Below are 60,948 nucleotides of genomic sequence, written 5' to 3'. Positions count from 1 at the left end.
TTGTAATCTTGATGTGGTTGCGGGAGGCGGCGGGTGCAGCTGTTACCTGCGCCGCCCTCTTGTTTTCCTCCCCCAGCCACTTCTGAGGACCCCTGAGAGCTATGGATTTTCAGGTTTAATGCTTTAGACAGAAATTACTTCTGTGGTTGGACTCAGCAGAAAGGCTATGAATCATTCAGAATATCTAAAATGACAGTCAAAGTGGCTGTTGGCACACTGCAGACATTGTTTGTTGGGCTTCTGACTCGTAGACAAGCAAGGAATTTAGCAACAGATTTAGAGCAATAAAGCACGGTGATGTTTGTTCACATGTTGTGCTGCTGAAATTATAATTTAGTTCCCTGAGTCTCTGACTTGGGTCTTCAACAGAAATCATCTTATAATATCCCTTCAACGTGGGTTGTGTGAAAGCAGCTCTGCAGGAGGTCAGAAGGGAGCACAGATTTGATAGATGTCCTCTGAAGAGAGGGGGTAGAATAGGGAGGGGGTGGTTCTGAGTCCAGGAAGGCCCAGCGAGGCCCCCTGAGGCCTCCACAAGATCAAGGCTGAAGCTCACCTCCCACATCCACCTCCACCTGGCTCTGTTTTGACCTTTTTTCTACACCTTTTGCTAGAAGAACTGCTGAGCAGAGGGTGAGAACCAGATTCTGTTTCTGCTCCTAGGACACTTCCCGTTTAGAGGGGGTGGCAGGCAGGGGAAGGTGACATGGGACAGACAGGTGAAGAACTGAGCAATTGAACCAGTGGCAGGAGATACCTGGCTGATGTGGGGTGAGGTGGGAAGGGAGTTCTAGGCAAAGGCAAAGGGAGCTCAAGGGCCCAGAGACAGGCTGAGAAAATTGCAGGTAGCTAACCCAAGCACCTTCATGGGAATGACAAAGAGATTTTGCTTCTCTTGAAGAAAAAATGATACGAATGACATAAAGATTACACTCCATTTGGTAAAATGACATGCAACAGAGCTAAGAAAGTTTTGGGGAAGGTTGATGGGGAGAGAAAAGAGCCTTAAATATTAAAGGAGATCAGAAAGCTACTTTAAAACAGATGCTCTGGGCATGAAAGTTGTTAAATGGATAGACCGGGTGGAATAGTTAACCTAATATAGACTGCAAAACATTTAAGTACGTAATGGATCATAAAGGAACCAATGGGGGAAGATCGGGATTATTCAAAAAGTGGTGGAAACATTGGTTATTTGTAAAAGGTTGAAGATAAACTCTCGCCTGATATATAAAACATATTACAGATGAGTTAGCATAGACGTAAAACACAAAACCTCCTAAAAGCAGAAGAAAATATCGAAACCGAGCACTTTTTAAGTACCACATCGATAGAATAAGTTATGAAAAAATGAGATTTTTCAATGAAATACACGAAATGCTTATGTTTCTAAAGAAACAATAAACGATAAAAAGACAAAGGACAAACTGGCAAAAATATTTTAACATTATGATAGTGAATATCCTTATTTTACAAGCAAACTTATAAAATATTAAGGAAAGAGTTCACTGGAAAAATAGACAAAGAGTTGAACAAAAGTGCACATACCCAATAGATGTGAGAGAATATTCAACTTCATAGATGAAGAGAAAACACACAAAAAAATGAAAAGACAGAGTATTTCACCTATCAAAAGGGCAAAGTTTTTTTAAGGGACGTTGGCAATATGTACCATGAGCCTTGAAAATATGTCCTTTGATCTCAAATTCCATCTTTAGGAATCTATCAGAAGGCTAAAATCTTGAAAATAACAACCCCATTATTTTTAAAGCAAACTCCCCATACATGTATGCAAACTGTGACCCAAACCCATGAAACTATAACTGCCACTCTCCTCTTTTGCATCATTTTACAGTATCATGAAGAGAAAAGGTTAGCAGTCAGATCATCCGGTCACTAACACAGTGACAAGAGTTAAGTTACTTAACTTCTCTGGACCTCAGTTTTTAAATATTTAATATGGTATTTTGCTGTTTGGTTAATTCCTTGAAGTATTGGAGGGCACATGTAATTGCTCAATAAACTGTGCAGTCACGGTTTCCATGGTTTCCTCATCAACCTGTTCCAAGCCCTCAACGTGTATCTGCTAATCTAGTTGGAATGAACAAGTGAACCACCATTACAGTTTAGGAACCCGGTAGAGAATGGGAATGCAGCAGAAGAGGGAAGGGAGTGATGCTGGAAAAGTCTAAGGATCTTGGCTCTTGTTGAACAAAAGCAGGTGGGCACTGTGTACAACAAACCAGTTCAAATGTCCTCATGAGAGAAGGCCATGGAAGCCCGAATCCCTGGGAAATAAGAATTGATAAGCCTAGAATGAAAAAACAAGCAGTTGGCCACACAACTTTCAGGACACATCTATCTTGAAGGAAGTCACCCCCAAAAATATGGCTTCACTTGAACCTGAAAAAAATTGTCCTGAAGTCCTACGATGTGACTGTCAACAATGCTCGCCTTACTGAGAAATCATTTGTGTCCACATCAATGCCCACCAGTGTCTCTGTCAGGAGGAGACACAGCACTGGTGTGCAGACTTGGTTAACAGGACAGCTTCTGGGTGGGATGATGCTTAGCTGTTGCCCAGATTCCCACAAAAGAAATGGGAACAGCCTGTGTGAGAGCTGGAAACTAGGAATACTGACTGCCACTCGCCAGGAGCACCAAGGCGTCTCTGTGTTTACAGCTCAGACCTGGCCAGATTAAAGGGAGGGACAATGCAGACGCAGGCAGACTCCCTGAGCCCGGAGACCACAGCCTGTACAACTTCAAAGCAGGACCCACTGTATCTGCAAATCCCTGGGGTTTATATTCTCATGATTCCTCCTGCCTCTGGCCCCTCTGGCCCCTCTGGCCCTCACACTGCCCCAGTTTGGCCCATACCAGCGTGGCTAGAAACTCAAACCCTTCAATCCTTTCCACAAATAATTCACTTGGAACAGCCCTTCAGGAGTTTAGTTGTCTCAACTCAGGGGCAATTTTGCCTCCCAGGGCACAGGACTGCGTTCCATGACAAAGCATTATCCGGCCCCAAATGCCAGTAGTGTTGACATTGAGAGACTCCGCCTTAACAGAAGAGGTGAAGGTCACAGGGCTGGCGACATGGTACCATGCATGGGTTTCTGCCATCTCCATGACTCCCCTTTCTCCTCTCTCTCTCCCTCTCCCTCTCTCTCTCCCCCCCTACTTCTCAGGACCAAAACAAATTCCTATCCCTGCCCCATGGCTCGCAGTTGAGCAATCTCCATTAGTAATAGGGATATGCCTTTAGAGTCTCGTCCCCTCTACTAAGCAGCTTGTGAAATTATTTCTTCCAGATACAGTGCTCTCCCTAGGGGGAATTCTAGTATATGACCCCCCCATCTACTGCACACGCATGTAAAGGAACCGTTTATCTGGGGAATGGAAGAGGCCGAGACCCTCACCAATATGCACCAAATCGGAGGGTCAGGGCTGGAGAGGGGGGAGCATGTGGGGTGGGGGCAGACCAGGAAGACGGGAAACACTGAGATGTTGCCGGCTCTCGAGAATCTTTCCAGCAGCAGGTGGTGCCAGGCAAACTTGGGGACTCCGGGGCTGCTTGCTCGGAGGACAGCTGCATCAGGTGGCGTGTGCATTGCTGTAAGCGTGAGCAGGGCTCTCTGGCATGTAGGCGAAGACCTCTGCCCAAAGACCCGTGGCAGTGCCTGTGTCCCTCCTTTTCTCCCCAACCCCCACCACGCTTTCTGCAGGAGCTGCTGGGCCTCTGACCTAGCAAAGCGAAACTAGAGCGAATCTCTCCACTTGTGTGGAAAATTCAGACGGGTGGCCCCATCATTGTGACAGCTCCCACCTCAACTCCCGACAGCTCATCCATCTCTCTCTGGGAGGCTCTGTTCAGACAGGATGCACGAGGCACAGAGGACTCCGCAGTTCTAAAGAGGGGAACCCATGGGGGGAACCCAGCAACTATGCAGAATAAATGACGAAATAAACTCGGTGCAAAAAAAAAAAAAAAGGTCTGACTTGTGTTCTCAACAAGACCCGGGAGGACACTGAGCTGGGGAAAGAAACAGTGAAAACAATCCCGAGGAGGGGACATCTGAGAGCAGGAGAGGCAGCCCGGAGATGAGAACTGGGGTTTCTAAATGGCAAGCCCCGCCGGAGCCTCTGGATATGGCAGGAATGGAAACCAGTGAAGGAGGAGGCAAGGCGGAGGCCTTCTCCCAGGACCCAGAGGAAAAGAAAAGGGAGATTATGGGGCTCTGTCCCGTTTGCCTGCTCTAGGGTACAGTGTGTAGCTCTTTCTAGAATGCACATACCAGGCCAATGGAATGAGCTGTCTGCGTTATCTGGTGGGGAAAATAAATCCCGAATTGAATAACTATATTATCTCAAGAAGGGTTGAGGAACAGAAGAAGTGAAACAGAAGCAAAGAGAGATTGACCTGCTGCAGTTCAGGGGAACAAGGATCTCCTTAGAAAGGACGAACGCAGGCCCAGGAGGAAGTACACCGTGTCCAGCACAGGCGGAAATGAGCCCGTGAGAGCAGGACTCAGCAAAGGGCCGGGCCGGCCGGGCCAGGCCCCCTCCGGCAGCAGCGTCCTGACAGCAATATGTGCAGAGTTGGCGTAGCCCACACATTTCCCTCTTTACCTGCAAGAGTCATCTCATCAGGGGGCTGCAGGAAGGCAATGAAAAAGCTCCGATGAGAATGCCTGCAATTAACTGAAGACCAGTGTGCCCTGTGCATGTGCGCTTACTGAACACAGGTAGCCTGCCCTTCTGATGCAGATGATGATTATGTTGGTTCCTGAGCACCGGGGAAGCAGTGAAGACCCTCGGATTGGCGTGGCTGAGAAAAGAGTGCTTGTTTTGTTTGGTCCAGGTTCTTCTGCCTGTGTCCAGCATGGCTGCCCCTTTCTGCAGGTGCCATGCTGGCCTGAGAGCCAGGGTGGTCCTCACTACTCTCACTTTCCACTGATGCTGTTGTTCACAGTCCTTGAGTCTTCTCAGCAGGCTGGTGCCACGTCTGCCTGCCTGTCCCTGCTCCCTCCCACCTGCGCTCAAGCTCCTGGTGCTCTGTCCCATGTTTGCCTGCTCTAGGGCACAGTAGTTTTCCTTAGGGCTCCATGTTTGCAATTATTTAAATAATTTGTTAATGATTATATTTATAATGATTGATAAGCATAATTTAAAAATGATACAGACTCTATGTTAACTAGACCTTTTTTCCTCAGAATGATTTATTTAATGAATCATATCTTTCTTATCTCTCCTTCATGGAGAGGTAAACCTGGCTGCATTTCAGTTGTCAGGTTTCTCAAAAATGGGTGCCCTATTTGCACCAAAGAAATGTAGTGCACGCAGTGGTCTATCTTAACCTTTGAGGAAGGTTAACCTTTTCTTCTTTCCTGTAGCCTTGCCCACAGTGGAAGAAGCAGCAGTCATCTGAGGGAGTTTATTATGCAGATGCCGCTTCTGAAAATCTTTCAACAGCTATTACTACATTAAGCACAGAGCCCCAGGACAGGTTTCACTGGGGTAGCATTGAATAGCATCCTAGATGTAATACATCTTTTGGGGCATCCTAGGGTTGCCGTCTGGATGTATGCCCTCCGTGAGCTTAAGACTTTTGGGCCACATTAGACTTTGCCATGATTGAACATCAAAGGCTTGAGCTTACAATATTTCTGGAGGTTCAGGATTGAGAAGCCCCATAAATAATGAGTATATTTGATAGTTATACATCATTTCTTCAATAAGAAATCAATCAAAAAACAACTGCCTATTATGAATGATCCAGTTTGCTAAGTGTACTGTAGCAAGCTACCAAAGAAACATAATTTCTGGTCAAGCACATGAGTGTTCTGCATCTCTACATACTAGAAAAATAAAGTCAAATCAAGAAAGATAAGAGAAAAAAAAACCTAAATGCAAACAGAAACAAATGAGCCCAACTTTATTGAAAAGAATGACACCATCATGCTGAATAGGGGTGGGGGAGGGGATACTAACTCCAGTAATTTTTGAACGTAGCACTTTGACTGTATACCCTTGAGCCCAGGAAAAAATAAAAAAAGAATCGCCAACAAGTCTTGAGCTCTTTTTAGTAGGTTTGTTTTGTGTAGTGACATGGGTGTGGTAGTGGGTACTGTAGAATTGAACAGAGTAAACGTGTCAGTATTTTGGGAGCCAGAGTCCTCACTGTGGAGGAAGGGGTGTGCAAATCTGGAATAGAAGGCACCCAGGAAGAACCCTATGAGACTGCTCTGGAATCAGGGATATCAGTGCAACTCACAGCTTCTACTCTTAACCTCTGAGCTTAAGTTTCTATTCTTTGACCACTGTCTTCATTTCTTCGCCTATTCTGTTCCAGTCACAGAGAATTTCCTTCCCACCACTTCAGTGTATTCAGATCCTACCTTTTCTTCACAGTCTTCTCTCTTCTCTGCCCCCTGGAAGGGAGCAGTTTCTCAGGCTGGGAACTCAGGCTGGGAAACAATGCTCTGCAGAAATGTGGGGTCAAATTGTGCTTTGAAAGTTTATCAGAGGAATTAAGGCAAAAAAAAAACCCACCCCAAAAATACAACCATTCCCTGGATTTGAAGATCTAGTGCTCATTTCTGTCAATCACTGGCTGAGTAGCCAAGAGTAAGTCACCTTTTCTGGCCCTTCCCTTCACCACTTTGCAAATAAGGAGATTGGACGAATGGTTGAGATTCCTTTCCTCTACAAGGCCCTGGCTCTGGGAGATAAACTGTTGGCTGCCACTGTAGATTCACGAGCAAAAGAGGGATATGAGAGAAGTATTTTAGGAAGATTAATTTAATATGCAGGGGAGATGGAAGTCGGAAGAGAGTGAAGGTGGGAGGAAAAGCTGAGAGGCAATTCCAGGAACTGTTTCTCAAAATAATGTCATTCAACTTTAATATTGTTTATGCAGAGTTTTATGCCAAAGTGTCAGGAAGCACAGAGTTTGGTCCCCCTGTAGGACAACTTTGTTTCTGGGTCAAATTAATTTCCTGTCTCCTTGAGTAATTAAAAAAAAAAGCAATGCTGATACAATCACTCTGAATGCGGCATCCAGTGCCCTAAGTCTGATGATTTCTTTGTCGTAGCCTTTCTCGAGAGCAGTTTGAACGATGGCTCACTTCATAGTTATGGATTCTCAGCACCATCCTCAAAAGCACTGAGACCCAGGAACCTTCACATGTCATTTTTGTCTCAGCAGCTGGGAAGAGATGGCCTGATCCTGACCTGGCTGGCCCTAAAGTCAAGAATGTTGACTTTTATTCCTGTCGTTTTCCAGCAGGCACTTTGTTTTGTGATCAAGTTTCATTCTGAGTTCTAGAAGATTTATTACAATGACAGTTTGCTCTGGTTCTTAAAAATCCCATGCTTTCCAAGGAGAGCTGAACGCCCCAGACTGCTGGTGAGAGGCGGTGACTCCTCCCTGGGTCACTGGTTTGTGGTCGGCCAGACTGAGAGGGAAGGAAAGTCGGGGCCACGTTAGGGACTGCAGCTGGCAGGGGCCACGAGGGAGAAGGAAGGGGAGCTGAGGACTCTTTGATCGCCAAAACTTGATGCTTCAATGAGCTCGAAACACTAATCAGAGAACCATTAGGTCAGTGGCTGGAATGTCTTCAGAGCGTGGTGTTAGGTGACCAGTACTGCCCAGTGACTAATCACGTAGGTGTGAGCAGCTACTGTAGGCAAATCTCAGCTCGCAGTGGTGTGATCAAGCTGAGTCCACAAGCCAGAGAATGCAAGGTGGCCCCCATGCACCGAGGGGAGGGGGCGGCCGGGTGGGCCGCCGGAAACACCTCTTCGCTGATTCATTCCCGATGGGCATCAGCCACCCTGGAACCCTCCCTCCTCTGCCTTTCTCTCTTTTTGGCCCTTTTTCCTTCCCTCATCCACTGCCTGAACAGATCACAGATTTGGGAGAAGGACAATTTGGGGAGGGAAAGAAAAAGCGGGGTTTGAGGATGGGGAGTCCTGATGGTTTCAGTTTCTCACCTGCATTAGGCCAAGACTTAGTGGGTGACATCCATGCGAATGGTGGGTTCACACACCCTCGACCACTTCAGGCACAATGTGGCCTCTTTTCTCTTTTCTTCTCATTGCCAAAGTGTGCTCTGTGTGAACCAGGGCTGGTCTGTGGGGTGTTTTTGTTTTGTGTTTGCTATTTTAACACTATACAATGAGATAACCACAGAGATGATGATAAAGCCTTTAAAAACCTCTACAGCACTGGCCCTGGCCAGGTGGCTCAGCTGGTTTAGAGCATCGTCCTGATGCACCAAGGTTGTGGGTTTGATCCCCAGTTAGAATTGATGTTTCTCTCTCTCTAAAAAAATCAGTTAAAAAAAACCCTTACCTAATAATTTGGTATTGTTACGACACAAAGTGCATTTTTATTGTGTTTTACCGATGCATTGGTCTTCAGTGTGTTGGAAACCTAAAAGTGGTCCTTTACCACAGGTAGTCTGAGAAAAACTGCTTGGCGCTCCCCTCCCCATCGCTTCATCAGCGAGATGTTCCCTCAGGGCCTGTTATGAGCAGGTGTCAGCTCCAGGGAAACACACCTCCAAGGAGCTGAGAGTTCGAGCTTTGTATGGCCAGCTAATGATGTGAGGGTGATGTTCTGGTCGTTTCCAGAACTAAGGCAGATTCCAGAAAGAGAGCTGCCATATCTCAGTCTTCTTTGGTGTCTACCTAAGTCTCTGGCGGTGCTGAGAACAGAAAGACACACCATAAGTACGTGTTGAATAAAGTTACTACTTTGCATTAGCGGTAAGAAAAATGAGATAAAATTTTCCCAGCAGTGTTCATCGGTAGCAAGACCGTGGTCGCTTCCTTTCTGTGTCTCCGCTCTTCCTATACCCATCTGAAGATAAACTTCTGGGGTCACAAACATGGACTGGAAATGGTTCGATTTCTGAACTTAAATAAAAACCCAACTCTCAAGATGACTGGAATCTATAAGGAGTATTGAAAGGAAGCCAAACTCTTGCTAGGCAAATCATGTGGCCTTGTTTATGTGTTAATTATCCTTAAAATTTTCTTGTTGGGTGATTGGAGGCAAGTGTTCTCAAATAAACGTATACCATGGTGCCAAGAAATGGCACATGACCGACTGATTTCCTTGTGCTGCTGCTGAGCAGTAGCACCCAGGGGTCCTGGTAGGAATTCAAGCCCAGGAGAGCTCAAGGGGGGCTCAGCAATGAGCTGCCCAGATGCTCTTATTTCACCGCATAGGAACTGAGAGGCAGAAGAGAGTAAGCGACTTGCCTTTTGGGTCATAAATTGAAATCATTTTCAAGGATTTACGATGCAAACACAACTTACTTTGGGCCAACATTTGAGAATACAAACTCTCACCGCTAACATGAACTCGGTCGCAGAGGAAAACCTCAACGATTTGACATTTATTCAGGTCAGAGGAAGGCCAAATACACACGTTAGTAAGGGTGTGCGTCTCAGCCTGAGGGAGAGCTTGTCATGGGAAGTAAGCCGAGGGCCAGGAATCCATGACCTGCAGGGCTTATTGGCAGTAAAAAAAGGTTCAAGGTCAACCGGAAGTGGTTTGCTGAGTCCATTTTTATTTAGTGTGAATGTAATATACCATGAAGAGTCCCCAGAATCTTCAGGGTGGCCCGTGTGTGAATCTCTCTGATGACACCCTAGTGCAGTTTCTCAGTCGTGTCACTATTGACATTTTGGGATGGATAACCTAAAAAAAATTTTTTTTAATTTATTAAAATAATTTTTTAAAGTTTATTTTAAAATGTTTTAAAATTAGATGCCATTGACATGCCATCCTAGGAAGGGTAAAATTGTAGGTACAGAAAATAGATCCGTGGCCACGGGCAGCAGGAGGTGAGGGAGAAGGGTCACCTACAAAGGGGGAGGGGGAATTTTGGGGGGGATGAAACTCTTTGATCTCTTGATTGCGGTTGTGGTTACACAGCTGTATGTGTTTGTCAAAACTCACAGGACTGTCTGCCACAAAGGGTGCATTTTCCTGTATGTAGCACATACATATTATTAAAACAGGAAAAAAGTAAGCCAGTGTTATCAGTATTAGGTAGGTGAGCTAAAACAGATACAGTTCTCAATCTTCCAAGCTAACAACCTCACACTGTTCTTAGTAAATTGGCTGGAAGACAAACATTAGATTTTCGTTTCCATAGCAAAGGCCCATGTTGTGATTTAATATTTCCCAGTGTATCCAATGGCCTGGACTTTATATACATATAAAAAGGAGGCAGTCCTTGCCCTGCAGGTAAAACAAACCTTCAGCATTAAGCTCTGCCCCATTAACTAGCCTCGGACAGGTCAGGTTGGACTCCTTCTTGTTTAAGTCTTTGTTCACACACTTCTTGAAAGATCCAGTGCCCTCCTCTCTCAGTCTCCATCCTGTCATTTTCCACCTCTTTACTAAGGTCATTTTTTAAATACCTGAGGTGCCCTCTTCTCTCCCTTTCCTGAACTCATGCACAATTTATTGCATGCACCATTGAGCAGATACATTCCATATCTTTCTCTTTAAGCTGATTTATTTTTTAATTTTATGCAAATATATGCATGTTTTATACTCACACACTATTAGAGTGACCTCTGGGGCAGGAACTGCATCTTCTTTTTCTTTGTATTGCAGGGGTGCTGCAAAGAGCAGATGTTTAATAAGTGTTTCATGATGATGATGGTGATGATTATGATGGTATCAAGGCACTGGGCGGTCTGGCCCTTTTATGGTTTAAAGCTAAACTGTTGCCTACATTGAGTGCTTAAAAAGGCCAGATTTGAGTGGATGAAGGGTGGAAAGTGAATCTAGAGGGCCAAAAGGAGAATATCCATCATTCCTGTCAATCACCTCAGTGTGAGAAAGTTATGCAGATGAGAAATCAAGAATTTTAATTGGTAAGCTTACTCATCTTGAGATAAGAGTGTGTTTCAGGCCTCGCTAAATCATTTTGAGGGCTGGGATTACAGCTCCCCGGAGGGAATATTTAAGCCTGTATCCCCTACTGAGCTGCCAAGAATAATGATTTTAGGTGTGACACTAAGAACTTCTCCTAGAAGGCTGTCTTCAAGGTCAAGGGGACCATCTGGGACTGAAATGAGAGATTCACTGACAGGTGGGAAGGGCCGAGTGAGACAGAGCTCACTGGGAGACTGATGGCCTCTGGTCCCCTTGTTTGAATCTCCTCCCCTTATTTTTACTGTTCTTCATTTAATTTTTAAAAGATGAAATGCAACTTTTACTAACATGAAAATATTAGTAAAACAAACTGTAATGAGAAGTTATAATAAAAGATAACCTATAAAAGATTTTTCAATATAGTAAAAAATGGAAGTCCTCCAAGGGTCAAGAGAAGACCCTCTGTTGAATGATGCCAACAAGTAACCTAGGGTGTTAAAGCAAAAAATCAGAGGGATTCTTTTTTGGAGAAACTTATAGAGGGTCAGGTAAAGGTCCAGTCAAGACTAGCAGAGGGCTTGGTCCAAAGGGTCTCCGGCTCTCCTTGCCATTTGGTTTCAGCCACAGGTGTGCATCTGAGGCTGGAAATACCCAGAGAGGTTGCATTCAGGTGCTTTCCCTGAAAGCCAAGCAGATAAGCAAAGCTCAACTGAAACTGTAATCAGCCCTTGCCCTCTCTCCCCAAGTTCCTCTGCTCCAGGCTGGGGTTAATCAAGTCCACCTGAAACCACTCAAACACAGGCAAGACCCTCCACGTGTCCAATGGGTGGGGTGTGTTGTCTTTTCTGACTACTGCCGAACCCCCACCACGGCCTTGGTCTAAGGTTAGGGGGCAAAACAAAAAGTGGGTGATAGAAGGAATTGCGGAATGTTACCTAGAAGGCCAGGCTCAAGTTCAATGCCTATGAACATTTATTTTACTTCTGTTCCCTTTGACACAATTCCACAGAGGTCACGTGTATCAAAACACGGGAGCCTTTTTCCTCCCAAGTGGACGGCATGCTGAGGATGTTTTCTGGAAGCAAGATGGGGTAAGTCTGTCCTCTGAGCTCCAACTCCCAGCAAAGCTGAAAATGACAAAGTGACGTGTTGGAATTCAAGCTCGCAGATCCCACATGTACTAGTTACTAGTAGATAACGTTGGAAGGATTGTGGCTTCAAAGTACATGTTTTGGAAATTATGTAAATAAGTATATTTATACAGTGGATTATGAAAACCTTTTAAAAACAAACTTGGGGGGTTACATCACAGACCTTCAGACTCCAAAATCGTTGTTATGCTCTATTATGTCAACTTCCAGGCACCAGCATGAGGTCTTTAAAAAAAATATTGCCTTGCAGTGAAATAATGAGAGAAAACCACACACACACTGACAAGGTTAATGAGCCCTCTCTCCAGACTACTACACTGCATACTTTAAGAGATGGAAAAAGAATATCTCTCAGCGAAGGGAAATTACAAACTATGAAGAAATAAAAATAAAAAATTAGAAACAAGCCCTAACAGAAATGAGCTGAAACTCTATAAAAAGGGAAGAACATTAAGTATTTACTTTTTTCTACTTCAGTGAACTTTGTGGGACAAGGGACGGAATAATTTAATCCTTGGGGGGGAAAATGTGTTTTCATCTTCAGAGCACTTTCATTTGAAGAAAGTAGCTCCGTGAGGTGAAAACAAAAGGTTCTAGGCCGATGAGGACTCATTGCGATTTTAAAGAAATGATGTTTTTTAATCTGCTAGGTCACATCTTCATGATACCCTGGGAGGTATAGCTGAGTGCTTTTAATGTTTTTCTTTTGTCCATAATAATCATCACTTTAATCTTTCATTATCTAATTTCCCTATGGGAATCATCACCTCTTTTTTTTAAATAGTTCTTTAAACTAGTGGTCATGGAGACTCTATAAGATATAGAAAGCCAGATCTCAGAACATATTGGCTAGAAAATAGCAAATTGCAGGTTAACACCTACACTATGATGCCTGTAACATTTTAGAAGTAACAGACACTGTCCCATGATGTGTCTATATGCCCATATAGCGTGCAGGCATCAAACCTCGCGAAGGATGCTTGCTAAACTCATGACGGAGGCTGCCTCTGGAGAGGGAGGGGGGCGATGCTCCTGGGCAGGAAACCGAGGAGCTTCAACTTTATCTTTATGTCTAAAAGATCTTGAACTATGGCCAAATGTCAACATTAACTGATTCTAGTAGGCGGTGGTATGTAGATATCCGTTTCTGCTTATTTATACTTTTCTATTCTTTCAAATTTCTGTTTAATAAAATGTAAACTTTGAAGAGAAAGAAAACCCCGTTGAGCTCAATGGATGTGCCAACCATGAATGAAGCAGCTGTTATTATTGGGGGAAACAAACAGGATCTTTGTGTAAGGTCCTTCTGTTGAACTCTTGGATGAGAAAGCGTCGAACTCTCCCAAACAGAAACCTGCTGGTGCTGCTGTTGATACCTCCTGGGTGTCACCCCACGGGCCAGATTTCCCCTTTTCTTGCTCTGGTACACTCTCCTCTCTGGAATCCCTCCTCCCCATGTTTTCTGCATAAAATCATAGTAAAAAATATTTTACTGCACTTCCAGCTAAGATTGGGGGCTACAGACTAACTACAGGGAGGTATTACAAGTAAGGATCTACTACCCTACTTGGTCAATTCACCCTGACTCGGTTGAACTTACTAATCGGGTTTTTATTCTGACCGCAGGTCCCCCTCTCCGGCTCCCGCCTGCAGTCTCAGCTGCAGTCTCAGCCTCAGTTCTCCTGGTCACGGCCCAGGTGAGTACTTCCCTCCGGTGAGATCTCCTGATCTACTCCTGGGGATTTACTTGCTTTCGCTTCCCCGGGTTCTGAGCCGTGTCTGCGAGGACAGACCCTCTGGGCGACCGCCCCTGATTCTGGAAGGGTCTGTCCTCAGCTGGTTCATGCATTTACCCTCATTTGGTCGGTTTTCCAGCCCTGTGATCTGAAGCTCCCCATCCTATTTCATGGGTGGCTGGCAGAGTGATTTTTCAAACCTTCCTATATCCCAGGGGAGATTGACAATAAAACAACAAACATGCCGGAATTTTCAAAAGTACAGACCTTTCTGTAGAGAAAAAGAAAAATAGAAATACAGAGGAATAGATACCTGAGGCTATCGGGTGGCTATGAAGCTCAGTTTTAATTTCTTTAAAACAGTTACTTTTCCCGCCTGCTTTTTTGGTTGGGCTTGTCCCAGATTCTAATGGTGTGGTGTGATCAAAAGAGTGTAGAGGGCGTGTAGCCACTGGAACCCAACTGGCCTGATTCAGAGTCTCCTCGCTGAGACTCTGGGTCTCAGTCCCTCCATAGGGAGCATGAAAATAATAATACTGACATTTTTCTTGAAATACAATTTTTTTTTTAAAGTTTCTACTCCTCACAAACTACCAAAACTCAGCACCCAGAATCTACCCACTGACCCAGCAAGAATAATCACAATCTGATGCTGTTCTGATGGGACAGGGGCATGCAAATTACCTGACTGGGACCTCAGCTCAGTTGCTCTGGGAAACTTCTTTTGAAATGAATGATCCAAGCATGAGATTGGTGTTTGGACTGGACGGCTGCTCAGGTCCTTTCAACGCCGGCGTTCCATGATCGTAGGAATAGAAATTGTTTTCTAGAAGGAAAGTAACGTGTCAAGTTAAATTTGCACCCATTTATACAGTCACCAGACTCGACAGAGTTCCAGTTAGTTTACTGACTTGTTTAAGGAAAGAAAAAACAAACCAGGTCTTGCAGCCACGGGGGTTGGACTGCTTCATGGAAAAACTTATCTGTAGCACGACAGGCTGAAGAAGGAATTTAGGAGGCCTCTGTGTACGGTCCTCTCCCAGGGGCACTTGTCTTCTCTCCTTCGAAGTCTGGTGCTGGCTGTTAGGTTCACGAAGTATTTTTTCCTAGGAGATGTTGGGAATCCTTTCTGCGGCATCAGGGCAGGTGCATTTTGGGGGGTGAGGGTGGGGGGAAGGCTGTCATTATTTGGATTCCTAAAGTAAAACCCTGGGAACTGTATCATCCCAGAGAATGCATTTTTGAAATAACATCTAAGGAGCGAGTAGGTAACGAGAAGACAATTCTTACTTGCAACAAAAAGTCCTACGCGTGGCCACAGCCACTGCATTGCTTATTAGATAGTTCCAAGATGTTCAAATGAGGTTAAAAAGGGGAACAACTAGATGCCAGAGAGAAAATCCCGACCGATATTAGGCTGACGTCGTGATTTCCCCTAGAAAATCACGGCCTTTTCAATGATTTTTAACCAAGAAAATAGTAGCTCACTTTGTGTGGTCAGCGTGTGGGTGAAACATGATTACACAAAGAATTTGAGCAATTGCACTGCGTTCTGCGCATTTTAACACTTGGTTGCATAGAACATACTTCCCTTTCATTATTGTTTTGAGCGCAATCAGACCAACTTTTTGGAAACGTTTTTGTACATTAGCATTCAGCACAGCCTATAGATGGGCTTTAATAGTCACTTAACCATCCGCTTTGCCGGGGGGACTGTCAATCAGCCAGCGCTCTGCTCCCTCCCCCCAGGTAGTTGGTAATGATGGGGACTCCAGTGTACCAGGTACAGCTACTTAAAGGTCTTCAGCTCCACTGAATTCAATAGGCCACTGTGTCCTAGGGTTCTGTGGATGTAGAAGTTTGAGTTTCCCTCAATTGGGGGAAGTCATAGAAAAATACTGTGGGGGTTAAGACCATGGAAATGAGTTACACGCTACATAGGGTACAGCTCAGAAGGAAAAGCATATATCCCATCGTGCATGACGGGGGAAAAAGGGTCATGGCCTGGAAAGAGAAGCTACTAAGGTGAAAAATGTGATCTTCCATCGACGTGTGCAGATGGATCCTCGGATCTTGCACATCAGGACATTGAGGCACGTGTTGACCAGGGAGAATGGGGCCACTGAGTAAACAAACCTTCCCTCCCCAACTCCAGGGCGATTGGAGAGTTACACTCTTGACCAAAACCCAAGCTGCCACCACCCGCCTGACAAGGCCTGGCGAGAATCAGAGAGCCTGGTGGGGTGGGGGTGGGGCGGAGGTGCTCCCACTTCCCTCGTGTCCTAGGTGGAGGACAGTCTGGAGTCTTTCACGGGAGTGGGTAAGAGGGGTCTCTGAAGGAGAGTGCTAGGGTTCCTAAAAGCTACTTCCCAGCTCTGTGTCCAGGGGCAAGTTATTTGACCCCTCAGCCTCAGTTTCCTCATCAGTAAAATGTGATAATACAGTGTTGGTCTCTCAGTGTTGTCTCGGATCAAGTGACACAATCCGTAAGAGAATTTAGGATAGTGCTAAATAAAATAAGAAATGCGAAGAGAAACTAGCTGTCTTTTCAAAGCAGTCTCCTGTTATTTGGCATTCCTGAGATATCCTAGTTTTCCAATTTCTCTTCTAGGATAGGCCCCCAAATGAGCATAGTGATAGTGGTTAATATGAACAGGTTGTCCACAGGGGTGCAGTTTCCCGGGGGTGAGAACTGCTTCTGTTCAGGCCGCCGCTCCCCATTTCCTTGCGATTCGCCACAGACTCTGCCCCCTCTTCCTCAGCGGAGGCGCAGTAATGAGTTTGGATGCAATTAACATCTCCTGCTGTCACTTGCTTTCCCTATTGCTTACGGTTTTCTCTTGTCTAATGACTACAAGTCTGGGGCTCCTATTTTTAACACACATTTAAGTCCTGACAGGTGACAGCTCTTGGGCTATAATCATTCATTAAGGAATTGGATTCTCAGCAGGTAGCTGTGAAAAGCGGAAGGGAGACTGACTTATTAGGGAAGGTCACCCGACAGTAGTGACGATTTTGACATAGCTGGAACATGGTCTAACAGAGAGGAACAGAAAATGCCCGGTCAACACCAGAGCTCTCAGTCACGGGAACTAAGAGCCGTAAGTTATGCAACAGGCAGACGGAGGGAGCAGGGGCAGTGCCAGGAGTCGCTTCGATCTGCCTGCTCCCTGCTCTGGGCCCGCGCGGCCTTCCTGGAAGTGGGTGAATTCACCCTGCTATTTCTGGCAGGGGCTCTGGTTCTCAGGCTCCTTGGTCTACCAGTGCCACTTCTAAAGTAAGAAATATGTTGTCTGCCTGTTACCCAGTCCTCAGCACCACACACGCTCTTGCAGTGACGTACGGGAAAGTCCTGTACAAACTGGACCACAAACTAAAACTATACAGAAGAGAACCTAATCTTTGCATCACTATTTTTGGGCACCTCACCTGGCTTGAAGCTGATGTACCATCTTTTCCTAGAATGAGGGGGGTATCAATATGCATGACACACACACATCACACATATGCAGGCAGATGCATGGATATGTAGTAATACTGGAACATATGCCCTAGTTACCTGTTATCACGTAATGTAGGAATTGCCTATAAAGAAGAGATGTTTATCCCTGAAGATATAGGAAATACTGTCATTTGAAAAAAGCCTAAGGAAAACCATAGAAATTATTTGTCCCCTCCCTACTGTTCTTTTCTTACTTCTATTTTATTTTTATTACTGGTGTTAGAAAGTTTTCACTTTTAACTTCTCCTTAGAGGTAGGCCAACAGTTCCCACATCGCCGTGTCTGGCCCTACCCTGAACCACAAATCTATTTTCTAAGACGCTCAGTAGACATCTGTCTCTGGTTGTCCACATCAGAGTCCAGAACCTCAAACCTCACGTCTAACTCTGTGTGCTTGAACTTCCCCCCAACAAGACCTGCTACTAGTATTGTCTTCCTTTCTGCATTTTATGGGCTTCTCTCATCACCTTGACCCATTCAGTAGTCCCCCCTCCACCTCTTCCATTCTCCCAGCAGCTCTTCCTCTCTGTTCTTGGGGAGCGTGCGTGATAGGACTTGAATCCGACTCGGTTCTTTTACTTAAAACCTTCCACGGCTCTCTCTGCCCTTGAGAATGAACTCCAGAATTCTCGGTAAGATGTACAAACTCCTTCCCGTCTCGCTTTTGCTGTTTATCAGGAACCTGGTCCCACTGGGCTCGCCTTGGCAGCCTTCGGCTCCAGCTATGCAAATGTCCTTGCTGTCTTTGAAATCCAGCCTAGCCGTTCTTGCCTTCGTGCCTTCGGAACGTTCTCTCCTCTGCTTGGAATGCCCTTTTCATCTCCGCAAACACTGCTCACTGACCAAGTTCCAGCTCACTTGATACCTTGTGGGTGACGCTTTCCCCGACTGCCCCAGCCTGCTTTAGAATCTGTTCCCTCGTTGGGGACCTCATGGCGAAACCTGCGTAATTCAACCAGAGACCTCCATTGGCTGCTCCCTCCACCAGGCTGTGAGCTGCCTGGGGGCCAGGATTGGCAACTGTGTGTTTCCATTACCTAAGGCAGGCTCTAGCTTCTACTTGGAGTAGAGTGTTTTCTGGATAGAAAAATATAAATTAATCGATTAACTCTGATCTCTTGAGTTTGCCTTCAAGGAGTGCTTAAACTTTCATAAACTCACCCGTGGTTTAAAAAGTAAGGTAGTGACAGTTAATCACAGCTAGAAAAAAAAAAAATCTTAGCTACTATACCCCGTTCAACCATCAGCCTTTGTAAATTTAACATTTGCGGTTAAGAGATGGAAAATGCCTCTCCCAAACTTACTTGGGGCAGAGTGCTTTAGAACCCAGGCTGGTCCCCATCCGTAGTTCAGGGGCCTTTTTTTTCTGATGCCTTCATCGGAAGCATCCAGAACAGGAATTATACGCAATACTCTCGTGCCATGGGTTTAACCTGCCATATGGGTGTGGGTAACTCTACAGATCAAACCGCTAGTTTATATAAATAAATTCTGAAACAAAAACTGTTGTACTTGACCCCTAGGCAGTGAATCAGGTTGAAAGGGAGCAGCTAAAAAATGTCAACAGCTCTGCCCATGAGGGGTGTTGGAAGTCACAGGAAAGGAGAAGTCAGTAGTAAGAAAGACGTTTTAGGCTTGGTCATGTTCAGAGCATCGAACTAAACTCTGAGCTGCCTTTTTAAACCGTGTGACCAGCTGGCACAGGCTCTGGATCCAACAGCATCCTGAGAGCCACACCCAGGTCCTCCCAGAAGACAAGAGATAAGTGAAGACAAAACAGTTCCGTCTTTGTCCAGCCTTGAAAAAGAAATCGAATTGGAATCTGAGAGCATGAATTTATTCATTTCAAAAATTGGCAGAATAGGTATTGAGTGCTAAGCCCTGTTGCCCCCATTTTACAGATTAGGAAGTGAGGCCTGAAGAGGTAAATAATTGGTCTAGGGTCACAGATCAAGTGACAGGAAACCTAGAACCCAGGTCTGACAGCATTGTAACCACCCTAGTCTGCTGCTTTGTTCATAATGGTAAAAAACACTTGGGACTTTTGATTGTGGCTGAATTAATTAGCCTATGCCAGAAGAAACGGAACCCGGTCTAACTGGGGGTGGTGGGAAGGGTTTTCTGGAATGCAAAGAGGAAGAGCTGGTTCCAGCTCCAGCTGAGATCTAGGGGCAAGTTCTTAGTGGGCCTTGTGGTGAGACTTTGGGCAAAAAGACAGGATTGATTGGGCACAGGCACTGGACTGTGTGCTTGACATGCGGCCACGGCACCTCTGAGAACTACCACCCCTCCATCAAACATGGCAGAACTCTTCAGATCTGGAACTGAGACAACTGTGTCAACGTGACTTAGTTGTTTGTTCCAGGAACCCTTCCCTAGGGAACAAGAAGACTGTAAACCAATAAATAACTGCACAGTTTGCTTCAGAAAATTCCTGGAGCTCAATTTACCTGAGGCAACAGGCAAACAGCTTGCGAGCTCAACAAGCTGACTCGTCAAGACTTGCTTCCAGCCCCTTGCCCTGCTGGACCCACCGATCCTACACGATGCTGCTACACACTCTGCCCCAGCTCAGTCAGCTCTGCCTTGAAAGAGCTGCCACAAATCACGTGTGACCAGACCTTAAAGCCCTATAAATATCCACTTTGACTTCCCCTTCGAAGACACTAAGTAAGTTCTAGCAAATATGGCTTTGCTGTGTCAAGTGCTCTAGTGACCTTTTGGGGAGTACGGCACTAGGACCCATTTCATTGGTGTGGAAACTGAGGTTGAGAGGCCAAGCAACTGCCCTTAAGTAACACAGACAGTAAATCTGGCAGAACTACACTCAAATCTGGATGTTCTCTTGCCAACAGCAGGTTACCATGGTAGCCTTAGCTTCCTTAGCTGTAAAAGGAGGGAATCGCATTGGCTCATGAAGACTAAGATTCTTTCTTGCTTGTTTATAACTTCGATAAAAATAAATTTAACTATTTTTGAAGCCAGAATAAATTTTCTTCCTTTCTTCCCTAAATTTTCTTCCACTTCTGCTGAAATATTTCCTTGATTTGTGTTTTGTGTGTTTTTGTCTCTCTAAATAAATTGCAAGCCTAGTAGGAAAAAACCCCACTCCATCAGATATTTTTATTGTGGTAAAAGACATAAAATTAACCATTTTAGCCATTTTAAACTGCACGATTCACTCATTCAAAAAGATTGTGTGTGATCTTCACCTCTCCGGTTCCAGAACAGTGTCATCACCCCCAAAGAAAGCCCCATATCCATTACGCTTTCTCCATTGCCCCCTTCCTGTCCCTTGGCAACAATAGTCTCTATTCTGTCTCTATGGATTTGCCTATTCTGGATATTTGATTTAAATTAGATCATGTAATTAATGTGTGCCTTTCATGCCTGTTTTTCCCTCCTTAGCATCATGTTTTCAACGCCCCTTCAGATTTTCTGTTTTGTCTGTTCAGGTGTATCTTTGACAATGAACCAGCCAAACCCATGAATTATTATAATTGAGAGTGCCTCCTTCCCGGAGAGGAGAAGTGGTCTTCAAGGGTGACAATGGGAAGGGAAACCCTCCACATCCCATGGCCACTTGACTTAAGGAGAGCTCTCCATCACTCTCCCCAGGCCCTGGGCTGAGCCGGATAGATAGGTGTGTGCAGGAAGGGCGAGGGACCAGCCATTCGGCTTCGTGGTGTCTTTGTTGGCCTAACACACACACACACACACCCACACCCACACCCACACCCACACCCACACACACCCACACCCACACCCACCCACCCAGGTATGTGAAGCCAGTGTGGCGGCTGTCAGATGAAGCCTAGTGACAGGGTGAGATATCAGCTGGGATGCACCTGCCCTAGGACACACACACACACACACACACACACACACACACACACACGTATGTGAAGCCAGTGTGGCGGCTGTCAGATGAAGCCTAGTGACAGGGTGAGATAGCAGCTGGGATGCACCTGCCCTGGGACGGCTCATGTCCAATGTCCCCAGGCTGAGCGGAGGGCGGCTGGGGGCAGCTTTCCTGGGCGTGCCCAGGGAGCAGCTCTGCCTCCTAACCCCTCACGCAGACAGAAGGCAGTCTCCAAGGCGGCCTGGGGCGGGCGTGCCCCGCGGCTAGTGCTGAGCCCCCGAGCTGCTGGGACTGGAAAGGACGCCCCCGAGGAGCACGGAAGGAAGGTCCCCTGCAGCGCTCCCAGAGTCCTCTCCCCAGGCTCCTAAAACTGGCAAAGAAAGTTAAGGGTGCGCCTAATACTGGCCAATCTAACTCACGGTTTTGGTACCAGGGACTGACACCCGTCTTTTCTCCAGTGACAGCGCCTTCGCTTCCTTTCCCAGTCTGTCCAGTTGAAAACTGATGCTTCGTGCATCGACTAGTAGGACATTTGTGTCTTTTCCTCAGAGGATTTCTTTTTCAGCCCCCCTCCCCCTGCCAACCCCAGGTTATATATAATATGGGATGTAAAAATACCAAAAAAAGTCATCATGTTTCCTCTTCTCAACTTTTAAGGTAAAGACAAAGGGCCGCACTGAGTTCAGAAATGCTTATCATATAAATATTGCATAGAAAATCATAGGTTGAGATAAATGTCGCCAAAGCCTCTGAGACGTATGACCACAGACCGTTTATGAGGCCACTTAAATACAGCAGCTCTCCAGGGTACTAAGAGCGCTGTGAAATGATAAAATGTTAGCTTTTAAAAAATAGATGGCAGCGTCTAAGGCAGGACGGCTGAACCAGGGGATAGCTGTCATAATCCCCTGAAAATGACTGTGACTTTCATAGGTGTGCCTCTTTCTGGAGTGAAGACAACAGAGTATCTTCCTTGTCTTTTTTTCTCTGTTTTCTTTTGTAATCTTAAGGCAGAGATTGTCAACCTTTTTTGTCTCATACACACATAAACTAATTACTAAAATTCCGCGGCACACCATAATATATATATATATATATATATATATATATATATATATATATACATATATTTTACTGATCTGACAAAAAGCATAGGTGTAATTTTCATTCATTCGCACCGAACAGCTATTGTTGTGTTGGCTGCTGTCACTTTTTAATTTGATGATCTAAGGGAAAAGAGGTTAGTGCCCCTAAGTGGTCAGGTATTGTATGTTTTAAACATTCTTGCTGCACATGGGTTGAAAATCGCTGTACTAAGGGGCTGGCAACCCAAGGATAAGAAGATTCTTTGCTCTAAGAGGTGAATGACAGTAGTGACTTTAAAGGTTTGTTGCAATCCTGAGGTTCTCTAAAATCAGCCATGTATTAATCAAGGGTATTTTCTTAGCTGATATATTGCCTCTGACAAGCAGAAGATTGGTAGTTATTGGCTCTTGTTGACTGTTTCCAAAAAATTGCCCACCAATTACTATCATGTCTGTGGCCCATTCTTAATGTCAGCATGAGACTTAGTTATTTCACAATCTCCTTGCAATTGCCACTGACTTAAACAGTGTTTATTCCCCATTTTAAAAGTACGTATTGAATAATACTATAAATTGAGTTACCATATTTGGTAGGCTTAAATATGTTTAATTTAAACAGTAGATGACATTCTGCGAAGGAACATTCTGCCATACGGGTCCACAGTTTCTCCTTCTCGACTCCCAAATCCAGAAAGCTCTGAAGACAGAGATTTTCCATAACCCCTTTCAGAGTAAATGTGACCTGACACGAACTCATTTGGCAGCAAAACCTTATCTGAACTGGTGTGAGGCTATTTATAGTCTTTTATCCACTTAGTATGAATAATCATATACTTCACTACAGATGCATGAATATTTGATTATGAAATGCTGACCTGAACCCTGCTAGGGGGTTACATCATATATATGTACCATACTGCCTTTCTAAACCCCCCCAAAATACATCTGGCCCCACAGGGCCTCCGATAAGAGGTTGTGGACCTGTACCATATATTTTGCATATCTATGTATATACACATATATGTATAATATAAAATATTTACTTTGACATTTTCAATATGTGGGTTTGTATGTCTGTGTGGTCACTCTTAAAATACTGCATCTCTCCAAACTAGACTGAGATACAGTGAGTTATTTCTGATCTCTGATAAATGTACTTTTTTTTTTTTTTTTTGGACTGAATTTTTTTTTTTTATAATTTTTATTTTTGTTTAAAGTATTACAGATGTCCCTTTTTCTCCCCAATGACCCTTCCCCCCCCCCTTTCCTTCCCCCTCCCCAGTCACTCTCCCCACCATTGTCCGTGTCCTTGGGTTGTGCATATATGCATATAAATTCTTTGGTTACTCTCTCCCCCTCCACCCCCTCTCCCCCCTCCCTCTGACATTTTGTCAGTCTCAACTATGCTTCCATGTCATTGAATCTATTCTGCTCATCAGTTTATTAAGTTCTTTAAAAAGGACTTGTTCACTCTGTCTCTACTAATGCTTTGCAAGTACAGGCGGAGGAAACGTAAGGAAGAGTAGCTGCCTGATATGGAGGACTGGGTCTATCTTGTTCTATATTCTATGGGGCCCAGTGCATTGTATGTAAAATAAATGAATAAAGTCATACATTGCTTTGCTTTATAGTAAAACAACAATAGAATAATTACATTGGTTGGAAACGAAAGGTCTAAGAGCCTAATCATCTTTTTTTGTCACAATTGCTCACAATTGTCATTTAAGCGTGCTGTGAGCCTAGGCCCTCCGAGCCATCACACCATCATCATCTCTCTCCCCTAGGCAAACACGATTCAACCCTTAGACGTCCATCCAGAGTTTCAGCCCAGGGTGACCCAAGAGAGAGGCATTTTCAGAGGCATTCTTAGCTCAGATGTTTCTGCAATATGGGTCAGGAACATACACTTAGAGTTCAAGTTCATCTGATATGTACATCCGAGAAAGGAAGTCTGAATGGCTGGTTGGATATATTTAATGTATTTAAGGAAAACGACCATATCACTAAGTGACATAGAAATGATGCTGTTTCTGTAAGCAAGATTCACAGAATCAAATACCTGGGTCCCCATAATGTAGAGACAGAACCAGGAGCTCTTCCATGGGGAATATACTTTAATTTCAGTGTTGTCGGGAAGGCACCAACATCTCCCCACTCCTACCCTCCATTAGCTCAGAAATATTGGATGAAAACAGAGACACGCTGTCCTCCTAAGGAGGCAGCCAGATCGGCAGGACTTGGCTGTGACGTGCTCAGGTGTCTTGACTTCTCATAGTAAGAATGCATCTGTGGGGGATGGGGGCAGCGGCTATGGTGATAGAAAAAGGAGAGACCGGGAGACAAATGTTGGCAGTGCCCATCCAAGCCCCCCCTAGGGAAGAAAGGAGAGTAAGTCTGAAAGTCAGCAGACTTCCAGTATTCCGGCTCGTGGGAGAAAAGGGTGCACTGGTAAATGGTAGGCTGATGCCTTTACTGTCCAATTTTGCAAAGAACCTTCCCTTGTTCTGACCTGCCCTATGCTCACTAAGCAACCTTTTGATTATAATGATCTTCCCTGGGTATAGCGAGAGAATATCTGATCTTGGGACAACTGTGTTGTAATTATTAAATTGGCTTTCTGATGTTACTCATCAGGCTCCGGAGCTGACCCAGGAAAATGCATTCTTACCAAGTAGGTTTCTGGGTGTTTCAGGCCAAAGGCCCCTTGTGCCTCCCAGGGAGGTCTCCTCATGTCAGCCTCTGCATTGCTCCCCACCATCCCAGTCCGAAGCCTCAACACTGAGTTTCTTGCAAACAGTAATTCCGCTATGGTAAGAAAAATGTTCTAGCTTGCATTGTATTTCTATCGTATGGCACTGGTCTAGAGTCCTTACTTTTGGCCCATGTGTCTGGCAGTCAGCAACACCTGCTTCATTCTTTGTCACTTTTCAAGTGTGGATGTGTGATCTCCCTGCCAGAGTGTGAGTGCCGCTGGGACAGGCTCAGAGTCCTAGGAAAGCTGTTTCCCATGCGACACACTCAGTACAGAGTACCGCCAACCTTTTAAGAACAGCTGAGCGATGAATCACAACTTAAAGACGAATCCCAGGCAGCCTCCAAATAGTTAAGCTCTCCAGTGACTTCGGAGCACATCTAATGTGAAAAAATTTTACTTTTGTCCGTATAGATATATGAACACTCAAAAGATTTGAGGAGGGTTGTAAGCATTTGTCCTTTGGGGAGGGAGTTCTATTGGTTGCCTGGTTTGAAAAAAATTTATATTGTCTATTTTTTCCTGTACTTGCAAGGGTGCTTTCTGCAATACCGTAAGGACTTTACTAATCTTCGTGTTACACTTACACTTTGTACAATATTTTTTTAGATCTTTAGAGTTTTGTGGCTCTGGGGATATTGAAAAAAATTAGCAGCACAATTCTGTAAGGTTGGCACGTTGTCCCCACCAGGCCAGGAGCCATGCTGACCACTGGACTGTGCTGTTTTGTCTTAGTCTCCATGGAGGAGGTATTGCTATAACTGGGGTGATTCCCACTTGAACAAAAGAAAGAAAGGATTTGAAGTTGTTTATATGAGTAAATGGGACTAGTGCACACCAAGCAGAGGAGGGGGTCACTGTTTCTCATAAATATCATTGGGAGGATTTTTATAGAGAGACTAGTGTCAGTCAACAGTTTTCAAATTCCACTGAGATCAATCATGAGTCTGTAAAAATTAATACACAGAAATCTCATTTAAAATGGAGCCAGGAAGCTAGAAGAGAACTCTCAGGCACCGTGACTCAACACGCCCCAGCAGGAAGAGATGTACCGGGCACCTCCGACAGGAAGTGACAGTGCTTTGCCACCTTAGCCCAGTACCAGCCAATGAAAAGTCACTATACTTCCAACTTTCAGTTTCCTCCATTGACTCTTTGTTTGCAACAGCCCTTCCCAAGTCCATGAAAGAGCAATCCTCTCCTTTGTTTCTCTGGCCTTGCATGTGGTTTAGACCACATGCCCCCAATTGCAATTCTTTGTTGTTCCTGAATAAACCCATTTTTCTGGAGAAATATCTGGCTATTTGTTTAACCTCAACAAGTCCAAACAGCAAGGGGAACTTGCGTTAGCTGTCAAGGAAACGTCTGCTGATAACATGAGCTATTAAATAGTAGACCAGGCCTTTAAATCTCATATTGAATCTCGTCAGTTTCCGTGGTCTGCACTGATCTAGGTCAGAGGTTTTCAACTGGTCTGCCATGGCACATTGGTGGGCCAAAAGGGGCACACGGAAGTGCCAAAAGAATTTTTAAAACATGCAATACCTAACTATTTAGTCAGGGGCATTGACCTCTTTTCCAAATTGTCAAACAAACAAAAATGACAACAGCCAACACAACAATAGCTGTCCAGTGTGAATCAAAATTCTACCTATTTTTTTTCTGTCAGATCAGCAAAAATCATATTTTTTGTTGTGCTGAGAATTTTAGTAATTAGATTATGTGTGCCATGAGATGAAAAAGGTTGAAAATTGCTGATCTAGGTATATAGCCTTGCTTAGGATACGGGTATTGTTTACTAGACATATCAAGATCCTTCCCATGCTGGAGATTCTGGAATTTTTCTGAGTGACTCAGTTTTACTCAGGAATGCCTATTTTAAGAAAGAAAACAAAACCCACATTATTTCAGAATTGATCACAGAATCATTTAAGCACAAGGAATACTAAAATGTAAAATTTAATGGCTTTATAAAAATCCCTGGGGTGCAGAAAAGTCACTGGAACATCTAATAATGTTTACTCTTTAAAAGCATTTTAAAATAGGGACCCTTAAGATAGCAGGTGAGTTCCTGTAGTTAATATAACAGATACTTTAAGTCGGTAAAATTTCCGCAGATTTGTCACTGTTTCTTAAGTTGGGAACAAAGAAACCCAATACCCTGCAAGCTATAAAAGAGAGGTAAGCAAAAATACAAACTCCCATTGCCCTCAGCACTTTTCATCTCTGAAATGCAATTCCAAGAAAAAGAGAACACTCTGGATAGTTGCTTTTAGCATTCACAATCAATGCAAAATTGTAGAGTTGAGTAACTTTCTAAATTGACTTACTCCGAAGTGGCTGTGGGTTAAGAATCATTAAACAAGCACTTTTGCTTAGCATATAACAAACAGGTCTTTTAATCCAATGTTGGGGAAGATTATTTTATTTATTCAGCTGTGGTTTCTGTGGAATTTTAAGTGTAATAAAAAGGGGCTGTTTGTTTGGATGCATGGAGTATTATATATATTTTTGCTATTTTTTGGTGGTTCTTTTCACTTAAAGATGGTGGGTGGAGTTGCAAGGAAAGGGGCAGAAAGGTAAGGAGGCAGTATTCCAAATGATAGACTTTGCAAAGCAATAAACTCCTATCTATCTATTAGCATCTCACAGGGTTTTCCACAGTCCTGATCCAGCTCTGTGGGAAGTGAATCTGAGTAGCAGGGAAACCGACTGATTTCCTCAAGGTCATTGGACACAGCGGCAAACACGCCCAGAGCCGAGCGGTCCGTCTTTGGTCTCTGGCCATCTGCTCGCACAAGTTTTCTGCTCTCCTAGAGTTTTACCCACAATTCCCACAATCAGCTGGCCTAATGACTAGGAAAACTCATTTACAAATAGTTAAAGGTGGAACAGCTCATGCTATCTCTGCAATCAGGACACTGAAAGACTGACAAGGTCATGCAGTTAAGAACTGAAAAATTAAGAGAAACAAAAATAAAGTCTGTTAAGATAGCCCTACACTCCAAATATTAAATTCAATGTGAAAACCTCTTATGGAAAAAGTACAAACAATAGTTTAAAATTTTTTCTACTCCTAATTATTAGCAATACTGAAATTCTCAGGAAGAAATCCAAACTTCAGACATTTAAAATGCATCCTGGTTAGGTTTTGTGTGATCAGCAGGAAGAAAACAGTGTGGTACTGCTAATTAACAGCTCTGAGCTAGCGATGGGGAAAGCGGAAAGAAGGAATTGTGAGCTTTGAGAGATGTGGAAAATCAGAGCTTTAGGAAACCGTTCATGAGAAATTAATGCTGCTGTGAAGACAATGGATGTTTTTCTGGATGTTTCTGGTTCATTCAAGAAGAACTGAAGACGTGCCCAAGAGAAGAGCTAGTGAGGGTCCAAGTCAAGGACTCGCTTCAGGTACAGAAGGTGTAACGTAGAAATATGCTCAGAGGGAATCTTTGCCCAACATTCAAGTGAAGGCCAAGGGTTAAGATGTGGACAGTCACTTCCAGCGCTTTCTTGGGCGATGCTAAGATGACTGCAAAGATCACGCAGTCTCCTCCTTGGGGCTGCTGGTTTTCCAGTCTCGTACGAAAGCAGCCGGGTTTGGAAACCTAGTCACTGCTCCATCAAGTGATCAGATCTTATTGATTTAGAAACTCTCCCCCTCCTCCCTCAAACAGGTAAAAAGACTATTGATGAGGAAAATGAAATCCACAAAGTATTTATTTATAGTATTAATACTTCTTTGATTACACGATAAGAGCTATTTAGTAGAGATCCTTTAGAGCAGGGTAAAAGGGGGGATTTCAGGAGAGGTGTATTTCTCAGGAAGTAGTTCAATGGAGTTTGCTTAAAAATTATTGCAATGGAGCAATACAATTTGGGACCTACTGAATCACAAATTAGAAGATGTGGGAGCAATATTCTAGATGGAAATTTAATGTGGAGGGGGTGTGTGAAGGGGAAGAAAGAGAAATTAATTTAATTCTACTTGCTGATGTGACTGTAGCACAACTATTTTTAGGTATAATCCAAACAGTGCATATCTTCTCCATTTTGATTAGTAGCAAATTGGCAGGAAGTCAAAAGAATTAGTATTTCTCAGCACATCATGCCAGAAACGTACAAATAAAACTCAATTATCTGTGCCAATGTGTTTAATTTGAATTACTGCTAAGGTTTTCATTTATTTTTTTCTTTCCAAAGAACGAACGGGTCCAGCTTTGTTAAAAAAAAATTTTTTTTAAGCCTTTCTCTAATGGCAGCAAAAGTTAATAGAATACCTTTGCTTTAGCCCCTTGGTGAGAAGCTCTTGCTAAAAAAAAACTTAAATGTGAATATCATCCTGATACTTTGGGTGCAGAATTTCCGCCCGGCAATTTTACACGTTGCCAGAGGAAGTCGGCACATTCAACAAAATGCAAAATTAAAATAAGCTAGGAGAACGTGCTTAACAAGGAAAGGTTTCACAATAGCCACTTAGAAGTTGTTAATAATTCCAGTTCCAAAGAAAGCAGGGACTGAAAAAATAAACTCCAAGTTCACCAAGGGAAGAAGCCACCTGTGATACCAATCATACATTTTACATTGTAGGGAGAATTTATAGATGCTGCAGTATCTTGTTACACGTTAGAGAACTTCATCGTCTGTGACCTGAACATTTCCAAGGTAGCCAATCAATGAGTCTTGATCACACTGAAGTTCACTGTTTTTAGTGTTAATGACTTCAGGACTTTGTCACACACAAACCCGTGGGGTAAGGTGGGTTCTCTGCATATTTGTAGCCCTCTACCTGTCACTTCTGTTGTGCATTGTTTTACCAGATTAAGTGGGATTGGCAGTTTCTTCCACTGCTTTAGCTAATGGGACAGCCAGCCCAGCTTCCCATATTTCCACTATAAACGAATGCCTCTTTAGCAACAGCAAAAAGCAGTTTTCATGGGTAGCTGGAATCACTAGCACAGTTCTGTTTTTGAATCCTTATAATCCTTAGAGAATTCGGGGATCACGGAAAAATCTTTTTCCATTTCCTACAAATAAATGTAAACTGGTCCCCGGATTATTGTGGCCTCTTCTAATTCCCTAAAGAGCTTAGAGCTGTCTACTAGGCAGTTAAGTTATATATATTTGCTATTAAAGTTTAAAGGACTTTTCAGAATTTTAAGACCTGAGGTCCGATGGGCCTGTATGTATGCTTCGGGGCTGGGAAATTTCCTTTTTATTTAAATGTAAAGACATCTATACACAATAAGCAGATAGTAAGGGAACGGAGAACGTGAAGTTTTAACCTGGTACTTCAGTATTCTTCAGATGAAACTTTAGACATTTAACCTATTAATTGTGTAGTATAATTTAAAATAAAGAGGGAAAAAGCCCCTAATAAAAGACATCTTACATGCTCACGGTGGGGGTAGGAAGGAGAGAAATGATTGTATTTAGTACCTAGGGGAAAGGATAGTGAGATTTCATCCTGAAATTGAGTCTACAGTCTCCAAAATTAGTTTCTTTAAGTATTTAGATTGGTGTTTTCAAAGTTTTGCCACCCCGCCCCCCACATTTTTATTTTTTTTCTGGAGAAAGGGGTTAAACTTCATAGCAGCTTGTGTGGGAACCACTACTGTTCCCGCAACCTTCTGCTGGTCTCTACAGCACCTACATCACTGACCTTCACCTACATCACGGACCTTCCTCCGAAGACTGTCTCCTGGTCTTTGCAACAGCCCAGTGCAAAAAAAAAAAAACGATCAGAGCTGGCTTTCCTTAGTGGAGAGTCATTTGCTCATGTTAAGGCTCAGGACGAGCCCACACTTGGTCTTCTTCACTTTGGTTTCTTTACTGCATGACCATGAAATGAAGAGCCGGTTTGAAAATACAAAGATAAACCCTTAAGTCAACGTATTCTGGAGAATGTAGAACGAATCCCAGGTTAAAATGTCACTCTACTTCCCTTAGGTGCTAATTTTATGAAAACCATCCTATCCGTTGGGTGTCATAATTTTGTCAGGAAGTTTACAAATTTCACATTTGCTTTTTAACCTGTGACCTGCCCACCCAGAACTTCTGCTGAAACGGTCTATTTCATTACACAAGAGAAAAAAAATATTTACTGAACAGCTCTCTTATAAATTTCTGCTTAACCGTGGAAACACGCTTCGTTCTAAACAGCCACTGGAGAAATGTGCACACGCCCATCATCTGTGGGCTGTGATTTTCTAATGGAAAACAAAAAGTCGTGGAAGCCACTTACCGGATTCCAAGTAGGCAGAGTGTTCGACGAGTTAGTCTTCTTTCCTGCGTTTCTGTGCCAAGTGGCAGCCCAGTTACTTGGCTTGACGGTCACTTTTCTTCAGAAGGATACACAATTCCAAATGTTACTTCTTAAGGCAGGGCAGCCGCGGGGTCTTGAGAACACCTCCGAGGAGTCTAGAATACCTTCAAGCCGGTTGTGAACCCTTAGGGCGAGTCTGCAGCTCTCAGTAGGTGATGCCTTATTTGGTTTAGAGGCATTTTGCTATCTTACTGAGTCATGAAAAGCTATTAAAAGAGCTCTCTGGGAAACCTGTATTTTGCACAAAGCAAACTGTCTTTTCCACGATCACTGACCCCTTACAGACACACGGTACATAGCCTTCATTGTGCTTCATTGGTATTTATTGCACATGGACCAATTCCTCACACAGTAGTTAGTTGCACCAGAGTATAAATACTTCGTAAAACACACAGAGGAAATAGAATTTATACACAAGTGCTCAATTTTACCAGCAGATTCACGTGGGCACTTGGACATAAAAAAATAATTAAAAAATCCTCAAGGTTATTATATTTATAATATGGATACAGTTACAGTACCATGATAAAAGAGTATAAAAAGGTATTTTTCCCCCAATATATCATTAGCTCAATAAAATAATAGACAACAGAAGTAGAGTTTGAATTTTATTTTAGTTTTTAAGATCTTCCCTCCCTCCCCATTAAAAAATACTTAATTTCTTTTTGTGCAAGGAACACCTCTGTGGACTTTACAATTCCTAACACTGTGCAAAAAATGGCATTTGGAACTACCCCTTTTTTGTTGTTGTTTTTGTTTTTACCCACATGTGCAGTAATCTGAATTGTTTCCTCTTTTTATTTTTTTTCCCCCCTGTTCTGTCTTCAATGGACAGAGTCACATGTCACAGAGGCTCTCAGTGCCTGGTCCTTCCAACTAATATTGATACATAAATAAGCTGTTTAATATAAACAAGTCTTTCTATCTTGCTGTGCAATGTGCACAGAGTGAGGTAGAAACCCCTCCGCCTGACCACCTGGGCGCCGGGGGCAGCAGGCTCGCCCCGCAGAGGGAAGGCTGAAGCCTGCTGCGGGAATAGCTTACAACGTTCTCAGACGCGGTTTCTGCGTCCTTCCGTTCTTTCCCTTTGCTTTAAGCACAGGAGAAATCATTTCAGGAATTAGGCAGAAATTTCTCTGGAAAGCAAAAGGATACGGGCCCTGACACACTGTCCTGCCCCCTCGCCCCCCGGCTGACGGCTCCTGCTCCAGGAAGGGGGTGGAAGCCAAGGGGCTCGGCTTTTGACCCCCTAATGCGGCTCCCTTCCCCTACCCGGTCCTTGCAGAAAGTGTCACCTGGGAAAATAATTAAAAAAACCTAACGATGCATCGCACAGACGCACGCACACAAGCAGGAAAAGGAACCCGAGAACCATCCGCAAGCCACTCTCCCACCCCTCCCCAAACTTTCCTTTCTGCGCAACGGCCCGCGCGGCTGCGCTGTCCGTCTGGGGTGAGCCCGACGAGGTCTGGGGGCTCGGCGGTCACCCGCTGCAGGTCTGGAGTAAACACGCACTTCCTTCCCCGGGAAGCCCCGCGGGGGCGCCCGGGCTGCCCGCGCCCCGGCGGCGGCGCGCCCCCTACACCTTGGACTCCGAGGCGCAGCCGGCGCGGCCCGGCTCGTCCAGGCTCCAGTCGCTGTCCGCCGCCGCCCCGCCGTTGCAGCCGGCCCAGGGCTCCAGCAGGCGCGCGGGCGGCGCGGCCCCGACGTCGTCGTCGTCGTCGTCCGAGGCGGCCCCGGGCGACGGCGCGGGCACGGCCACCGCCAGGCAGCCGGCGGCGCGCGGCCGGTCCCCGGAGGCCGAGCGGCTCCCGCGGGCGGCGCGGCGCGCGCGGCACAGCAGGCGCTGGAAGGCCCTGCGGAAGTCGGGGCTGCGGCAGTAGATGATGGGGTTGAAGGCCGAGTTGGCGTAGCCCAGCCAGTTGAAGAAGACGAACAGGCCGTCGGGCACCAGGTCGCCGTGGAAGGCCTTCACCACGTTGGCCAGGAAGAAGGGCAGCCAGCAGAGCGTGAACACGCCCATGATGATGCCCAGCGTCTTGAGCGCCTTCTGCTCGCGCAGGGCCACGAGGCGCGAGGGCCGCCGCTTGCTGGGGCGCCCGTTGGCCAGCGGGGGGGCGGCGGCGGGGGGCCCCGGCGAGGGCGCGGGCGAGGCCGGGCGCGCGGGGCCGCCCAGGAAGCGGCGCTCGCAGCTGTCGATCTTCTTGACCTGCTTCTGCGCCTCGCGGAACACCCGCAGGTACACGAAGGCCATGATGCACAGGGGCACGTAGAAGGAGACGACGGACGAGGCGATGGCGTAGGCCCGGTTGGTGACGAAGTCGCAGCACTTGGGGTCGTTGTAGCAGCGGCGCGCCTCGGCGCCCTCGGCGCGCCACCAGTGCATGAGGATGGGCAGGAAGGACACCAGGGCCGAGATGGCCCACACGGTGCACACGAGGGCCCGCGCCCGCGCGCGGGTCAGCAGGCTCTGGTAGCGGAAGGGCGACGTGATGGCGAGGTAGCGGTCCAGGGCGATGACGCACAGGGTCTCGATGCTGGCCGTCACGCACAGCACGTCCACCGAGGTCCAGAGCTCGCAGAAGAACGAGCCGTACTCCCACCGGCCCCACACCACGATCGTGGCCCCGAACGGCACCACCAGCAGCCCCATGACCAGGTCGGCGCTGGCCAGGGACATGATGAAGAGGTTGGTGAGCGTCTGCAGCCGCGGCGTCTTGGCGATGGCCACGATCACCAGCACGTTGCCGGCCACGATGAGCAGCACGATGAACGCCATCAGCAGGCCCATGCCGGCCGTCCACTGCTGCGACAGCGGCGCGGGGCCCTCGCCGGCCGGGGTCAGCAGCGACGCGGGCGGCGACGCGGGCACCAGCAGCCGGGCCGCCGTGGCCGCGCCGTCGGGGAGAGGCGCGGCCGACGACAGGTTGCAGGGCTCGGAGGCGCCCAGGGCGAGCGCCCCCGCGCCCATGCCGAGCTGCGGAGGCCGGGGGCGGGGGCTGTGGCGGGGCTGGGCCGTGTTTGGGGGACACCCCAGAGGTCGGGGCGGGGGGTCGCGGCCAGGTCAGGGCAGCCGCGGCGCGCAGCCGGAGGCATGGGCGCCGGGCGCCTTCCCCTCCGGAGCCGAGCGCTGTCGCCGCCGCCGCCGCCGCCGCTGCTGCTGCTGGAGCCGCTGCCGCTGCTGGAACAGCCGCCGGGACCTCAGCATGTTTCTGCGCGCGCCGAGCCCGCAGCCCAGGCACCCAACACCCACCCCACCCCATCCCACTCCCCCAAGCCAACCCCCGGGGCCTCGCGTCAGGCTCCTGCAGCCAATCCGGGCAAAGGCACGCCCCTAGCTGTCCCCCCCTACCCCCCACCCCCACCCCCGCCCTTACTCCCCGCACCTTCCTCGCACCCGCAGTTCAGCGGCTCTGGGGAGCCCGGGGCAGGTCTCCCAGCCTGCGCCTCCCCGGCGCCCGCCGCTGCCCGCGCGCCCCCTCCCTGCGCCCGCCGGTTCCCGAGCCCCGCTCCCGCAAGCTCCCCGAGACGCCGGGCTCTCACCCGCGTCCCCGCCGGCTCCCGAGGCCCCCGCCGTCTCCTGCGCTCCGTTCCCGTCTGCGCCGCTTTCTCCCTCCTGCGTTCAGCTCCCTCCTGCGCCCCCGCGCCCCTGGCACCGGGTCTACCTCCAGAGCCCAGATTTCCTGCAGAGCGGAGGCCCCCCCCCCTCTCCCCCCGTGCTCCCTTTCGCGGAGAGAGGAGGACCTCGGTGTTCTCCAAGCTCCACAGCGCCTTGGACAGTCTGTCTGTCCACTGGGGTTGGAGGAGCCTGGCTGAGAGATTGTTTCTCAGATCCGACAGCCTTAAGCAGAGTGTAAAACCCTCGCCCACTCGAGACGAGCCCAGGCTCGCCTGCGTGCCGCCGGCTCGGGAGCTGGAAAGCGGGCGCTAGCGGCTGGAGGAAACTTTCCAGCCGAGCGCCCGGCGAAAGCCAAGAGCGCCTCTGCCGGGAAGCTCTCCGGGCGCTGCCCTTGCGAGGAGCTGCTGCGCCAGGGCAGCGGATCAGAGAGGAAACGAAGGTTAGTGCGCGTGACGCTAACGCGGAGGACCAGGTGGAAAAACACCCCCCCCCCCCGCCGTCCCAGCTCCCCAACATGAGTGATGACGCAGCAGTGTGTCCCCACTACAAAGAGAGAGGCGTCAGGAAACAAGCGCTTGAAGGTAGAGTCGACCGGCACCGCCACAAAGAAAGAACACATTTAATTACATTTGAGGCTTTTCACATTCAGCAAGAACACCTGTAGTTTGTGTTTTGTTACTCCCCTGGTCTTGTAATCGGCTTTGGGCCAATGCAAACACAAAGGTGCTGTGGGCTCTGGTTGATGTGAGGAACTGAGATTTCAGATTTCTCCGTCTGCTGGGTGGTTTTCTCCTTTGCCCAAGTTCCCAGATTCTCAAAACTCTAAGATGAGTTTCCGAGGGACGAGAGAGGAAAATATGTAAATACTCAGGAAGATTAACATCAGATAGCAGTTAAGATTGTTTCTGTGGTCTTTGAGTTGGCAAATGAATCGGTTTGAAATCCATGACTCGTGTGCCCAGCTGTCTGTGGATTATATGTGGGCACAAAAGGACAGGACAGCCACCGGGAACGCACAGTGCCTCGGGACTGCGAGCACCCTCTCCCATTTAAGCCATGGTAAGGTCCTCAGATCAACCTTGAGAAGAAAAAGCCTTGAATCGAATCCCCGAGAAGTAAACAGCTCCTAACAGCCTGCAGAAGGGTTCATGGAAACGTCATGTCATTACAGCTCATGCGTCTTCCGAGGGACTGGACCAAAGTCATCCCTGCCTTGCAGAGAGAGGACCCCCACAGCAGCCCACACCAAGAGCTAAAGGCGGCGCCTCCTCAGTAATAGGGTCAAGCGGTTTCAATCACCCTCTCTTCCTTAAACCCAAACATATAAATTTACTTTAGGCCCAAACTCGATCGTCAGAGTGTTACAAGGGATGGGAGGGCGATTCATTTGTTTATGGACCCCTGCCCTAGGACTTGTCGGCTTGGTTGTGACAACTTGGGGAGGCTGAGGAGGAAGAGCGAGGGAAGGAGAGGGGCTAGAGAGGGAGGAACCGGCCTGCGCCCTGCCTGCAGTGTGAACTTTGGACAACCTTAGCTTCCCCAGCACTGCAAACCTGGCTTCCCTTCAGGTTTCTTTCTGTGTCGTGTCCCCCCCCCCCCCCCCCCCGGCCCTAAGGGGCATTTTCAAAACAGCCAAGGGATTGGAAAGAGTTGGATTTGAGCTGCCCAGGAAAGGGGTTCTGAGTGCCGGGCTGCGGGGTGAGGTGTAGGGAATGCGGGGAGGGGGCTTTCTATCCGGTGCCATCTTTCCGACAAGTGGAGTTACTGGAAGAGTCTGTGCCAAGCTGAAGTGCCCCTGAAGGGCAAAGGGACTGCAGTGTTCTGTCAGCGATAAGGCCAGAACTGGGTTGTGGACGGTCAGTGCAGAAGCCTGGATGCCAGTACCTTACGGTTATGTATGTATGCATTTATGTATGTATGTATGTGTTATGGATACGCGGTGTGTACACATGTACGTGTGCAAACACACCGTGTAATGGGGACATGAGATTTGAATCGGGGAAAAACTCTCCAGAAATTTCCCCCCTGCTCATTTAGAGAGACATCAAGCTTCTCCGAATTTCTGGATAATAAATTCATTACACGGCAATCACAACCGGGAGGTTATTTTAATAGGAGCTCCACCAGAGGGCTGCCGGCATGAAGGGATCTCAGGGTCCTTGGGCCTTTCCTTCAGTGGCACTGATGGAAAAGTGTGGAATAGTCCAGATTCGACCAGAGTTAGATTTCTCTTAAAATAACATGTTCTCGGGTCTCCTTTAAACTTCCTACATTTTGTGGCACTTTTGTGGGGGAGGCATTTTTCAGCTAACACTTTTAGTCCTTAGATAAGGGCACATGATCTAGAAGAGCCTCACTATATCCACTTATACAGGTATTACGTGTTGCAAGTTCACAGTGAATTAATTCCTTCAGCTCCCATTCCCAACAGCTAAAATGAATCAGTTCTTAGGAACCCACTGGCTTGACGGTAGTTGAGAAAATAACAGAAAGCCTCAACGGTCTGGGAGCCAGTGGGCTTCTCTCTCAGGAGTTCCTGCCCCCACCTCTACCTCCCCCATCCCACTACCAGCATTTCACACCTGAACTCGGCTGCTTTGACCAAGATGCTTTTCTGTTCAGAAACCTTAACTTCTCAATTTGGCATCCAAAGCCCTCAACAGCCCATTTCCAAATAGCCTTCCCAGCACTGTCTTATATTAGAAGTCTCTGTGTCACTCTAACAGTTCTGTATTTTCTTTCCTTTTTTGGATCTAAACTCTTTTTTTTTTTTTGCATCTGTAACTCTCATTGAGTTCCTTCCACCAGGGATCCCCTCCTTCATCTCTGTTTCAATGGATTCAGCCTTCAATATCTGGCTGATATCTTTTTTTATCTTACAATCATCTCTGCCCACCACTTCCAGAAATGATTTCTCCTTCCTCTGCCTGTAGTAATTACTCTGATCATCGCATTTCACGTGTCAATGAACAATATTTTGTCTTTTGACATCTCTCCTATTGTTATTTAATTTTTATATGTATTTCTCTCTTCTTCTCATATGAGTTGTAAGCTCACGGAGAGCCAAGACTATCCTATACATTTTTATATCTCCCATGTGTACTAATATTTCTTGATATTAATTAAAATTAAGTTTTGATTCATATATAGTTAATGTTCAACATTAAAATATTCTCATACTTACCAGTATGAGCAATGATTGAGTGATTTGGAGTTATACTCTTCCCTCATGCCTAGAATTTATAGTAATAATTCATTTTCCTATAGCCTAGTCAATATTTTTATATCAGCATTTGAAAATAGTTTACAGATGCAAGGTAGGCTCATGAGATAAACAAATTTATACCATACCTACTCAGTAATGAATAAAGAAGGGCATAGGTAAGAGGTCTTCCAAAGGGGCCATGAATGTCCACATCTCTAAAAAGCACTACCTAATTTTCATAAATATTCAAGGTGAGTGAGTGGCCTTTTTTTTTTTTTCTCCCCCGCCAGCCTTCATTTAAGACACTAGATATCCAGACATTTCTGCCCTGGGAGAATGGCTGATGACTTGAATCTGGTTTCAATTTCTAGGTTAAATTCAAGGCCCACACAGTAATGGGTTATAGACATCCAACCCACCTATGGTTGTAAACTATGAACTTGGTGCAGACCTTTCCATTCTTGAGTTGACTTGGCTAGAAAATGAGAGAAAAAAATAAACAGGAGTAGCCTTCCTGGACTACTGCTGGGAGGTAGGCCAAAGGAAACCTGGGGGGAATTTCCATGAACAGCCCCAAGCAATGTATCAATCACATCAGTAAGTTAGTAAAATTTGCCTCGAGGCTGATAATAGGTGGTGGGATTTGTGAGAACTCAAGAGGCTGTTTCTGAGTTAAGATACATAACTTCGCATATAAAGCAAAACTGCTGCTGACACAGTCACTCGGAGCGAGTGACCAAAGAACAGCCTGCACCCGTGGCTAGCAGTTAAGGCCATATACTGGTTTTGCAGCCACTTTTTACACAGGGACAATCAGCCCCATCCATTATGGTAAAAATGAGCACCGAGGACAGGGGTGTGATCATAGCAAAGTGCGGAGACTATTTGGAAAGCTCAGAAGCTCTCCTCTCTGCCATTCACCCCCTGCCTCTTGGCTTTCTCTTCTTCCTGGTATGTCTAGAGCCAATAATAATATTTTTCGAAATTGGGATGTATTGGAGAGTGTTCAGATCTGAATCACAGAAGATGCGGGTTTGTGTCCTGGCTTAGTCACTTTCCATTTGACCCTCAGCAGTGGCTTCATCTTGAGAATGGACTCGCCATCCGCTCCCTCACAGGGTTTTGTCTGAATTAAATGAGATAGTGTGTGTGAAAGCTCCTTGAAATCCCATAGAGCACCATACACTTGTAACGCATCAACTGCATCTTACCCAATCACCATGGCATTTCAACCCAAGGTGTCAGGATTGGCCTCCATGAGAAGGGTCAGTTCACTTAAATAAGCTGCTCTTTAATCAGTCTGACTCCTTTCTTTCTCACACAAGATACTAATAGGGCCCAGAGGCTGGTTAACAGTGAACTATTTGTAAAAGCTTTGACTTTCAGCAAGTCATCTTTTTAAGAAAGTCCTCCCCCCCTTTGTGGCACCCTTCCTTGCTATGTACCCTCTTTTTTTTTTTTTTTTAATATTTGTTTATGTGATTCTTTGAAACAAATTCCTTTAAAGTATTTCAGTGGTGAAATAGTTTCAGCAGATAAAGAATTTTTTCCCCTCGAGTCAACTATTTGGTGCCATGACTAGTAACTTAAAAAAAAAAAAAGGAAGGCAATACAATCTAAAACTTAAGCCAACTTTAGAAAATTCTGTTCTTATTCAGTTGTATAATGAATAAAAATCGATTGGTCATCAGCTGAATCTAACCTTTAAGTGCTAGTGTCAACAGAAGTATGGTCACTACGCATGGAAAGCATTCGGCTGGGAGTTGGCCTTCAGTTTGCTCTAGTCCAGAGCTTGTTATGACAATAAGCTGTGCTAATTATTGACAACTCTAGGTTTTATTTCAACAATTTTACTGCGTTCCAGATAAAACAATTGTGTTGTAAAAAAGCTAAGGAGTTTGTAGCAACAAGAATCCCTCTGGCCCTTGCTTTGAGTTTCTGAAGGGTAGGAATGATACCCTTTAAACATTGTAGCTCCCACTTATTCTGGTCCTGCAGTTGGTGCTTCATAAATTCCTGTGATATAGAGGAGCCACTTAAAAACACATGCTCAGTAGATTCTCTACCATAAAGGAAGAGACTGTGTTTTCCATCCATCCATGGGAGATGGCATCTGGGCCACCCAGCTGGGTGGAACTGCCAAAGGGAACCAGTGGGAAAAGCCAGCTGGCTGCTCTGCCTCTGGGAGACAGAACCAACCATTCACGTTTCTTTCTTTGCACTCGTTGCTTTGCGTAGACCAAACAGGGATCTTCTCCACGTTTCCCCACTTCTCTGTATTGTGTAGGTATCATCGCTGTTAACTTATTTACCGACTACACAGAAGCTCATCTTGACCCACTCCATGAATAGCGGCCTCAGAAGGGCAGGGTCTGAAGACGCTGGTGAGAGACGGTGTTGCTGCTACTTTGGTTTTGATAACCGCTGTGGTCAGGCTATTTGCTTTGAAAATAAATATCATACCTCTGACGTGACATTTATTTTCCGTAATGTCTCAGCTTTGCAGCTCTTTGAACAAAATATGTGAGAGACCTTTATCAGACGATAGCTCTCTGTTTCCAGAGCATCACCCCTTAATTAAATCTTAAGGGGGCAACGACCTTCTTTGCAGACTTTTTTTAAACACAAGTTACTTTTCACACTGGTTGGGTTTTTTCCCTCCCCATTTTAATGTGGAGAAAACGAAGCATAAGGAGAGAGACGTGCTTAAGTTGTCAAGGAAAGCCAGTTCTTGACGTTTCTGCCTCCTGAGCTAATCTTCAATTACTACAACCTGCGTCCGTCACAGATTTCAGCCCATCTATTACTACTTGTCAGCATAACTTAATTGCATGACGTACTCGGGGGCTTGGACAGGTTATGGAGTCACTTATTTATTTATTTTTCTATGATGAAAACAAATTTTATTTCAGTTACATGGTGATATTTTTCAATGACTGAGCCCCGTCCTGGGGAAGGTAAATTAACCCTCTCTAACCAGCACTGATCTCGGAGGCGGGGAGGATCTGGGAGTTTATTAGCTCATTTGTTCAGATCATTGAAAAGGGATCACTGATCCACTTTCTTACTTCAAAACTGTCTCCATAAAAAATTTATAGAGTTTTACAGTGGGAGACATTTTGACATATCATGCAAAACCCAGAATCTTTAGTCGATATGTAGGACTACATACTAATTTAAATTCAAAATACAAATGATGAACTTTAAAAAGATCATAGGTAGGAAAACAATATTTTTCATTTAGTATAAATTTTTACGTGTGCACAAAGCTTTTATGTGTTTCTCTCCCCAACAGTGATCTCCAAGGGAGCCTGCAGACTTGGCTTGGGCTCACTGGGGATCCAGCATAATCCACCCACCCCTCCCTGAGAGCCGGGGAAGGAAACTTCGGGAGCAGACACCTGGCCTGCAGCTTTGCAGCTCTGCGAATCCCCTGGAACCGGGTTCTGGGTGGATCAGTGACGGGTGGGAGCGCTCACTGCTGCAGTGGTCAGAGGTCGCCCTGCTCCTCTCCCTCCCATTCCCTACTTTCTAGCTTCTTCTTTGTCATACTCTGCTCTTTCCTGTCTCCCTCGATGCTCCTCTGTCTTCTCTAGGCCCCCAAAAGAAAGCTGCGGTTTTCAGTCCTTTGTAACCGCTGGAAGTTCCAAAATATTGAAACCCAAGAGATGTTCCTTAGCACTCGGGGGTGAGCATTTTATTTTCACTAGCTGTGGCTCCTCCAAAACTTGTGACCAAATTTTTCTACCCAGCAGAAGACAAGGAGCCTGCGTCCACCGGGTCCTGTCCTAAGGTGGCCTCTGGGCAGGACAAACGAGGTGCCTCCGGTCTCACTTTCTCCCCCAGAGAAGCCAGAGATCCCCCTGGTCTCCCTGGAGTCCAGCCCGGATCCCTCTTTTGGGTTGAGCTTGGGACCAAAGAAGGATATTTCCTGGAGTCAAGTTACCAAGTTTAGTTGTGACAGTGGCTTTAGTGCCCAATGAAGACTAAAGACTAGCAATTTAAATAGAAGGTTCTCCTGGCTGGTCCGTGGGGAAGAGACCAAGTCCATTTGGGGATCAGTGAGAGGGAAAGGGCCATTAGCCTCCCCCGATCCCCCATCACCACCCAATCCACCTGCCTAGATAACTGGCTTTTCCTGCCCCGAGGTATCATTTGTTTGTTAACTCGCAGTTCTGTAGATCAGAAGCCTGGAAGGCACTGGCTGGTTTCTCTGCTCAGGCTCCTGAGGGTGAAATCGAGGTGTCATCTCATGCTCAGGCTCCTCTCCCAAGCTCACCCCAGTTCTTGGCGGAATGCATTTGCTGTGGTTGTAGGACTGAGGTCCCTCCCTGGTTCTCTTGCTGCCTGTCACCAGAGGCTCTCTCTGCTTCTAGAGGCCTCCCTCCCACATCCTTCCTCGTGTAAGAGCGGTAAGGGGTGTTGTGACCCCATGCTTCACTCTGTGATTTGTCCCCTCCTCGGGGGTGATTTTTTAAGTCAGTAGCTCTGAACAACCGAAGAGATTCTATCGTGAAAATGTTTATTTGTATTTTTTAATTGGTTTAAATACAATAGAGTTAGAAGGATAATCATATTTATCTACGCAGATGAAATTCTCATTGTTAGCATGTTTCTGTGTGCACTTTCAAAAGCCCCACATTAAATCTAACTCTGGAGACAAAAGAGCACCAAAGAGAAGCCAAGCAATTAAGTACTTTGGTTTGGTTTGGTTGTGGTTGTTTTTTAAATCTGTAACTGGAGAAAGGATTTCACTGTTACTGAGAATCAAAAACCCCAAAGTTGTGACAACCTTGGGAATTTTATTTAAGGGGCAAAATGAAACCGTTTGGGAGTTTTGAAACAGAAAATTAAAAACCAAGCTCTGCTTGCTTTCTCATGTCCACATCCTAGCATGTGTTGTTCCAGGCCAGGTAATTAAGTCACATGTACATTAAGCTTTGAGGCTCTCCGAAAAGCCCAGAAAATGCCCTAAAATGGTATTTGCACAGTCCTGAAAATACTTTATTTTCTTATTCTGAAAATGTCTAAAGTGATGATTTGACTGTGACTTGTCACCATTTCCATCCCACTCCCTACTTTTCCTCTCCCCTGCTGCCAGGCAGGCACTCTGCAAGTAGACATTTTTGACGTTTCCCCACATTACTAATTAATAGAGATCATATGCCTTTTCATAGCTCTGTCTTGAAGATAATGGTCTTGGTAAAAAAAATCACGAGCATATATACTCATGTATCGTTTTCATAGGAACTCATCTGGGAGATGACTTAAATAAAAGCAACTTAAAACTCTATAATTAACCTTGCAAAAAATCATCAGTACTTTATAGCATAACCAGTATTGATGGGAAGTTTTGAAAATATCCTTGGCCTATACATTTTTGTTTTATGTGCTTTCTGTTACATAATTTCAAATGATGGCACTTTAGCAGATTACACTAATCTTAGTAATTAATTTGACACTGACTTGTCTCTCTGTGCCTTATATCATGATCAAGAAGGCAGGCTCTGGAGTCAGACTGCCTGGGTTAAAATCCAGGTTCCGCCAATTAGTACCTGGATGGCTCACACATGCGGTGGTCGGGTGTCCCTGGCTTCCATTGATCATTCGTTACAGGGAACACAGTCACCGGGGCTTAACAAGGGGACTCGGTCTGAGAAACGTGTTCTTAGGCGGTTGCCTCATTGTGCGAACATCGCAGAGTGTGCTTACGCTTACACAGACCTGACAGCAGAGCCGACTCCTGGGCTTGTGTGGCCTACGCTCTCACACGACCGGCAGCACAGTAGGTGTGTTTGCATCAGCATTGCTGCAAACGCACTCGGGAGGGGCTGTGCTAGGGTGCTGTGTGCACGGCGAGGCTGCGTGGGGGGAGACGTCACTCGGCAACAGGAATTTTTCAGCTCCGTGATACAGTAGGTCATTGCATACCGTTGTTTCCTTCAGTGTTTCCGTTGTAAAGTTGGTGAGAAAATAAAAATTGATTCCCGGCCAGGCCGCTGTCCGTGTGGAGCCTGAGAACCTACCAATGGCCTTACGTGAGCACTTACTGTGATGTTACGGGACCAGTGTCATGCATGGGGCCCATCACTGGCCGCAATGTTGCCTGGTGCGTGGCTATAGTAATCACACCTACCTCCGAGGTGCTGGGGCGGATTCGATCAGATAAGGCATATAAGGCATTTGCCGTAGCGCCCGGCTCATCGTAAGTACTTAATAAGCATCGGTCTTTGTTTTCCTGTGTTTTCTTTTTGTTTTTAAATAACACCGCCACCACTACAGATGGGAGCAGAAAGCAGAAAGCACCTTCATGCTTCACAAAACCAAGGGTGACGAAGGAGCCAGCTTCCAAACAGGGAAGGTGACCAGCTGAATGAGTGCTCTTTCTGGAAGTGAGAGGCTGTAGTAAAGAATCTAACTGGGTAAGTAACTTTTTTGATTTCAAAGGTAAATGTATTCTTTTGTGGTCAATTAATCTGATTATGGTTCCATTTGGGGAATTAGAATTTCCAAAACGAATGTTACATCATGGAAAGGTCATTCCAGAGGGTTCCACCCTATGGTAGAACCATTTCCAAATAAATGAACAGCAATGGCCAAACAAGGCCCCACTGGGCTCTTAAGGAGACGTTTTTCTCTGAGCTATAATTGATCCAAGCTGCTGCTTTTTACGGTATAAATTCATCACATGTCAAGGAGGCCAGAAGAGTCTCATGTGACCTGCTTTGTGTCATCCTGAGGACAAGGGTCCGACCACCTCACCCCCTGAGAAGAGAGGGGAGGATGGAGACAGCAGAAGAGCTTTCCCAAGTCCGTGCGGTTGAATCCCTAGGAGAGTCTTTCAGACCCTAACTTGGAACTATTCATTTTAATTCAGAAACAGTTGCAGCGTCTTGTTTGTCCGGTTTCTGTTTTTTCACAACACAGAAGGAGAAGCATGTTGGAGGGAAGGAGCGAGGGCGGTGCAGGGGCCAGAGGGGTCGCCTGGGAACTTTCTCGCGGAGAAAACTGGGCAACCAGGGAGGCCTCTGGCTGCAGACCCGGCGTGTTCTGTGCCTCGCAGTGGCCCACGGCCCCGGGTCACTAAGAAAGGTTTCGATTATGTTCCCTGTCCTCAGCTTAAGAATAGAGAGTGTGCGTTTTACAAGCCTTTTTATTAAAAACTAGTAGTATGAAAATTTGGGAGCTTGTGATTTTCCAGGACACTTCTGTTATTTAGAGAGTGAATGTACGTGGACTGTTCCACTCTCCGGTGGTGCTGGGTCAGAGGTTGGACGAGCTGCTTTCTTCTGAGGGCTGGGAGGACAGGACTCATTCCAGGCCTCTCTCCTTGGCTTGGAGATGCCTGTCTTTCCCTCAATGCATGTCTGTCCTGTGTCCAAATGTTGTGACTTTGCTTATCTCACACTAGAGATGCTGTCCCTCCCGCCAGTAGCATCCAGACCCTGGTGAGAACAGTCAGGTTTGTTGTCGAGTCTGTCACAAAGCTGTGAATGCCACAGGCTGACTGTGGTCAGGTCAGGTTTCCACACTCAGCTGGTGTGCCGAGTGAGTAGCCTGGGTCTCAGCGTGGGGGTGGGGGGAAGGGGGTAAGGCCTATCTCTGTTAGGGATGTGTTCAAGGTAGGGATGACTACGCTGCTCTTTTACAGCTTTCATTAGAAGCCAAGAAACTCAACTGTTTTTTTAGCAAATGGAATAGAAAAATCCAGGTCCACTTTAGTAATTCAAACGCAAGGGGGAAAGTCTGTTGATCCGCTTGGTTGTTGTAGAGACCCCTTTTCAGCCTTTGTGTGGCCGCCTCAGAGCTGCTCTCCACAGCGGGCAGGTGCCTGTTATCCTTCCTGGGCTAGAATGAATGTAACACAGCAAATAACTGGGTAGGACAGATACAACCACCCTTGATCACTTAAGAACAAAGCTGGCCTTTGAGGTAAGATAAAACCAGGCACTCACTCATATAGACTCCGCTGGAAAACAGGATTTTTGTGACCTTGAAGTAATGATTTTGATTGAGAGGGTGATTCGGATTCTAAAGTATTGGCCAGCAGAGGTTTGGCTAAGAAATCACTCCCTTCAGTATCTGGATTTAGACTTACTATAGAGTCTGAAGCTCATGAACAGCCTAATCCTGTGTGTCCTTAAGTTTGTGGATACTGACGACAGAGCTGATAACAGTTCAACCTGTACATGGCCATGGACCAAATGAGCTTGACATTTATGCCAAAAAAACCCCCAAATCCCCAAAACCCCACCTGATTAAGGTCCAAGAACTCAGTCTGATGACTCGCCTTGCCATTGGATATTAAGAATGGCTTACACACTCACAGACCCAGAGAGTGGACTGGGGGTTGCCGGGGGTGGCGGTGCGGGTTGGTTGGGGGACTGCGTGGAAAAGATGAAGGATTAAGAAATACAGATTGATAGTTACAGAACAGTCACAGGGAGGCAGAGCACAGCACAGGGGATATAGTCAGTAATATTGTAAGAACTGTGTATGGTGCCAGGAGGGTGCTGGAAATAGCAGGGGACCCCTTTGTAAAGTATATGACTGTCTCTGTCTGACCACTATGCTGTACACCTGAAACCCATACAAAATGATATTTAAAGTAAACTGTAATTAAAAAAAAAAAAAAAAGAGTGACTCACAGCTGTTCTGGGCTCCTCTGCTACAGGAGCTGAATGTGGAACCGGATGCCCAAGTAGGAAAAATCTGAGAATCTCTCTTAGGATGTTCACTCTGTGTGTGGTGATGCCAGCTCCTTACAGATATCTGTTGTGCATGTGCTAGAAGTATATGAAACTGTATTTTTTAAAATGTCACATCTCAGTGTTTCTAATGCTGAGATTAGTTCAGCAGAACAGTCTTATGTAACACAGCACTTAAAGAAAAGCTCAGATCTGTGGGTCTGAATATTACTCAGTGATCTGTTTGTGCAGCTATATTTTTAACTTAATTTATGACGAGCAGATAGGTTTTCTCTTTTTTTTTTGAACTCCCAAGCTGTGTTTCCATACTTCAGTTCGGTTTATTTTCCTCTCAATTTCCTTCAGAACACATTACAAAGGACTTTCTTTGGAAATGTCCTAATGCTTCCATGAAAAGAGGCGGCACCCCTCCGAAAGCACCGACCCAAATGACCGAAATGAAAGACTTGAAATAGAATCCGGGGACATGTGCGCTCTTTCCGACGCAGTGGAACAGAAACACAGGTCGACGTCCCATTCTCTCAAAACAAAGGGAATGGGACGTCAACCTATGTTTCTTTTTATTTTTATTGAAAACATCGTCTGTGGCCATGTAAGACCTCTGGCAACACTTCTGACCGACAGAGTCTTTAAATCATTGCCAGTTGAAGTCCTGTTATTGTCATAGTATGAAGAGTAACGCACAGCTGTAAAAGCCACTTGCCTCGGGACCTAGAATAGCCGGTCAGGGTGAAAGGAAGACAAAGGAAGGCCCATGGCCCTTGAACATCTGAAAAGATGCTCAGCCTCACTTTCAATAAGGGGACTGCAGGTGAAAGCCACCTGAGATCCATTTCTCACCTCTGAGATGGGCAAACATTTTGCCATACGTTGTGTTGGCAGGACTGGGGGGCACTGAGCAGCTTTGCGCAGGCCGATCAGAGAGCAAGTGGTTCCGCTCCGGTGTAGACGAACCTGGCAACATCTACCCGAAACACAGTCATCGTTGCTCTTTGACACAGATGCTCACTCTGCTCAAAACACGTTTCTCATTTGGGTTCTAGAACCTTCTTTGCTGGCTGACCCTTGTCTGCCCGCCCTCTAAATGTTGGGGTGCCCCGGGGCTCATTCGGGACTCTCTTCTCCATCTGCACTCTCTCCTTAGATCATATCTCATCCAATCCCATTGCCTATTTTTTTTTGTATGTGGTAAAATATCCATTAATATAAATTTCACCATTTTAAAGTACATGACTTAGTACATTCACATGATTGTGCAACCACGACCTCTGTCTCATCCCAGAACATTCTCATCACCCCCAAGGAAAACCCATACCCATTCCCAGTGGTCTCCTCCCACCCCCTTTCCTCCTAGCTGCTAACAACCACTAATCTGCTTTCTGTCTCTGTGGATTTGTTTATTCTAAATGTTCCAGATAAATGGAGTCATTCATTTAGCACAAGGATTCCAAAGTTCATCCATGCCCCAGCATGGATCAGGATTTCATTCTTTTTCATGGCTGAATAATATTCCACAGTGTGGTGTCCCCCCCCCTTTTATTTATCCATTAATGGAGATTCATTGTTTCTGTCACTTGGCTACTTTAAGTAGTGCTGCTATGAATATTTGCTTACAAGTTTTTGTTTGAATGCCTGTTTGGCATTCTTTGAGGTCTATACCTAGAAGTGGAATTCCTGGGTCATATGGTAATTCTGTTTTTTAAGTTTAATTAAATTAAGTTTTATTTTTATTAAATTTATTGGGGTGACATTAGTTAATAAGATCATATACATTTCAAGTGTACGTTTCTATAATACATGATATGTATGTTGCATTGTGTGCCCACCACCCAAAGTCAAACCATCTTCCATTCCCATATATTTGGCCCCCTTAACCCTTTAAAAAATATGGGACACTTCATGAATTTGCCTGTCACCCTTGCACAGGGGCCATGCTAATCTTCTCCGTACCATTCTAATGTTAGTATACGTGCTGCCGAATTGAGCATGGTAATTCGATATTTAAGTCATCATTTTTTAAAATCTGTTTGCTGATGACCCCAAAATCTATATCCCTGGCTTGACTTCTCCAGACCGTCTACTTCGAATCTCCTCTGACATACCGGCATCTCTAAGTTAACTTGTCCGGATCTGAAGCTGTTCCTCTCCACTCCCCGAACCCCTCCTCCAGCCTCTCATCCCAGGAAATTGCACGCCATGCACCTAGGTGCTCAGCCAAGGGCCCGAGGGCTCACCCCCGGGCCTTCTCGCCCACTCTCCCCACGGCCAGTTCGTCGGCAAGCACTGCCCGCTCTGCATCCACAATATTCTTCTCCACGGCAGCCACCGTGGGCCACGCAGCAGCATCTCTCATCTGCCTCTGGAAGGGACCCCAGTGACTTTCACTCTTGCCCCTAGAGACCTTTTCCACTCCGCAGACAAGGTCATCTTTTAAAAACACATCCATGACCACTTAGCCCTCTGCTTCAGACCTCCCACTGGATTCACACAGCCATCAGAATTAAAACCCAAGTGGCTTCCGTGGCCTGAGGCCGATGGGACTCGGTGCTGGTTCCCACCTCCCTGCCCCTCCCTTGCTTCCTGTGCTTTACCACACAGGCCCCTTTGTTCCTTGAACTGGTACCTGCCACAGGGCCTCTGAACTCGCTGTCCCCTCTGTCACAAACTGCACGGTTAGTTCCTTCTCGCTAGTGAGGCTTCCTCTCAAATGTCACCGCATTAGGGAGGCCTTGCCTGGCCACCACTTGCCCCACGCTCAGCCAACCTCTATCTTACCACACTGATCTACTTTTTCATTGCTATATCATTGCCATTTCGCATCATTATCTGAAAATATTTATATTTATGTGTTTATTTTCATGTCTGTTTCCATCACCCCTTTCCAACCCCTGCCCCAAACATAAGCTGCATAAGGACAGGAGTTTTGCTGTCATTTCCGGGGCCGGATCTCTGGCACAAGGACAGTGCCTGGCATCTACAAGGCACAGGAAACATGTTTGCTGGATGCCATCGAAAGAGAAAAGTTTACATCTCCCCTGGCCCTAAGCAAACCCTCCTGATCCCACTACCACCTCTCCCCTCTCCCCTCCTCATCAACAACCTTCTAGGAGTGGGCCGCGTTTATGTAGTTATGGGTCCCTCCCTGTGTAACGCTGAGTGACCCAGCTTCCTCAGGTTCCTATAACTCCTTAAAAGTCACAGTCAGTAGCCCTGTGCACTGTGCCCTTTCTATAGCATCCTGTCATGCAGCTATGCTTGGGGCAGGGGTTCGAAAGGGGTGATGGGAAACAGACATGAAAATAAACACATAAATATATAATGATGTGACAATGTCAATGACATATCAATGTTCACATTCATGAATGTTCCTTCGAAATGCTGCCCTTCCTTGGCCTGGGTTTTCCAGGGGCCTGGTAGCCTAGGAATGCATCCTGGGGTCTCTCAGGAGTGTGCGGGGAGCTCCGTTTGCTCACACCTGGCAGGCAGGCCGGCTCTTAGCCAGATGATCCGGAAGAGCCGGAATGGGTTGGTGGCACAAAGTCCCCATGAAGAGTGCAAAGGGAGCTGCTCAGAGCACCTGAAGGGATCCTGAATTCAGGCAGGGGGTACCTTGGCAGTGGCTTGCCCGTCTGGTGCTCGAAGGGCGGGGAAGGAGCCACCACCAAAGGGCACTGCTGAGCTACCTGCTCTGTGTAGCTGTCTCTGGGCTGGAAATTGGTGTTTTCTCTACAAAGTAAGTGGAATATTTTGCCTGGGCCTGTGCAATCTGTTGCTCTACTCCACTGTGTCAAAGGCACTCCTTCCATAGCTAGACTCTTAATGCTCTAAATCGCAGTCCTCTTCTTGCTCCACTCAATTCCCCCTTTGAATGAGGGGCCTGGGGTTTTGGAGTGCCCACCTCTCCCACCTGCTAGCTGTATGACTTTGGGCAAGTTATTGCACTCCTTAAGTCCTTCAGTTCTACATCCGAAAAGGGACCAGAAGCACTGCGACCACAGAGGGTGCAAGGAGGCCATGCCCAGAACACTGAACCATCAATGGCTCCCCATTGCCCTCCTGATCAGGGCTGACATTCAGGCCCCCACCCCATGCTCCTCCATAGCTCCCCGGGAGCCCCCCAGCATGCTAAGTCCTGCATCTTTGCACATACCTACCACTGCTTATGGGAGACCATTTTCCCCTTGAGCTTTGTTTGTTTTCTGTATTTTCTAAAAACAAGAAACATGCATTAATTTTATACTCAGGGAAAATGCTCACCATTAGTGTTTTGAACACACACTCTTGTTTTAAAAGCTGTGTTCTCCATAAAAATCTTTCTTGACCACCTATCATCTGTGGTTGCTCAGACCTTTCAATCATCACCATCAGATTTTTAAAACCTCTCCTAGAGTGTGCAGTTTAAAGTATAAAGTCAAGTATGTATGGGGACATAATACAAATACACAAACAATTGTTATATAAATCATAAATATAAACTCTCTGAGGGCAGATTCTTGTTTTTTACTCATCTGGGTATTTCCACTGCGGGGACTGGCAACTATCAGACTGCCTTCCCCATGGTTTCACTAAATATTTGTTTAATTGAATTGCTAACCAATGCATGTGAGAACAAGCAGGACCTACATGCTTGGCCTCTTTTGAATAGAATAAAAATAACCCGTGTAATTCATCAGATTATCTGATAAAGGGTTTTTTTCTTTTGCCTAGAGAGAAAAGGCTATAAAGAGATCATTCTTTTCCAAATCCAGCAATTTAATGCCACTTGAGCGGATGAATAATAGCAGCAGTTATAATGATATATCAGATCGTATCTATCTTTTGTTTTTTCACCCATGAAATATACTTGAAATGCTTTACAAGGGTCAGAGCCCGAGAAGGGATGGAGTGCTGGCCCGTCTCCCTGCCTCACAGAAGATCACTTGTGAAGAAATGCTCACCCTGGGGCACAGGCTTCCCTCTGAGCGGTGCGGTCATTCACCTGCTGGAGGTGAAGTCAGGTTACCTGCCTCTCACCTGGTTTTGTGGGAGCAATTTAATGAGGAGGTGATGAACCCTTTCTTACACATTTATAGTTCCTCTGTGCAGTTGTATCTTGCTTTAATCGTATTGATTAGACCGGAAGGCTGAATGAGACACATTACCTACTATTTATTGATCATCTGTTTAAATATTTCATTTTCTCTAGATGTGAGCCAGAAATTCCTGTTGCTTTTTAGTGATTGATCATTAAACAGCCGCCTCTGAGCGCTGTCTGGTTGGGAGTCTGCACACATTAGTCCTGACCCACAAGGAACTTGTAACTGAGAGCAGCGTGAAGGCCCGTGTTTCTCCACTGGGGGCAGTTTCGCCTCCCTGCAGGGCGCGTGGTGTCGTCTGAGGACATTGCTGGTCGTTATAAGTGGGGAGGGGTACCCCTGGCATCTAGTGGGTAGAGGCTGGGGATGCTGTTACCCACCCTGTGATGCACAAAGGGCCCCACAACAAAGAATTATCTGGCCCAAAATTTCAACAGTCCCGAGGTTGAGAAACTCTGGTGAAGACATGTGGACTTAAATGAACAAGTAGTTTAAAAATTGTGAGGGATTGAGAAATGCCTGTGGACATTTATTGGACGGGCGGGGGGGCCGCTTGATACTTATCAAAACAGCGCCAGTGGCAGAGTTAAGTCCCTTCCTGCCTCTGTCGGAACAGGCTTTGCGAAGGGGGTAACCATGTGCGAGAGATCATCAGGGAGCCGGGAGTTCTTCAGGGCAGCGCCGGGGAGTTAAAATCATGCTGATTTTCATCACTGTGGTCTGCATCTGATAAAAGTGCAGTTATTTAGGAAGCAATCACTACCAACAAACCCTTCACATTGGAAGACGGGGACTTTATCCTGTGACTACAAAATTACTCACCAAGCCAGAAACTACTTCAAGTTCACAATCATATTAACTCAAAGATCAAAAAAGAGGAACCATTCAGCCAGTTCAAAGAAGTCATTGCATCATTTCCTTGTGTGCGGTTCTTGCTAAAAATAACCTCTAATCCCCATCAAGAGTAAACCGTCCTGTCAAAGAGAATTAGGAAGTTACCTCAGAGCGAGGTTATAGGGTGGGGTAGAGAGCAATTCAGCGAGGAAGGAATTACCTGTTGTATTTTCAGATTAAAATGCCGGAATGAGTAGAGAATATGCGGGGCTGAGGGGATGTGGACTGTGATGGGGAGGGGGAGGTGCGTGGGGGAGTATTTTAGGTTTATGTGTGTGTGGGTCAGGAGGCACGTGATCCCTGGGGTCTAGGTGGTGGGCTAGGGTGTCTTAAGTGTCAGACAGCCGGGCTGTTCTTTTGTTCTCAGTCTTGGGCAGTCTGCCTTGGCCTTGAGTGTGCACAGAGATGGAGGGAACACCACAAGCTCTGTGCCTATTGGGCCATGAAATGAAACATGGGAAAGGCTGACCTTAGACTGAGCCCCAAAGCCATTGTCATTTCGGCACCACCACAACACACCCTGGGGACAAGAGCAGACAAGTTTCTCAGAGGGTGACCGATGCCCAAGCTGTAAAGGAACAGGGAAGGATGGCACATGTCTGACAGAAGAGGCTTTTGGACCTTTCAGATGAACTGTAGGTTTCAACCGGCTGGCAGTCACTTTTTGTTTGCCAGGGCATTAAAAAGTCCATGAAGCAAAGACCAAACGGGGGTGCTCTGAATATGCCCTGAATTCTTAGTAGAGGGACTCAAAAATAGGCAACTTTTCAAGGGTGGAGATGTCCTGCCTCACGATCCTTCCAGCCTTGTAATTTGGGTCAAGCCTCACTGCTCTGGAGGCAATCAGTAGACTCATCCCCAGCAATGGTTTCAGAGTGCGTGTGATATGCATGTTGTGGAAGTGGGTATTGAAAGATAAAGGATTTATTTTTTTTTGAGGTCACACTATACTGAACTAAAAGCAAATCTACGCATCTGGTCTTCTTTTTTTTTCTTTCTTAGCTTAAAACCCCAATAACTCTGAGCAGGTTTTCAGTCCGTGAGAAGTACCACAAGGTCCTGTGTAATAAGCAAAGGAGATAAGCAAGGGAAGGGTGTTTTTCTGAGAACTCACTGACAAAGGGGGGGGAATGGAAAGAACGCAGACTGGACCTGGGCTCAAGTCCTGCCTCACCACTTACTAGTTATCTGTCCTTGAGCAGTACACTTCATTTTCCCAAGATTCAACTATTTTATCAGCAGAATGGAAATAGCATTCCTCACTTCCTAGGACTCCGGTGTGACATGAATAAGCTAGTGTGTGTAAGAGCCTGCACAGGGGCTGGCATTTGGTGGGTGCTTAATAAATAGTATTTATTATTTATTATTCTTTTTGTGTTAGGAATATAATATCTCTAAGAGACATCTTTCCACCAGTGGCTATCTATATATATATCTCATCGTAGAGTATGCCACAAGACCACACCATCACCCGTAGTGAGTGCAGCAAACGCCAGCACCCTTATCATTAGTGTTATCAACCAAACCCTCTGGGAAGCCTCACTGTATAGAATTAAAACTTGTTCCCCTGCTTGCAATTTCTGTAAGCAGTGGGAAGTCAGAGATGTGTGTGCACACATAGATGTAAGTGAAATGTTAGGAAAATGCGCCGTAAAGAGTATGACATCATTTGGTTTGAAGGCGAGGGAGGTCTGGTCAGCAGGAGCGTGCAGTTGCTCATGTGAGATGCCGGGAGTCCAGCCAATAACTTCTGACCTACAGACGGAGAGGAGACTCTGGGAACGGCAAGGTTTCTTATCACATTTTAATTCAAAAAATAAAATCTTACACTGGAGAGCTAGAGTCTATAAATGGAGTAAGATATCAGGAAGAGTAGTTTTCAGGTGATAAACAGTGCATTTGGCAAAGAGCTTTTCATATGTGGCATCAGCGAAGCATGGAACTCTTTTTCTGTCTGTTCCCAACATACTTTTCATCAGAACAGATGGATGTCTGGAACTTGATAATATTGTCCATGGATATAGCAGTTGAAATTTAAGGGCACCTTGACGTATAAGAACTTGAAAATGGGGAAACTTACTGGTCTGTCCCTCTTTCCATCCATCCATCCATCCACCCACCTATCTGCCCACCCACCCACCTCCTTACCTACCCACCAATCCATTCATTTCTAGCAGTCCATTTACCCATCCACCTATTCACCCATCCATCCATTCAACCAGCATTAATTGAATGCACACTCTTTGCCAAGCTCTGGGCTGGAGGTCAAGGCTATAAAAATGAAAAAGCTCAATTCCACTCCTCAAGGATCTTTGAAAGCACTGAGCGTCAGGGATAGTCAGAAAGGAGGTATGCAAAAAATCTAGTGAGTTACACATGGGTTGGGCATATAGCAGACTTTTAGTAAATACTGAATGAAAAACCAAAGGAAAAAACCCCCACAGGCATGTGGCAAGGGATGCCATTGCCAGCTCTCTCTGCATTATTTAATTTGAGGGTAAGGGACTTTGAACCTGACTTTTGGCAATTTTGGGGTAATAACTATATCAAATAGGAGGCTCTTGCCTCTCTATGGAGCCCATTCCTCATCTCCAGAAATGACGACTCCTGAGGCTCGTGGTTCGAGGCTTTCCATGGAGCCGGTTTCCCCCCACGGCTGTCTTCACTTCGAGCGAGGGGAGCTATTTACTGCAGGCTGCATCCCTGCCGATCCCGGTGGAGACAACCCCGGGATCACACACGTTTACTTTCAGTAGCCGAGAGGGCTGAACGAGAGCCATCCTGTTCCTCTCCCTTTATCTGATAGGTGCGTATGGGGCAGCCAGGGGTATATTGTAAAAAGAAATACTAAGAAAGGTTTTAAAAACTGCATGAATGTCATCCCCAGTTCAATTATCAAGCTGTGATGTATTGTTCATTTTAGTTTGTATTTTGTGCGTTTCCCAAGAACTTAGCCATGTCTACTTTGGCTTTTTTAATGAGAATTTCAAACCACATGGAAACTCTGGTGCCATTAAAAAAAAAAATGGAGTGCCACGCTCATCTGTTTTAACCATTAGCAACGCTGAAATCGATATTCCTATAATTGTGAGTTACAATCACTTTCACCTACTTACATTTGGTGTGCAGTTTTGGCATAAACTTGTGAGAGCTGAAATGTCATTAAGCTCTTTTAAAAAATTGTCTGGTGTAGGTTTGAGAAGTTCTGGAGGTTTGAGATGTGAAAGTCATCATTATAAAACACATTATCGTCAATCAAATGACTGAGACCACAATGTACTCGCTGTTCCACTCCAGGCTTAGGGAAATCATCCCCCCAGTTCTAATCTGGCCACTGTTGCTGGGGTGCAGAGACTCAATCAGATCAAGCATTTATCTGGGCCGCCATTCACTCAGCCCACTTCCAGGGTATCATTTGGAAGCCGAGCAGGGGGATGGGAGATGTGCAGACACATTCCTTCATTATGCCAAAGAGGGAGGAGGGAAATGGCCATTGTTTCCGCCGAAGCTGTCTACCTGGGTCACTAGTTTTGAATAGCGGCATGATTTTAGGTTTGTGCTTTCAACATGCGACGAGTTATTTGGAGGCGAAAAAGCCCACGGATGTGTGACACTGGTCCAGTGTTTTCTCTTCACCATCGCTGCTGATCTTGGCAGCACAGAAGGGACCCCGCATCCTGCCGGCTGACGAGCACAACAGTATAGAAAGGGCTTCAAGGGACCAATTTGCTCCCTGGCATCCCCACTGCTGAGCGAGTGGGTGAGCGACCAGCAGGGCCCTGCCTGCCAGTCGGTAGAGCACCGTCCCCAAGGCCCACGAAGCTGACCAGCAGGCAGATAGACGCCGATGTTCTGTCCATAGTCCTGGGAAAGGGGGAAGTGGCGGGTTATATAATAATCCGACTTTAAGAGAAGTCCAGACCCTTTTCTAATAAACATTTGGGAAGCATACAGGATTTCCCCCCCCCGTACGCCAAGCTAGGGAGGCATTTCAAAGCACCTATGATTTTCCTGACGGCTTCACAGATGTGTGATTTGCATAGCATAAAATTCACCTATTTTAGTGCACAGTTCAACGAGTTTTCATAGGTTTATACAGTCATGCAGCTATCACGACAATCCAGTTTTAGAACACCCCACACCCTAGAAAGTTCCCTAGGGCCAGCTTGCAGCCAATCCCTGCTCAGGCTCAGGCAACTGCTGGTCTGCGTTTTGTCTAGAAATTTCATATAAATGGAATCATACAGTAGGTTGTCTTTTGTATCTGGTTTCTTTCACCGATCATAACATTTTCTGAGGTTTATTCACGAGTTTCATGTATGGTAACCTGTCCTTTTTATTTCTGAGTAGTGTTCCATTGTATGGACAGACCGTTTTGTTAATCTCTTCATCAATCAGTGGATATTTAGATCTTTCTCCAGTTTTTGCTGTAATACCGTCTCGGCCACTGATCATTTTAAGTAAGACATGACACTAATGTTGAAATGGCAATTTAATCCGCTCCCGATTCCGAGTTATTTGTGGTCACTGTGCCAATTCTGAAATCTCCATCTATTAGACCTGTGCAGTATAAAGTACATTGGGAAGTAGGAAGTTACCGAATACTTCTGGAATACTTTTAACTGAGACCCACGGTGAAAAGTACATTTTACCTATATACACATAACAGAGACAAAAGTTTTATGAAAGTGATACTTAACACGACCACATGTGATGCTCTGTTATTTTCTATTCCATTTTAAAGAAATGGTTGATTGCAACCCACACAACGAATTTTACCAACACGAGTGGGTTGCATCTTGCAATTTTAAAAAATGTCACTCAAATATTAACACTTTAGGCTAAAGGAGGAACAGGGGAAGGGAGAATTGTATGGGAGCTGACCTGGGGGTGGAACTCAAGGGCAGTCACAGGCTCATCAGTTGTTCTCAGCATCGAACAAGCCACTGTCACGTCAACACTGAATGGTGCCTTTTGAACATTCTAGCTGCGCCACCCTGAAAGACATCCAGCTGAAGGCAAATGATTTCACGTGTAGAATCCTCTGGGTGTTGGAGAAATGGGTGTGATACTAGGCGGCTGAAGAGCCTTGAAACCTTCCTCTGGGTGGTCAGCACAGCATCACTGCTCACCCCCCATATTCCCTCCTTCAGAGGTGCTCGCCATCCACCACACTTGCCGAAGGCAGGGGTGGGTTTGCCAGCGTTAGCCTTATGTGACCAGTGCTCTGGCCACAGCTGATTGGGCCACAGGGGCACCTGACCTCACAGAACAAGTGCTGAATGAGGGGACAGAGGAACTGGAGTCTACCGGGGGCCCCGGGAGCCCTAAGGTCATGTGAAGATGAAGCTTGGGCATGTGTCATGGGAAGCCAGTCGCTTGGGTTGGGGGTGGGGAGCAGGAGCAGACGTGCAAGGAGAGGCGGAGACAGGAGCACACTGCCCCAGAGAGAGCGACAGGGACAGGGCAGTGTCCTGACGCCTTTGCAGGTCCCCGGGGGCACCGTGGAACTTCCTGTTCCAGGATCCCGGGAGAGGCCCTCCCCTCTTCATAATAACTCCCTCTGGATTGTGGTGGTGTTGTTTTCTGGAATCAGTATCAGTTCCTTGCCACCAAGTGCTCTGTGTGGAGAGCACTTCGAGGCTGGGTGTCTGTCTGTCCCATCCCAAGCAGACTCTTCCAATTACTCAATTCAAGAACAGGCGAAGGACTTTAATAGACATTTCCTCCAAGAAGAAATACACGGGCATGAAAATATGCTCAGTGTCATTAGTCATTAGGGAAATGCAAATGGAAACCACAGTGAAATACCGCTTCACATCCATTAGGATGGCTATTACTCAAAGAAAGGAAAATAGAGAGTGCTGGTGAGTAAGTGGGGACGTGGAGACTCACGTGTTGCTGCTGGGACTGTTAAAGGGCACAGCACTGCGGAAACAGTTTGGTAGTTCCTCAGTAATTAAACAGCATTTGCCTGTGACAGTTCTCCTCCTGGAGATGTACCCAAAAGGATGGAAAGCAGGGTCTCCATAGGTACTTGCATGTGAATGTTCGTAGCAGCGTTGTTCATAAGGCAAGAGGTGGAAACAACCCAGGTGGCCATCAACACACGAATGAATGAACAGAGTAAGGCCTGCCATGCAATGGAATGTCACTGAGCCTTAAAAGAAGAAACGTTCTGATACCTGCTGCAACATGGGTAACCCTTGAAGACACTATGCCTAACGAAGGCAAACACAGGGGACAGATTTTGTCTGATTCCACTCAGAAGAGGCTCCTAGAATAAGGCAAGTTCACAGAAGAAGGAAGTAGAATGGTGGTTTCCAGGAGATTGGGTGGGGGGGGAGAATGGGGTTATTGATCAGTGGGCACAGAGTTTCTTTGGGGTGTGATAAAAATTCTGGGAAGAATAGTGGTGATGGTTGAGCGACATTGTGAATGTACTTATTGTCACTGATGGACACTTAAAATGATTAAAATGCCGCATTTTATGTTATGTATGTTCTACCGCAATACAAACAAACAGCTGTGGAGAACAGATTTCCTTCCCTCCATTATTTTGTTGTGGCTGCTGAGCAGCTGCATGTCCCTGAGACCTGACAATCTGATAGGAGGGAGCTCATTGTTGACCGGCTTGGGTTGCAACCAAAGTGTTTTCAAGACCGATGGGAGTCAAGTCCCAAAATGATGAGCATGCGAAGGCTGATTTTGTGCTGATTCAGTGGAACTCCCCTCCCAGGGCACATGGCCTGAATCTCAGACAGACCGCTCTTTCGAAATGTCTTCCTAATTATGTGGTGCCGTACTTTTTTCTTACCATGATAGTAATTCTACCCACATTGAACACATAGATTCCTCCCCTCCAGATTATTAAAAATAAGTTAGGAAGAATCTGCATCACAGATTATAATGATGAAAAGTTGAGCTTGGCCAGTGTGGCTCAGTGGTTTGAGCATTGACCTATGATCCAGGAGATTGCTATTCGATTCCCAGTCAGGGCACATGCCCAGGTTGTGGGATCGATCGCCAGTAGGGGGCGTGCAGGAGGCAGTTTATCAAAGACTCTCATCACTGGTGTTTTTTTCTCTCTCTCTCCCTCTCCCTTCCTCTCTCTGAAATCAATAAAGACATATTAAAAAAAAATAATAATGAAAAGTTGAAAACCATGTAAATGTCTAATGTAGAGATATAGTTAAATTAATTATGGTATATCCATATAATAGAATATTATGCAGCCATCAAAAATCCTATTTCTAAGGATATTTAATGATGTAGGGAAATGCTCACAATATAATGTTATGTGAAAAAGCAGGACCCCAAACTGGATATTCGTCATGGTTCCAGCATTGTTACATGGCCATATCTGCGTAGAAAACTTCTGTAAGGAAAGACACTGAAATGTTACAGTGAATATTCCAGAGCAGAAACATTACAGGCAACTTGAGTTTTTTTCTTTATACTTTTTATATTTTTTCTATAAGGCATAAAGTTATTTTTATATTTAGGAAAATAAAATGTTATCAATTTTTTGTTAAAGAAAGTAGAGTGGGTTAGTTTTAGTGTAGAGAAGAAACCTAGCACAGCACTCCTGGGTCAGTGTTTTAAAGGCCGAGAGGCCCTTGACCTTGGCCTGGGCCTGCGGCTGTCACATGTATGAAGAGCATCTCTGAGTGGCAGTTTCCAGCCCGCTATTCCTCTTGGAGGCCTCAGCTTGGCGCATCGTTCATTTTGTTTGCCAAAGACTGGAGGTGGAAACACAACCTCCTACTTCTTTTCCCGGAGTCTGTGTCTCCATTTAGTCGCTCACTGTCCTATTTACACTTTCTCTCTGCCTGAAGCTTCACTACCTGTCGGCTGCACCACCTCCAAAGTTGCACAGCCCCAGCTTCTACCCCCGGCAGCCCCCCTGCCTCAGAGCGCCTGGCTGTTTACTCAGAAAGAAGGGCGAGTCAGGCTTGGAGTCCCAGGGCTCCTTTATCATCTGCATGACAGTTATTTTGGGGAACTTCGAATTTATCTTGGTTCCAGTTTTGCGGAAAGGAATAAATTACTCTCCTTCCCCAATAAAATGCGTTCCCAGCTTGCTATTGTGTGGAAGAGTCAGCTACAAACAAAGTAAGAGCTGGTGACA

The 60,948-nt window shown here is 45.9% G+C and overlaps 1 protein-coding gene and 1 long non-coding RNA gene across 2 annotated transcripts; both read right to left on the bottom strand.

Annotated features, from left to right (window-relative positions):
- Nucleotides 1-11,841: 11,841 nt before the first annotated feature.
- LOC308566911 lies at nucleotides 11,842-32,885 on the bottom strand. Its single transcript, XR_014000239.1, has 3 exons — nucleotides 31,236-32,885; nucleotides 14,478-14,619; nucleotides 11,842-12,033 (listed from the first exon to the last, which is right to left on the bottom strand). It is a non-coding gene; the product is annotated as an uncharacterized lncRNA (long non-coding RNA).
- Nucleotides 32,886-32,895: 10 nt separating this feature from the next.
- ADRB1 (adrenoceptor beta 1) lies at nucleotides 32,896-34,302 on the bottom strand (the record flags this gene model as incomplete). The annotated part of the gene is made up of 1 exon (XM_081157925.1): nucleotides 32,896-34,302. The coding sequence occupies exon 1, from the start codon at nucleotides 34,285-34,287 to the stop codon at nucleotides 32,896-32,898; it is 1,392 nt and encodes a 463-aa protein (XP_081014051.1). The 5' UTR covers nucleotides 34,288-34,302.
- Nucleotides 34,303-60,948: the final 26,646 nt, after the last annotated feature.

Source organism: Miniopterus schreibersii (genome assembly GCF_964146895.1).
Source record: "Miniopterus schreibersii genome assembly, chromosome: 14".
In the NCBI taxonomy this organism is placed as follows: domain Eukaryota; kingdom Metazoa; phylum Chordata; class Mammalia; order Chiroptera; family Miniopteridae; genus Miniopterus; species Miniopterus schreibersii.
The sequence above is the reverse complement of the archived record's forward strand: the minus strand, read 5'-3'. Positions and strand labels throughout refer to the sequence as shown.